Genomic DNA, 72,089 nt, shown 5'->3' with positions numbered 1-72,089 from the left:
CATAGAGATAACCCAGAAAGGGTCATCTTTTTGTGTACTCTTAGCTTGCATGGGAATAGAGATAGAAAAAGTGCTTACTTCATGATCCACATCAGAGAAGAAACTGTTCTTCTGATAGAACCTATTCACATGTATCTTGACTTTCTGCTTGGCATCTTGGAGCAATAGGAAAGTGTATGTTTCTATTGCTGGAAAGCCCTCTCGATCTCACAATCACCAGGTGCATTCAGGCCTAAGCCCCCTTTGGGGTGTGTAGGTAATCTGTATTTCCATGCCAGCACTGGCCTAGTTACAGTACTAGGAGTTTGTTGTGAACAACTGCGACATTTCTGACTTCCACCTCCTTCTAGACTCCCAGGGCTGTCAACAAGTCATATCTTTCATCCTCATCAGCTCCTTTTACATTCCCACAGCAAGAAAGGAAAAGCAGCCAATGATGTATTTTGTTAACAAGCCACTGGGGACACCCTGGAGCCAGTATAAAAAAAAAGCATGCCTGGCTGGGCACGGTGGCTCACGCCTGTAATCCCAGCAGTTTGGGAGGCCAAGGCGGGCAGATCACTTGAGGTCAGGAGTTCGAGACCAGCCTGGCCAACATGGTGAGACCTCCCCCGTCCCTATTAAAACTACAAAAATTAGCCGGACATGGTGGCACGTGCCTGTAATCCCAGCTACTCAGGAGGCTGAGGCAGGAAAATCGCTTGAACTCGGGAGGCGGAGTTTGCAGTAAGCTGAGATCACATCAGTGCACTCTGGCCTGGGTGACAGAGAGAGACTCCATCTCAATAAATAAATAAAAGCAAGCCTCAAACTTACTCCAGCCAAAGGCCAAAGAAGCTGCAGAATTTAAGCACAGTAAGAGTCCAAAGGAGAAAAACTATGCAATAATTGGAACAAAGTTTAAAATACATCATTATTAACTAAAATGGGATATTGGAGCAGTGAGGGGTTGACTAGTAAAAAGCAAAGAGAACTCTAAAGAATATAGAAATAGCCGACCTATGGAGCAGCCACTGCCTGCAAGGCTGAGCTGGAGTATCCAAGGGAGACCCTCTACCCACAGGGTGAGGTCAGGTCCTAGTTGGACAGGTCACGGCTGTGACTTACTGAAGGGCAAATAAGTTGCTGTAGTGCTGCCTTTGTAGAACTTTCTGGAAATCTGCCCTCTAAACCTTACCAGAAATCCATCTTCTAAGGTGTTGGGGAACGTTGTTCATGGAGCGGTATCTCTCTAGAGTCACTGCTACAAAACTACAGAAGGTGGTGTCTTGGGACGCTGCTGGCTGCCGTCACAGTCACTGCTACAAAACTACCGAAGGTGGTGTCTTGGGACGCTGCTGGCTGCCATGCACTGCATGAGCCTACGCTGGAGAAGTCGTCCACCTGCAGGAACCTACCTAGCCGGAACACCAGAACCAAAGCGGAAACGTCTCCCCAGCACCCTCTACTGAGCAAAGCTTAACATCGCATCAGCTGGCAAAGGAAAGAAACTGTTTCAAAGCCCTGATCCATTTTCACAAAGCAGGTGGTAAAGGTGAATTTGGAGCTGAGAGGCAATACATTGTTAACTGGCATATACACCCAATCCTATCGGTCAATAGATGAAGACTGTTCTGAGGCTTAGGGAGGCAGAAATTATTTCTGCAACACTTCCAGCCCACCACACATATAGGCCAGGCATGCTTCAGCATCCAGGGAAAAATGTAATGCAAAGGAATTTATGTCCTGACAGATGGAAGCTGGCCTGGTGTGCACTGAGGTATAAGAGAAGTGAGTATGGGTAGACACTGACCCTATCTGCTAGAACCAGTATTCCATTTTCCACCTGCAATAAGATCATGATTGTGTTCATGCACAAGCAGGCCAAACCCATCCAGAATCCCATAGGAGGATGTGTTTCCTGGCTCTTCTCCCGGTTGTAAGATTGTCAGTCAGGGTCTAATCAGATACAAAGAAAGAATTTATTTACAGCAGAGGGAATATAATTGCAGGTGTGATGGTTAATTTTTTTTTTTTTTTTGAGATGGAGTCTCACTCTGTCGCCCAGGCTGGAGTGCAGTGGCCGGATCTCAGCTCACTGCAAGCTCCGCCTCCCGGGTTTACGCCATTCTCCCGCCTCAGCCTCCCGAGTAGCTGGGACTACAGGCGCCCGACACCTCGCCCGGCTAGTTTTTTGTATCTTTTTTTTTCAGTAGAGACGGGGTTTCACCGTGTTAGCCAGGATGGTCTCGATCTCCTGACCTCGTGATCCGCCCTTCTCAGCCTCCCAAAGTGCTGGGATTACAGGCTTGAGCCACTGCGCCCGGACTTGATGGTTAATTTTAATATGTCACCTTGACTGGGATAGGAGATAGCCAGAGAGATAGAAAAATATTACTTCCGGTTGTGTCTGTGAGGCTGTTTCTGGAAGAGAGGAGCATTTGAATCAGTCCACTAAGGGAAGAAGACTCGCCCACACCAGTGTTGGGGAGCATCATTTTATCTATTGAGGGCCCATCTGAATAAGACAAAAAGGCAGAAGAAAGGTAAACTGACTGTCTTTTTGAGCTGGGACATCCATCGTTTCTTGCCCTCAGACATCAGAGCTCCTGATTCTCAGGCCTTCAGACTCCAGGGACTTAAGCCAGTGCCTCAGTCTCAGAGTGGGAGTTATACCACTGGCTCCTCTCTTTCTCAGTTCTTCCAACTTGGACTGAATTATATTCCAACTTTCCCGGTTCTCCAGCTTGCAGATGGTATATTGTGGGACCTCTCGGCCACCATAGTCACATGAGCCAATTCCCATAATAATTCTCCAAGATGTGTGTTTGTGTATGTGTGTGTGTATGTGTGTGTATGTGTGTATCTTTTTGGTTCTTTTCCTCTGGAGAACCTGGACTAATACAGCAAGGAATTGCAGGTGCTGGGAGGACCTGAGAACCAAACATAGGACTAGCAGTTAAAAACAGATTATCACTGGGAGGCCAAGGTGGGCAGATCACTTGAGGTCAGGAGTTTGAGACCAGCCTGGAGAACACGGTGAAACCCTGTCTCTACTAAAAAAGAAAATGCAAAAATTAGCTGGGCATGGTGGCAGGCATCTGTAATCCCAGCTCCTTGGGAGGCTGAGTCAGGAGAATCACTTGAACCTCGGAGGCAGAGATGCAGTGAGCCAAGATCATGCCACTGCAATCTAGCCTGAGCGACTGCGAGACTCCATCTCAAAAAATAAAAATAAAAAAAGAAAGAGAGAGAAATTATCAGGGAGGCAGAATTACCGGTGCCCACGGCCTGGGATCACTCGATGGAGGCTGCAAGCAGAAAAGCAGAATAGATTTGTCTAGGAGGAGGTAGAGTCACTGAGAAAAAACCATCATTATTCTAACGTTGCTTTCTTCTGGATGACCCCACTCAGAACCCAGATGGCTGGAATCTTAGGCAATACAGTTTACAGGGAAAAGGAAAGGAATGTCTGTGAAGGCAAACAATCTCCAAACTGGAAAATTAGGCAAGATTGTTGGCTGAAGACACTGAGTTATGTAGGTTGTTATTCCATAAAAAGGAAGAAAAATGCTGCATGAAAGATTGCATATATTGAAGAAAAAGGCATGGATGGAAAACACCCATAACTTTCACACTATGAAACAGGATAACTGAGGGTGGTATTGCTCTTAATTTCTTTAAAGATGTGAGACTGACTTTATCTTCGGAGGCAGTGAGTTTGATTCAAGTATTAACTTGCATCTGATTGTAATAATAGTGAATTTTTAAATTCAGGGTGTCGCCTCTTTTTTCCCCCTTTTTTTGAAATAAACCTCTGGAATTCTTACTGCTTCCAGAAGCTATTTTAATCTTCAGACTTGGAGGGTATTCATATCTGACCTTATAAGAATAATGTAACACTTGGGGGCAAAGATGCAGCCAAGTAGCTCAGCACTGGAAGCTAAGATGAAGAAGACCTCCATGGCTTCCAGGACCTTCCCCTTGGTGCTATGGGTGACAGGGAGGGAGGTGACCCAGGCACTGCAGAACACCAGCATGCTGAACATCAAGAACTTGGATTTATTGAAGGTGTCAGGCAAACCCATGGCCAGGAAAGCCAAGGTAAAGCTCCCCAGGGTCAAGGAGCCCAGGTATCCTAGGACATGGTAGAAGGCAGTGCTGAAACCCTCACTGCGTGTGAGAACTACAGATCCAAGCTTAGAGAGTGTGTCTGTGTCAATGAAGGGAGCACAGTTTCTCAGCCTGAGTCGACAGATCAGGAGGTATATTCCACCTGGATCAGGGAGAATACAAAAAGGACAAAATTAGGAGATCCTGATACCAATCACCATCTTATTCTCCCTGGCATTCTGGCCTTCAGAGCCAGAACTACAGTGATGGTTTTGGTCAGAATGATAGAAACACAACTCTGAATGTTATCTGTTGGAGTCACCAGGTAACTGTGTGGGGGGGCGGCCAATAAAGAGGGCAGAGCAGAGGAAGAACAGTGTGAGGGAGGTCGGACTTTCAGCAGAATGTATCTGAAAGTCCATGTACTGGCTTTGACTGAGGGGATTTCCTGATGCTTCACAAATACCCCAAGGACCACTGTAGTACGGACAGAGAAGCACAGCTGTGCAGGCCAGAGCCATCCCCAAAGGGTCTTCAAAAGCCAAGAAGTTCACATCCTTTGGAAGACAGTAAATCCTCTGACTATTCTGATATTGAACAGACACATGAAAAAATGCTCATCATCACTGGCCATCAGAGAAATGCAAATCAAAACCACAATGAGATACCATCTCACACCAGTTAGAATGGCAATCATTAAAAAATCAGGAAACAACAGGTGTTGGAGAGGATGTGGAGAAATAGGAACACTTTTACACTGTTGGTGGGATTGTAAACTAGTTCAACCATTATGGAAAACAGTATGGCGATTCCTCAAGGATCTAGAACTAGATGTACCATATGACCCAGCCATCCCACTACTGGGTATATACCCAAAGGATTATAAATTATGCTACTACAAAGACACATGCACACGTATGTTTATTGTGGCACTATTCACAATAGCAAAGACTTGGAATCAACCCAAATGTCCATCAGTGATCATCTGGACACTTCTTATACTGAATAGTATCTGAAAAACAAAGCAATGCTTTTTTGTTTAAGGTTCATAAATTCTTACTGATTCCCAGAAACAAAAAGTCATTTTTGGCATTGTAGGGCACTTTGTCCGATCAGTGCTATACTCTAATATCATGCTAAAAGCATGTTACAGAAGCAATAATTTCAGGCTAACATGCCAATTCTCTCCTTGGTTTTATTTCCCAAAATAACATTTTCTCTCATTGTTCATTTTTCCACATGCCAGTAAGCTATTTTCCATTTTCTTTCATAATGAACACATTATACTCCCTTAAAAATTTAAATATCCATTCTCTAGGCCAAGAGTCCACAAACTATAGCCTACAGGTCAAATCTAGCCACTACTAATTTTATAGGGCTTTTAATCTATGAATGTTTTAATACTTTTAGATGGTTGCATTTTAAATGGTTATACAAGCATTTACATATTTTCAGTTTCACCTCTTGGCTTGCAAAATCTAAAATATTTACTATCTGGCCCTCTAAGAAAAACATTTGCTGAACTCTGCTTTATCCTGGATTATTTACACAAATGGCAATTATTTTCTGAGAATTTACACTGAACCCCATGCCTTATTAAGAATGCGGACCTGTTCAACTTTTAACGGGTATCAAAGAGCCCCTCAGGTTTTAATAGTTAAATATTTCTTAGTGTATCCCTTCCACATTTCGAGGTAGAATTCAATCAGCTTGATGTGGCAGGAAAGGTCTTACTCATCTTGTTTGTACATAGGTTTCTGACCTTATCTTTTGTCATAAACCAAACACTGTATCCAAAGATTCTGATGTAGAAATTTATGTATCATACTCACAGTGCTCGTGCCTTCTCTCTTCACCATGACCTTCTTCTGCAGGGAGTTTCCTTTGCTCTCTTCTTTGCTTGACGAATTCCTACTTGCCTTTAATAATGTAGTCAGCATTACCTGCATTAGGAGGTGCCTGCATGCCTCCCCAGACTCTAGTAAGTACCTGTGTCTTTGAACCCTTTGTCCTGGGTTGCCTTTCTCATTAGGCTATGAATTATCGATGACAGTATAGTTTTATAAAACAAACACTGAAAAATTGGTACCTACATAGACAATCAAGAAACATATGCAGAAAAATATTTATAAAAATACATTTATTGTCTGGGCGTGGTGACTCACGCCTGTAATTCCAGTGCTTTGGGAGTCCAAGGTGGGCAGATCACCTGAGGTCAGAAGTTCGAGACCAGCTTGGCCAAAATGGTGAAAACCCATCTCTACTAAAAACACAAAAAATTAGCTGGGTGAGATGGCAGGTGCCTGTAATTCCAGCTACTGGGGAGGCTGAGGCAGGAGAATCATTTGAACCTGGGAGGCAGAGGTTGCAGTGTGCCGAGATCATGCCACTGCACTCCAACCTAGGCAACAGAGCAAGACTCCGTCTCAAAAAAAAATTATAATAATTTATTGTAGCAATATTATTATCAGGTACAATAGAATTCAAAGAGCTATACAGAGGAGAAAAACACATAAAATAAAAATTACACCAGGCTTGGTGACTCACACCTGTAATCCCAGCACGTTGGGAGGCTGAGGCAGGTGGATCACCTGAGGTTGGGAGTTCGAGACCAGCCTGACCAACATGGAGAAACCCCGTCTCTACTAAAAATACAAAATTAGCTGGGTGTAGTGGCACATGCCTGTAATCCCAGCTACCTGGGAGGCTGAGGCAGGAGAATTGCTTGAACCTGGGAGGCAGAGGTTGCAGTGAACCGAGATTGCACCATTGCACTACAGCCTGGGCAACAAGAGTGAAACTCCGTCTGAAAAAAAATAAAAATTAATTAGATAAAACACCATTTTCTCCTTTAGAAGACTCAATATAATGATATTAATTTCCTGCATGTTAATGTATAAATTTCATTCAATACAAATATCAAATAATGATAATTATAGGGTTTTGTTGTTGTTGTTGTTGTTGTTATTGTTGTTGTTTTCAAAACGGAGTCTCACTCTGTTACCCAGGCTTGAGTGCAATGGCTCCATCTCGGCTCACTGCAACCTCCGTCTCCCAGGTTCAAGTGATTCTCCTGCCTCAGCCTCCCGAGTTGCTGGTACTACAGGCTCATGCCATCACGCCCAGCGATTTTTTTTTTATTTTTAGTAGAGATGGGATTTCACCATGTTAGCCAGGATTTCCTGGCTTAATTTCCTGACCTTGTGATCTGCCTACCTTGGCCTCCCAAAGTGCTGGAATTACAGGCGTGAACCACCCCGCCCAGCTGGGTTTTTTTTTTTTTTTGGAAATAGACAATATGATTCTAGAGTGTGCATAGGAAAGAAACTATCCTGGAAAAATTCTGAAACAGTAGAAAAACATGGAGGAGGTCATACCAAGTGAGTTTCATAACATTCTTTAAGGGTATAATAATAAAAGGTTTGGTATTTGTGTATAAATAGGTAACTAGATAAAGGAACGGAATAAATGGTTCAGAAATTGACCAAAATAGATATGATTATTTGGTATATGGCAAGGATGGCATTGCATTTGGGGGGGATACATGGGCTATTCAGTAAATTCTCTCCAGATTATGTATAGACACAAAATAAATTCCAAATAGTTCAAATATAAATTAAATTGTAAAAGTATTAGGGGCCGGGAGCAGTGGCTCACACCTGTAATCCCAGGACTTTTGGAGGTTGAGGTGGGTGGATCACCTGAGGTCAGGAGTTTCAGACCAGCCTGGCCAACATGGTGAAACCCCGTCTCTATTAAAAATACAAAAATTAGCTGGATGTGATGGTGGGTGCCTATAATCCTAGCCCCTCAGGAGGCTGATGCAGAATTGCTTGAACCTGGGAGGCAGGGGTTGCAGTGAGCCGAGATTGCACCACTGTACTCCAGCCTGAGCAACAGAGCGAGACTCCACCTTACTAAATAAATAAATAAATAAATGTATTAGGAATGGCGACTTAACACACAGTGGGCAGGAGGGTGGGCAAGCGGTCTCCTCAGGGCAGGGTCCTGGCTTGTGCTGTGGGCACCACAAGGGGAAGAACAGCCCTGTGCTGTCCTCTGGGTAGTAGGAGACTGGAATTGGGACATTTGGGGTTGTATGTTTTTTGAAGCTTTGACTGTGATTTTTAAACAATAAAACGTTCTAAAAAAAAAAAAAAGGTAACCACTGAGAAAGATATTCAATCTCATAGTAGAAGAGAAATTTATAGGTAATGGGCATTTCAGATAACGCAGGTTTAATAAGACTTTAGAAATAAGAAGACACATGGAAAGTAAAACAGACTTTCCAAAAATCAGGCACAAAATATAAAGACAATGACTCCAGCAAAGAAGGTTGTTAAATTCCTACTGGCTTTCATAAGATACAGTTGGAAGGAATCTTTATAACTCTTAAATAGGTTTGATCACAGAAGTAAAACATGACTGCACACACTTGGAAGAAATGAAGTAATTTTAGCAGGGTGCAGTGACTCATACCTATAACCTTAGTTTTTTGGGAGGCTGAGACGGGTGGATCATTTGAATTCAGGAGTTTGAGACCAGCCTGGCCAATATGGTGAAATCCTGTCTCTACTGAAACTACAAAAATTAGCCAGGCATGGTGGCGGGCACCTGTAGTCCCAGCTACTTGGGAGACTGAGACAGGAGAATCGCTTGAACCGGGGAGGCAGAGGGTGCAGTGAGCCAAGATCGTGCCACTGCACTCTAGCCTGGGTGATAGAGTGAGAGTTCGTCTCAAACAATAAATAAACAAAAAATAAAAATAAAAAAGAAATCAATTAATTTTAAAGTTAACACCAAGGAAGGACTGCAAGACAAAAAACAAGCACCTAGGCTAATCAAATTGTCTGCATCTAATAATAACTTGATAAGAAAAGGAAGAAGAATGGAACTACTGTAATCTCGGGGTAAATGTTACTCAAGATCCCAATGAGAAAGATGCTGAGGAGGATTACGGTGAGTAATAAGTCACAAAAACAGATTTTGAGTTTTGTAGAAAAATGGAAAAGGAAGTCTATGTACTTGTGAATTTTGTAGATATTGCAAATATGTTAATTCTGCCACTGACCAGTCCCTTAAAACAACTGGTAGATCAGCAAATAGAATATGCATAGACCTCTCACTGCTCTACTCACTGGTTAGCATCACTGCTTAACAAGACCCTGGAATGGAGAAAAGTAAGAGCTCAATATCCAGGTTCCCAGGAAAAGGTGGCCTGTGATTGTATTCAGCTATACTCGATGTTTCAATTGCTGTCTGCAGTCTAAATAGAACATAACATTGAGAGATCTAAAAAGAAATGGTGGATACTTCTGATTCTCTGAAACATAACATGCTACATGTCCTCAAATCCTTATGAACGGCCAGCACGGTGGCTCACGCCTGTAATCCCAGCACTTTGGGAGACCAAGGCGGGTGGATCACTTGAGGTCAGGCATTTGAGACAGCCTGGCCAACATGGTGAAACTCCGTCACTACTAAAATTACAAAAATTAGTCGGGCATAGTGGCACGTGCCTGTAATCCCAGCTACTTGGGAGGCTGAGGCAGGAAAATCGCTTGAACCTGGGAGGCGGAGGTTGCCGTGAGCCGAGGTCATGCCACAGCACTCCAGCCTGGGTGACAGAGCGAGACTCCATCTCAGAAAACAAATAAACAAAATTATTAGCTGGGCGTGGTGATGTGCACCTGTAATCCTAGCGACTCGGGAGGCTGAGGTACGAGAATCACTTGAACCGGGGAGGCGGAGGTTGCAGTGAGCTGAGATAGTGCCACTGCACTCCAGCCTCGGTGATAGAGTGAGACCCTGTTTAAAACAAACAAACAAACAAACAAAAACCTATGAGCAAAGTCAAGAGATCAAGTGGAAAAATGTTTTTCGCTTAAATAGCATGCAAAATACTTGATCTCTTTATATATATATACACACACATAAATATAAAAAATATATATAGTGTGTATACATATCTTCTTTTAAATCAACAAGAAAAAGACAACCCAGTGGAAAAGGTAAATGGAGGTAAACAGATAATTCACAATAGATACGAGAATGGTTCTTAAAAATATGAAAAGATGTTCAATTTTTCTATTACTAGATAATTCAAATTAAGCCAACCAAGTAACTATTTTGCCTATCAAGTTAGCAAAGAGCAGACCAAGCACCCCTGCTGAAGTTTCCACAGCTTTCCTGTGTTCAGAGACCATCTGATAGGAAAAATTTAAAAAAAGGGTAGGGAAACACATTTAGAGAACAAAATATCTCTTATAGGGAAGCTAAATTAAGTTGCATATTTTCCTCAAATGAGTTGCTTTAAACCTGGAAAAACTACTATCTTCAGTTTGCAAGTATTAAATATTTTTCCCCAGTGTTTGCTTCCTTCAGGAGTGGATGCCCATGAGACTAGTTGAGATGTGCTATTTATAACTAAATAGTATTATCATTACTAATTAACTGGTTGAATATAAAGGAGTGAGAAACAGTTGAATGTGATTCTTTGTAATACCTGTCTGATGAGAAGCCTCCCTGTCTGGGCAAAGTTCACATCAAAGCAGAAATGGAGCCTCCCCTTCCAGAGGGGTTTTTCTGAATCCGGGACCACAGCTTGAGCTACACACAGAGCTGGGAGTCTATGGAAATGTATTACTAATAAATATACGCATTAAGAGCAATAGGCGAGGTAGCCAGAGGTCAGAACAAAGGTTGGTTTTGTATTTAGGTGAACAAAGAATATAATTATATGGATAATCTAGGTATGTTTTCCTAATACATATATTTATATTTTTGGCCGGGCATGGTAGCTCACACCCGTAATCCCAGCACTTTGGGAGGCTGAGGTCAGGAGATCGAGACCATCCTGGCTAACATGGTGAAACCCGTCTCTACTAAAAATACAAAAAAAGTAGCCAGGCATGGTGGCGAGCACCTGTAGTCCCAGCTACTCCGGAGGCTGAGGCAGGAGAATGGCGTGAACCTGGGAGGCAGAGCTTGCAGTGAGCTGAGATTGCGCCACTGCACTCCAGCCTGGGTGACTGAGCAAGACTCCATCTCAAAACAAAACAAAACACAAACAAAAAAAACCATATATTTATATTTTTGAGGCAACCAAACTAACCAAAAGTGGGTATGTGAATCAAAGGCAAATGACCTAAAGGATAACACATGCTGTGTCTATAAGGCATGAAAGGTCTGGCAATTGAAATCTGTAATTAAATTAAGTGTGGAATATGGTCAAAATGACAATTTTTCTAACCCCATGAGAAACAGGCATATTCAAAGTTGTCTGACTATTCAACAACTTAGGTTCAATCTATTTAACTAATTGATTAAAAGTTCCGCCCTATAGCGTCATATAAAATATCCCAATATTCAAGTCATCTACTTGATTAAATGATTTTTTCTCCATTAGGCAGTGTTATGGGTTGAATTTTGTCACACACAACCCCCCCACCCCAATTCATCCATTAAAGTCCTAACCCCAAGTACATTCGAATATTATTTTATTTGAAGGTATAGTCTGTGTTAGTCCATTCTCACATTGCTATAAAGAACTACCAGAGACTAGGTAATTTATAAAGAAAAAAGCTTTAACTGGCTCATGGTTCTACAGGTTGTACAGGAAGCATGCCTCGGGAGGCCTCAGGAAACTTAAAATCATGGCAGAAGGCAAAGGGGAAGCAGGCACGTCTTACATGGTGGGAGCAGCAGGAAGAGAGAGTGAGGGGGAGGTCCTACACACTTTTGATCAGCCAGATCTTTTGAGAATTCACTATCATGAGAAAGTAAGGGGGAAGTCCACCCCCAAGATCCAATCACCTCCCACCAGCTCCCTCCTCAAACACCGGGGATTACAATTCGACATGAGCTTTGTTGGGGGACATAAGGCCAAACCATATCATGGTCTTTACAGAGATAATAAAATTAAAATGAGGTCAATCCGGTGGGCCATGATTCAATATTAGTGTCCTTATTAAAAGGGGATATTTGGATACAAAGACAGACATGTACATAGGGAGAACAACATGTGAAAATTAAGGCATAGAGTGAATAATGCAGCTACAAGCCAAACACTGCCAGCAAACCACCAGAAGCTAGGAGATAGGCATGAAACAGATCCTCCCTCACAGTCCTTGGAAGAACCAGCCCTGAGGACACCCTGATCTTGGACTTCCTGCATCTAGAACTGCTACTCAGTCTATGGCCCTTTATTACAGCAGACCTAGCAAACTGAAACAGGAAATGAGTACAAATAATTGCATCAGAAATAATATTTTAATCATTTTTAAAAATATTAAAAGATTAAATATTTTAATATTTAAAACACTATAAAATATAAAATAAATTATAAAATAATATTATAAAAGTAGTCTCAAGTGAAAAGAAGGGGAGCACAGTTACTTTTGTGTGAGAGCACAGTTACTTTTGTGTAGATTCACAAACTGAATCTAGACATTGATTCAACCATGGCTAAGATAGCTCGGTAAGAAGAAATCTATTAATCAAATTTACCATATACATATTTCAAAATAGAAAAATCACCTCAACACATGTTCAAAAGTATTTTGTAAAATTTAACATTCATTCTTAATTTTTAAAATCTCAATGAAATTCAGTTTGATGGGTATAATCTCTTCATAAACAAAATACACACACATTCAAAAGACAATATGCATTTCCTTTAAAATCAGAAGAAACATGGATTTTTAAAATCAACACCATTATTTAACATTGTTTTATGGGTGGTAATACAGTGTGAGACCAGAAGGAAGGAAATATAAGAATTGGAACAAAAATATTATTGTTTTATAATTAAAATCCTCCCTACTCACCAAGGATCACAAAAAGTTCTATGGCCCCATAAATCTTCCCAGAAAATATGACTAATACTGCTCTTTCTCTTTTCTTATTAGTCCATGTTTAATACATCTGGGCACCTTATAGAATCCTACACAATAGAAGCTGGAAGGGCTAGGCAGGTGAGCTACAAGACAAAAGGGCAGAGTGAGGATGGATTATGGGGATCTAAGTGTGCATGCCCCTCTCCAAAGGCATCATTTAAATTTTTTTAAAAGTGTTTTAAAAAGCCACTATAGCCAGGCGCATTGGCTCATGCCTGTAATCCCAGCACTTTGGGTGGCCAAGGCGGGCTGATTCCTTGAGCTCAGTTCAAGACCAGCCTAAGCAACATAGCAAAACCGCCTCTTTACTAAAAATACAAAAAATTAGTCGGGCGTGGTGGCACATACCTGTAGTCCCAGCTACTTGGGAGGCTAAGGCAGGCGAATCGGTTGAACCCGGGAGGGGGAGATGGCGGTGAGCCATCAGACCACTGCACTCCAGCCTGTGTGACAGAGTTGTGGTGCATCAGACCACTGCACTCCAGCCTGTGTGACAGAGTGAGACCCTGTCTCAAAATAAAGAAATAAATAATAAAATAAAATTAAATTAAAATTGAAGGCCACTATGACCAAGAATGAAAGCATTTAGTGCTTTTTTTTTTTTCCTTCCTAGAACAGTAGTTTATGAACACTAACAAAAAACTTTCGCCTCTTTCTACAAGGAGGAAAAAGAAGCCCAGGAAGATGAAGTGATTTACCCACAGATGTAAAGGCAAACACGAGTTAGAAATAAGATGGCCAGGCGTGGTGGCTCATGCCTGTAATCCCAGCACTTTGGGAGGCCGAGATGGGAGGATCACCTGAGGTCGGAGTTCAAGACCAGCCTGCCTGACCAACATAGAGAAACCTCGTCTCTACTAAAAATACAAAATTAGCCGGGCGTGGTGGCGCATGCCTGTAATCCCAATTACTCAGGAGGCTGAGGCAGGAGAATCACTTGAATCAGGGAGGTAGAGGCTGCGGTGAGCCGAGATCACGTTATTGCATTCTAGCCTGGGCAACAAGAGCAAAACTCCATCTCAAAATAATAATAATAATAATAATAATAATAATAATAATAATAATAGGCTTGCTTGAGGTGATGGATATTTCATTTACCCCTTTTGTGATTATTACACATTATATGCCTCTATCAAAATATATCATGTACCCCATAAATATATATACTTACAAGGTACCCATAAAAATTTAAAATTTAAAAAAAGAGAAAAATAAGAGGCTTCATTCTCCCTGTTGAATATAAGGGAAGATACTCCTACCCTACCCCTTCCCAGTTTTCCCCAACCCTTTCCCCTTTGCCTTTTCTGAGAGCATCTACTTAAAAAACCTTGTTATTTCTCTTTGAAATGCATATAAATCTTTTTAAAAAGCTAATAAACCTCCTACTACCTTTATGACCTATGATTGTCTTTCTAAAGGACCTGAGAACCATCTCTTTGAAATTTAATCAAGGAAGATAGCGTCCCTGTCTCATGGTTTCTGTGAGAGAGTAAGGGTCCAGCTTCAGCATGCAGGTGCCTTGCTCCAGAACTGCGTCCCGTCACTGAATTTTCCTTTGGATAAAGCCAATTAACTAACACAGAGAGTAACCCCAATTTAGGATGAACTATGAGTGACAAATTGTGCTATTAAGTCTTTATTTGAGAACTAGTTATTGTTCATCACTGAATGAGTTGTACCTGGCTATATTAAAGGGTGGGATTTATTTCTCGGCCTTTGCAATCTCTTTTGTGATTGCCTGTGACATCACCTTCTGGGTTAATGCTTATTCAGTAATGAAACTGTCTTCTTTCTCTTCTACTTTTTATGGAGTTTTCTGGGTTGGCAGATTTTTTTTTAGTTATATGTCCCCAATAAGGTCACACAGTGAACCAGAGCTGAGTCACAAAAGGAACTGTATGACTCCTGGCGTGGTCTTCTTTCCATTGGCTCACTACCTCTCAGGAGCACACCATTTTAGGTCTGCAATTGTTTACTGTGTACCGCTTTTCTCCCTCCAGTGAGTCCTTAAGCTCCTTGAAGACAGAACCTATGACTGACACATTTTCTGCTTTCTCAGTAGCTAACAAAGTGCCAGGGATATGGCAGATATTCAATAAATGCCAATTCTTCCACTGAACTTGGAAGAATTAAGTCAAGTCAATTGTGATCTTAACTCTCTGACAAAAATGAACCAAAAAATTTTTTAAAAACATTAAAAAAAAAAAAAAAAAGAACTTGGATGAAATGGAAAAGAGCACAGTGTGGTGTGGTATGGAGAAGAGGATTCTTCTCCATTCCGAATGCGGGGTAAGAAGATCTGGCCTTGAATTCTAGTTCTTCCCTGGTTTCAGTGAAGTCACCATCAGTTTCCTTAACTGTAAAGTAACAAAAAATATATAATCTTTATTATGTAAGATTCCTAGGATCACGACCAAATGAGGATGTGAAAATTCTTTGTAATAATGACAGCTACCACCAACGCAGTATTTATGATGTATCAGGTATGGTTTTAAGCACTTTCCCTATATTATCTATTTATTTAACCCTCACAATAACTTTCTACTTTACAGATAAGGAAACTAGCCATACAGAATTTAAGTAACTTCAGCCGGGCGCAGTGTTTCACACCTGTAATCCCAGCACTTTGGGAGGCCAAGGCGGGTGGATCACTTGAGGTCAGGAGTTTGAGACCAGCCTGGCTAACATGGTGAAACCCCGTCACTACTAAAAATACAAAAATTAGCAGGGCGTGGCGGTGGGCGCCTGTAATCCCAGCAACTCGGGAGACTGAGGCAGGAGTATCACTTGAACTCGGGAGGCAGAGGTTGCAGGGAGCGGTAATCTCGCCATTGCACTCCAGCCTGGGCGACAAGAATAAAACACCATCTCAAAAAAAAAAGGGGCGGGGGAGGAATTTAAGTAACTTAACTGTGTAACCTGAAGTTACAGAGCTAGTATGCAGCAGAACTGGGATTCTTACAAAGACAGTCTGACCCTGGGTTCTGTACTGCTAACTAGTGTGCTCTATTAGGCAGTGATATTATTATCCTCTGGGAGATTCCACTGCAGTCACTTTAGCCACTGTCTCTTCCATGCCTTTGTCTAGCTTGCTACTCAGGCTGTGCTATGTTTGCCTCTCCTCGGGCCCCTCCTCTGACTCCTCTCCTGTTTTTCAGTGGGTTTCTTTCTGGCTTACTTTTTTCAAGAACATCCTGGCCGGGTGCGGTGACTCACGCCTGTAATCCCAGCACTTTGGAAGGCCGAGGCGGGGGCATCAGGCGGGGGGATCACAAGGTCAGGAGATCAAGACCATCCTGGCTAACACGGTAAAACCCCGTCTCTACTAAAAAAAAAAAAAAATTAGCCGGGCGTGGTGGCGGGCGCCTGTAGTCCCAGCTACTCGGGAAGCTGAGGCAGAAGAATGGCGTAAACCCGGGAGGTGGAGCTTGCAGTGAACCGAGATCGCGCCACTGCACTTCAGCCTGGGCGACAGAGAAAGACTCCGTCTCAAAAAAAAAAAAACGAATGTCCTTCAGCCTTTTGACAACACTGAGCTCCCCCTGGCTCATTCACATTTGAACCTGAACTACAAGCTAAGAAGCTTGAGAATTATGGGATGAATGCAAGCCCTGTGGAGAGAGGACGTGCCTCGCTGTTACAGGAAGTGAGTGAAAACATCCCAAGCAGCTGTCAATTATTTCAATGAAAGGAGAAGTAGCCCTGCCAGGAAGTTCAGTTGAGTCGGGAGAACACAGGTCAAATCAAAAGCCAGAGTCTTGCTCTGTCGCCCAGGCTGGAGCGCAGTGGCTCCACCTTGGCTCACTGCAACCTCCACCTTCCGGGTTCAAGCAATTCTCTGCCACAGCCTCCTGAGTAGCTGGGATTCCAGACACCCGCCACCACCAAACCAAGGGGTTTCACCATCTTGGCCAGGCTAGTCTTGAACTCCTGACCTCGTGATCCACCTGCCTCAGCCTCCCAAAGTGCTGGGATTACAGGCCTGAGCCACCGCCCCCAGCTGGTCATTGAGTTTTAGAGACATTAAGCAATTTGCCTGAAGTCATCCAGCCCGTGAACAGGAAACCAGGACTCGAATCCTGGGTGCCCAGTGGTAAGTCGGCAGAATATCCAGGCTGACCCCATTTGTGTGACACAGAGAGGATGATGAAGAGGATACTGAGGTTCCTTAGAGATTCCTGGAGACTGGCCTTAGCAAGCAGGTGGGGTCAGTGGGGCGGGGGATCACAACCTGGGCCTGGAGTCAGTTGTGCCCAGATGCGAGTGGTGACTCGGGGACTAAAGCTCCCTGGGCCTCATCTGTGGACTTGGGATAATAATGGCAACAACTGCAATACCCAACGTTTATTGAGGGTTTACTGTACAGATTCACTATCTCAATTTTCCTCATCACTAAATTGGGAATAACAAGAATAGTAGTGAGAAAAATTAATGATAGATACCATTTATTGAGCATTTACTGTATAAAAATCTCTGTTCTGAGACATACACACCTTGGTGTTCCTCATCTGTAGCCTGAGAATAATAATAATAAATCATATGAACTGCTTACTGATCACTTAATGGACAGAAGCCCTGATTTAAGTGAGTCACACGTCTCAGTTCCCATTCTCTAGGGACTGGGAATAATGAATCATCACAACAGCATGTGACAGTTGACATTCACTGAATACTGTGTACCAGGTCCTCTTCTACACACATTAGATAATGCCCAACTTGACTGGTCCCTGGCAACTCTCCAGTGTCGTCTCCCACCCCACTATACCTCATTCCACTCCACCATGCAGGCCTCCTCCAGATGGCTCCTCAAACACAGCGAAGTGCAGCCTCACCTCCAGGCCTTGGCATGAGGTATGTCTTCTGCCAGGCGCACCTTTCCCCAAACACCCACAGGGCTCACTCCCTCCTTCGCTACCTCACTTCTCCGCTCAGATACCACTTTCTAGGTGAGGCCTTCGCTAACCGCGCTGTTTAAAATCCAGGGCTTACAACAGTGCCTGGTACCCAGCAGGCAATCGGCAAATGCCTGCTTAGTCACTACATGCTCAGTCAATGGCAGCAGCCTGGTGCCGGGTGCCTTTGGAGTTGGGTCCCCAAGGCTGGCCTCCGGAGTGGCGGACAAATTTAACAGATCTGAGGTGGCCTAGGGGATGTGACCCCAGACGAGGGCCAGTAGGGCAAAGGCCCGGAAGGGACACGTGTTTGGAGTGTTTGAGAAGGGTGGAGAGGCAGCCTTGGCTAGAACCAAATGTGTGAGAGGAGCTCAGATGGGCAGACACGTCCCAGAGCTAGCGCGAGTCTGCGGGTCTTGCAGAGACTTTCGGTTTCCTGAGACCACCGGAGACACACAGACCCCGAGGACCGGAATGGGTTAACACGTGCCCTCTAGCCCCTGTTGACAACATAGATTTGGGAACTCGAGATGAGGCCGTGGGGCGGGGGGTCCTGACACCCACTTTACCCTCTCTGAGCTCAGGAGCATTGACCGAGCCTCTGGCGCCTGGGGCTTGACTGGAGGGCGGGGTCCGGCAGAGGCCCCGCCTCGAGACCCCAGGACGCCCCTCCCCTCCCCACAGTGAAGCACAGACTCCGGGGAGAACGCAGGCATGGTCGGAAATTATCGCCTTTATTTCTTGGCCGGTCGCGAGGGACGGTCGGGACCGGGCGGGTCCTGCTGGCCTAGGGGGCGTCAGGGGCAGCCACTGGCGGCTCCGGATCCGCCTCGTCGCGGGCGCGGGGGAGCTCAGGTCCGGCCTGCCGGGGGCGGGGTGAGGCTGCAGACCAGGTTCCCGCGCTCCTCGCGTCCGCCCGCGTCTGCCCTAGGCCTCCACCGAGGCTTCCTCTACTTCCGGGGCCGCCCTGCTCCCCACAGACCCCACTCTCAGGGGCCACTCCCAGGACCCCTGCCCGCCCCGCCTCCCTACCTCTCCCTCGCCGGCCCCGACCCCGGGGGCGCTCTGGACCTGCTCACCGAATATCTCCAGCTCCGCCTTCAGCCTGCGGAAAAGGGGCCGAGGAGAGAGGAGGAAGAGAGGGAGAGTCTAGGGAACAAGGAAGAAGCCACGGAGACGCGGAGACCCGACGACGCCGAGGGAGGCACAGGCGGGGGAAGGGACAGTGGGGGGCGGAGCGGGGGACCTGGACCGGTTCCCCTCCGCCCTGTCCCTGCCCTCCTCGCCCACACCTCCCTTCCCCTCTCACCCGTCATTCACCGCCCTGGCGCCCTCGACCTCAGGCAGCGAGCGCAGCCGCCGCCCCACGTCCCGCAGCTTGGCGCGCACCAGCCTCCCTGCGGGTGGGCGGGCGTTAGGGGCAGGGCCGAGGCCCAACCACATGCCCCTCCCCCGGCCCACCTGGCGCGGGAGGCTCACTCTCCGAGAGCAGCTGCTCCTTGCTCCTCTCCAGGGCACGGATCTCCCGGGCCAGTCGCTGCTCCAGCATCTGCGAGGACAAAGAGGAGGCCTGCCCGTCTGCATGTCCTCTTGGCTACACGGCCCGCCCCTCCCCTTTTGTGCTTCTCGGGAAGTCTAAGTCTTCACGTACATTAGGTCATTCATTCATTCAACTATTTATTAACTCAATGTGCAGTTTCTGCTGTGGCTGGAGACCCACCCACCTCCCCCCCAAACGCTCTGCATGTCTCCAGCCACCTCTCAAACTTGAACTCTTCCCACTCTCCTCATCCTCCACTCCCCAGTCTGCAGCTCCTCAAAGGCTTCAGGCACCGTCCAGTCCCAGGGCCTTCCTTCTGTACCCAGATACCTGCACCGCTTCTTCCCTCACTTCCTTCACCTCTGCGTTGAGATGTCACTTGCTTAGAGGCCTTCCCACTGACGTTCCACGATCTAGTCACTAACTTTCTTGGTGCCTCCACTGTCCCCAACCAGCTTGAGACAGCCACTTTGATCTGCTAAAGACGTGGCCTCTTTGATCTGCTACCCTCTCTCACTGCCTCAAATGCAGCCCGGTGCAGCCACTGACATTAGCTGAATGAAGGAATGACCTGACCATAGCTTTCTCTGGGCTGCCATTTGCCACTGCAAGATGAACATACTCTGGGTGAGCAGGGGGAAAGCGGATCACAATGGTAGGCACCCCTCTGGGAAGGTGATGCTGGGTGTGGCAGTAAGGCATGGTGAGACTTAAGTTGATTTTAGATAAAAGCTGAGGGACTGAATAGGTGGACAAGGGGAAGCAAGGAATCAAGGACTATCCCGCAGCATTGGGCCTGGGCAGGGGTGGACTCTGGGCCAGTCAGTGGGACACTAAAGCCAGGGGAGGAGTGGCTTTGGTTGCAGGCAATGATAATGGCTCACGTGGAATTCCCAGAGGTCCTTGTGCTGGCCCGTCAGATCCTCCAGCTGTCCTTTGACATCCAACCTGGAGGCCGACACCCAGGAATGAGAGAACACATGCTAGGCCTGACCCCTGATGGGGGCTCCTCATGTGCGGGCCTTCAGATCCTGCCCATGCTTCCTCTGCTGGGAGCCGCTTCATGGGTTTTATCCTCTAAGCTTTGGTTCCTGCATCATCTCTTCCAATAAACTCTCCCTGATGCAAGCCCTGCTCCCACTTTCTATACTGTGGTCTGCCAAGCCCCAGGCTTGGGAGTTACCCCAGATTCCTCTGTTTGGGACTCTGAAACCTGAGAGTTATAGACAAAAATTTGTTCCATGTAGTGTTGCAACATGTGCTTCCTGGGAAGGGAAAGACAATCCTGAGTGGTATTCTCTGAATGACCCACCATTCACTCCAGCAGGAGTGGGAGTTGGGATGTCTGTTCACCGCATTCACCTTTCTCATTTCCCCTGTTGAACGAGAACCTTCATGGGCCTCTGTTGAGAACATCACCCTGTCCATCCTGTCCCCCATGGAATGAACTCTGCCTTCCCAAGAAAGCTTTGTGAGGCGTGTGGTAATCTGACACCACAGATTCTGTAACATCCTGGCTTGAAGCCTGACCTGTTACTTCACTGTGACCCTGGGCAAGTTACTTAACCTCTCTGGGTCTCAGTTTCCTCATATGTAAAATGGTGGTGTGGAGGGTGACATTAGCCTTTAACTCTTATAATTGTCATTATGAGGATTAGGTACATAAATGAGCATAAATGCTCATCAGACAGTGTGAGTAGTGTGGTTAAGTATACACACATTAGCTAACATCAGGTTTCCCCATGCAATTAAAGTCATGGTGCACCAGGCTGTGAGACCTCTGGTAACAGGAATGTGCTAAGTAAAGGTTCACAGGATGCTGGGCGTGGTAGCTGACGCCTGAAATTCTAGCACTTTGGGAGGCTGAGGCAGGCAGGATCACCTGAGGTCAAGAGTTCAAGACCAGCCTGACCAACGTGGAGAAACCCCATCTCTACTAAAAATACAAAATTAGCCAGACGTGGTAGCACATGCCTATAATTCCAGCTACTTGGGAGGATGAAGATATGGATGGATACACGGTTGGAGAGACAGTTGATTGGATGTGTGAGTTGCTGGCTGGAGAAACGATAGCTGATTAGAGAAATGATGAGTAGAAGAATAGTGGCTGGATAGAGAAAGAAAGGATTGCTAGAAGAAAGGATAGATGTCTGGATGGATGGTTGGCTAAGTGAATATATGACGGGAAGGATAGAGAGAGGATGAATGCATGATTGGATGGATGGAAGATTGTTAGGTGGAAGGTTGGAGATAAAATAGCCATCTGGCTGGATGACATGGTTGGATAGTTGGGTAGATGGATGAATGGATGAATAAGTAAGTAGGTGAATGGCTAGATAGGTAAGTAGATGAATGGGTGGGCAAATGGATGACTGGGGCTTAAAATAAGCAGACAAATAAGCAAGTGAATGGATATCAAAGGACCTGGATAGCCGACAGCAAAAGACTGAGGCTAACACCAATGGATGGAATATATTTGATAAAGAAATTAGTAACGAATAATTAAATGAGTAAATTAATCTTAACACGACCATTTAATATCAGAGATAACCAAGGAAGTCTTTTGTCTGACTGCTCTATTTATAGAAAGGTAAAATGAGGCTTCCATGTCCAAGATTGATTTCCATAGCTCTTGCTCCCTCCTTTTTCACCTGGGGAATGAGGTGGGGAAGAGCTGAGGCAGGGCCACTTACCTCCGAGCCTCACTTTCCTTCTCTTGGCAGTGCATCTGGAGGATCCTGAGTGCCTCTGTGGGGAAGGAACCAAGGGAACCCTTTGGGAGCTCTTGGGGAGTCAGGGTTGGCCAGAGGTAATGGGCCCCACATCATGTCAGGTGTTGGAGGGCACTGTGAGGACTTGGGTGTTTACTCCAAGTAAGGCAGCGATCCAGGGAGAGATCTGTGCAGAGAGGGAAGCACCCTGACTTAGGTTTCAGTGGGATTCCTCTGGCTGCTCTGAGGAGTATGGACTTTTGTGGGATGGAAGAGTAGAATAAGGAAGACACAGTAACTGGTAAATACCTTGCTTTTTGCTCAAGACCTCCTCTAGGTGCACTTTCTCTCCATTCACTGGAAAACACAACGACACTTTCAGCCTCCAGGCACCCCATCGCCATCCCCATTGCAACTTCATATAAGGGGAAAGCCACATAGAAGGTGTAGTACAGCCCTAGGAGAGCTGACGTATCTTCTTGCCACCCTTGCAACCATCTCCCACAAGGACCATCCTGATCCAGCTTCTCCCCCTCTATGCCCATATTCCTTGTAAATGTTGAAGGACTGAAGACCCTGAAGAATGTACAAGGTTTACACTGAGGAGAGAGATGGCGATAAAGAAATACACACACAATGTCAGGTGGACATAAAGGCTCCTAAGAAACAAATCAGCCAGGGGCGTGAGAATGACCAAGAAAGGGCGGGATTCTATTCTGAGATGAGACCATCAAGATAGGCCTGTCAGGGTGAAATCTGAGCTGAGAGCTGAAAGATGACATGAGACAGTGAGAGGCAATATAGATTATGTGAGCTAAGAGCATGTAGGCCGGGGAACAGCCTGTGCAAAGGCCCTGAGGTATGCACAGAAGCATCCGCAGTGTTGATGGGTCCCTCTTTTGGCCCCACTTACAGGAGTCTAATTCCCTACGCAGGGTCTCCCAGAGAGTGTGGGTCTCTCTCAGTTCCTCACTGGATTTCTTCTTTGCTGGGCCAAGAAGGGAAGAAGACACTGTGTGAGTCCTTCTAGCCTTGCTGTTCTCTCGCAAATATGACACTGCATATTCATCTTCAAACAACCCTACAGGGGCCTAGATTTTATAGATGAGGAGGTGGATTCATTGTAAATCCAGGCTCTTCCTGCTGGCCCCAGCTGGCCAGGCTAGGTCCCCAAGTTTACCTTGCTGAAGCTCATTAATCCGGTTAATCAGGTCCTCTATCTGTGGCTCCAGACTTCCCTCTGAAGAAAGAAAGGAAGAAAGACTGAGCCAGAGAAGACTGGTGTCTGGCTGTCCAAGGCAGACGGAGAAGCACTGTGTCTGCTGCTATCAATTAATAGGCATATATTGAGCACCTGCTGTGTGCTGACTCTGCCAGAGCCCCTTGAAGGGCTTGTATTCTGGGCTGGGGAGATGGACATTGAGCAAAGGTAAACAAATCAATTCAGGTGGCAGTAGCTGCTGTGAAGAGAAATAAAGTGAGGCAAAGCGTTGAAGAGCAAAAGGATAAAAGGCATGTCTGGAGATAAGGAAAGGGCCCAGATGAGGAGAGGGAAGCCGGTCCCGCAGTTCTGTCAGGGTAGAGCGTGGAGGCGGGACCCATTCCAGGCAGAGTGCAACAAGGCAGAAAGGAACAAGTGCAAATTCCCCATAGTGTGGCAGGAGTGGGTGAGGCACGTGTCGAAAGTAACAGTGAGGGGCTGCTGTGGCTCAGGTCTAGTGAGCAAGTGGAGAGTAGCAGAAGGTGACGTGGGGGAAGTGGGAAGTGATATCACTCAGGGCCTCTTGGGCCATCGTGGAAGCCTTTAGATGTAACTCTGAGTGTGGTGTGAGCCAATGGAGACGTCCCATCTGCCCCGCCCTATCAAAAGCCAGACAGGAAGGGTTGTCAGTCTGGACTCTGGTACTGGCCTCATCTAAGAAATGGGGAAACCCTGCTTTTACACTGCTGGTGGCAAGTTTCCCAGTGATAGGGTGATCACTGTCCCTTTAGAGAGTCACCTCTAACTTCTCATAGTCCCTGTTTCAGTGCTCTATATGCAGGAGACTTCCTTCTCATGCCTCTTTGGCTTCAAGGTTGGCAACACAGAACGGGGGCAAAAAGCTGCCCAACCCTTGCCAGGTCTCACTGCCGACCCCTCAGACACTCTGGGGTTAATAAATTCAGACCCTGGATTTTCCAAGGTCAGCCACTCCAGCTTCTGTGACTTCCAGGTGAGTGGGTGCTCTCCACGGTGCTGATTATGACTGACAGAAATCTCTGGGGGTCTTTGTTTCACTGGAAATGATCAGTTTGGGTCACTGCATTTCTGGCCCTGCAATTTCTCTCCCTAATTTTACCTAGGCAGCAGTCCCAGTGCACTTCTTCTGCAGGCAGCCACAGAGTGGGAGAAGGGAAGACTACTGCTTTTGTTTGGAATAGACTGACATGATAGTATTTTAAGATGAGAATGGACTGGGGGTCTAACCTCTGGCCAGCACTGCCTCGGCTCTGATGTAGATACTGGGTGCACACTGGCTCCCAGATCTCCTGCAACCAACTGCATTGCTATTTGTATGTAAAAAGGGAGGACAAAAAAAAAATACATCCATCAATGCATTTTTTAAAAACCTCTGGAAAGATACTTAAAAATTGAAAAACAATAGCTGCTTGCCCTTGAGTCAGGGAAATGTATGACTGGTGTGTGGCGGGAGGGAGTAGGGATGGCAGGGGAACTGGTTTTTCCTTTCCTTTAAACTTCTTGAATTTTGAACTGTGAGGCTGTATTCTTGGTTCAAAGAATTAAATTGTATAAGAGGGAGAAAGTGCAATGGGATAATTTCCTGAGGTTGTGAGTTGAGGTGGCTGAATTTGAACCATGTCTTTCTGACTTGAAACCCCAGGCTGAGCCTCAGAAACAAAGAGACACATGACCTTTCTGCAGCTTTATCACCATTGCCAGCAAGTCTTCAGTCTTCAAAGACTTGGCTTGCCCTGTAGAAATGAAAATCAAAATTACAGGACATAGCGAGAGTGAGAGGGGAGAGAGAAGGGAAGTAGGAAGTCCCAGCGGGGTCTGCAGACACCCCTGGGCTGGGGCTAAGGATGGGATGAGAGACAGATTTCCATCCGAAGCAGGGCCCCCGTCTCTTGCCCTTGAGGTTTATGGTGTGTGCTAGATAAATCAGGACCCCTAAGGGTCAGCTTCTCCCTGAGGGGTTAAAAGACACCACTACAAACATCCCCTTAATGAAACTCAGGGGTGAAAGAAGGGAATGCATGTTTGCTGATGCTGCTGTTCAAGATCATTATGAAGTTCTAACCAGAGCAATAGGGCAGGAAGATTTCATATGAATTTCTTTGAAATAATTATAGCTCATAATTTATACATTCTTAATGAACTTATAGATCTAGGTAATAGTTACTAATGGCTACTAACATCAAAAAAAGACAACTGGATATTGTGAGCCTCTCTCTTTTTCTTTCTTTACCCTGCAGCTCCAGTTCAATGGATTTTTATTTTTATTTTTAATATAGAGAGTTTATTTCAGCTAAGTTGAGGACTGCAGCTCAGAGTGCACTTACAAGCTGCCTTGGGGAGTGCTCCCTATGAGGCTCTAGATGGAAGAAGACAACATGGCTGATGAAGGATTTTTGCCCCAAAAACCCCCACCAAAATCAAAAAAGCCTGATGGAATCCCATCAGGTTTCCACATCTAAATATGAATTCAGAGGAAGTACAAAGGGCAGGAAAACACATTATGACACCACTGGGGATGTGCTCAATATCATGTGGACTGTGGGAAACTCCACAGGAAAACCTGTTTCTTCAACAAATAAGTTGCAAAGAAGAAAATGAGGGAGAGGGGAAATCCTACAGATTAAAAAAGACTTGAGGCATGTATCAATCAATTAAATGAACAGACCTTATTTGAACCCTGATTCACCACACTTTTCACCATATATACTTCTATGTATATTTTAACATGAGCCTGTGTTACTTCTAAAATTCCAACAAGAAAAACCACAGGAAAATATTAACGTTAAAAAAAAAATCCTTAAGTCTTGAAATCAATGGTAAAGGTCAAATCTCAGTGACCTACGCCTCTCTAAGGAAAATTGAACAGAGAAGATGAAAGGCAGCTCGCAAACATGATAGCCAAAAAGTTAATGAAGAAACGCTTACCCACAATAGTATACAGTGAAAATTCCCTCTCCCTCAGACTTTAAGTTCTCCAATTCTCCTCAGAGGCCACTAGCATTACAAGCTATGTGTAGGTACTTGGAGATAATTCAATGCATATACAAACATACCTCCCACATTTTCATTTTGTTTTTCATTTTGTTGTTGTTGTTTTTGAGATGGAGTCTGGCTCTGTTGCCCAGGCTGGAGTGCAGTGGCACGATCTCAGCTCACTGCAACCTCTACCTCCCAGGTTCAAGCGATTCTCCTGCCTCAGCCTCCTGAGTAGCTGGGACTAAAGGCGCATGCCACCACGCCTGGCTAATTTTTTGTATTTTAGTAGAGACGGGGTTTTACTGTGTTGCCCAGGCCAGTCTCAAACTCCTGAGCTCAGGCAACCCACCCACCTCGGCCTCCCAAAGTGCCAGGATTACAGGCGTGAGCCACCACGGCCAGCTACATCCCACATTTTCTTTTTTTGTTTGTTTGTTTGTTTTTTGAGACACAGTCTTGCTCTGTCGCCCAGTCTGGAGTGCAGTGGGCTGATCCCAGCTTACTGCAAGCTCTGCCTTCCGGGTTCACACCATTCTCTGCCTCAGCCTCCAGAGTAGCTGGGACTACAGGTGCCTGCCACCACATCAGGCTAATTTTTCTTTTTTTTTGGTATTTTTAGTAGAGACGGGGTTTCACCATGTTAGCCAGGATGGTCTTGATCTCCTGACCTCGTGATCCGCACAACTCAGCCTCCCAAAGTGCTGGGATTACAGACGGTTACAGATGTGAGCCACTGCACCCAGCCCACATCCCACATTTTCTACGTAAGTGGTAGCATGTTGTACATGATGCACCCCATCTTGTAGTTTTCATTTGACAATGTACACCAGTGATCTTTTTATTCTTTTTAGTGGCTGCATGGCATTCCACTGTGTGGATATACCATAATTTCAGAGCAATATCCTATTGATGGATATTTAAGCTGTTTACCTTATTTTGCTGTTACAAAGAATGCCACAATGATCATCTGCATTTGTGTTGTCAAGCTGCCATAACAAAGTACCACAAACTGGGTCTTCCCTCTGTGTCTGTGTCTTCACCTGACACTCTCATATCTTTATGTGTCTATATTTTCCTCTACTTATAAGGACACCAGCCGTTGAGTATGGCCCTCCCTAATCCAGTGTGACCTCCTCTTCACTAACTATATCTGCAAAGACCCTACTTCCAAATAAGTCACATTTCTGAATTTCTGGTGGATATGAATTTTGAAGGGACACAATTTAACCTAGTACACCATCCTTGTACATTATTCTTTGTGCTTGCATTAGAGTGTATCTACTGGGTACACATAGAATACTACTTAGATGCTACTTGGTGGATCAAAGGCATGTATATCATGGAATTTGGCTGATAGGAAATTGCCTTTCACCTGTCTCAGGCTCAAAAATCATACTCTTACCAGGCAAGTATGCTTTTAATCTTCTTCATTTTTTTTTTTTTTTTTGTTTTGTTTTTTTGCCAACCGGCAAAAACTGTTTCATTTCAAACTTTCTGATAAATAAATGCCAAAACCTTATTCATTTCCTCTTGATCAGAAATTCCACTCCTCGGAATGCCTCTTAAGGACATAATTAAGGATTGTGGGCGAGATGTTGTTTCACTGTTTATACTTTTAAACTCAGAAGTAACGGCTGGGCGCAGTGGCTCACGCCTATAATCCCAGCACTTTGGGAGACCAAGGCGGGTGGATCACCTGAGGTCAGGAGTTTGAGACCAGCCTGGCCAATGTGGCAAAACCTCAACTCTACTAAAAATACAAAAATTAGCCGGACGTGTTGGTGTTTGCCTATAACCCCAACTACTCAGGAGGCTGAGGCAGGAGAATTGCTCGAACCCAGAGGACAGAGGCTGCAGTGAGCCGAGATGGCACCATTGCACTTCAGCCTGGGCAACAAGAACAAAACTCTGTCTCAAAAAAAAAAAAAAAAAAGGGAAACAACTTGAAGATACCTTAGGGGATTAATTACAGCATGTTTGTAGGATGAAATTCTTTGCAGCGATTAAAATCCACGTTGTGAATCAGGGTTTTTTACCTGAGCTTATTAGATATTTTTTGAAATATTTGGTGGTATGTTCACCTTCTTTATGTCTTTTTGTTTGGCCTGAAATCCTTTATAAGTTAGTATGTATTATTTTAATTTGCATTTTAACATTTAAATTACACAATAAACACATGTAGAATAACTTACATGATAAACAAATGTGGAAGAACAAAATTTAAAGGAAAAGTCTCCCCCTCACCAGCAGCCCCTTCTCCAAGTCACTCCCTTTCCCAGAAGTAACCACTGCCAGCAGTTTGGTGACAACATTTGGTCTTTTAGTAAAATACATTTCATGTATTGCTCTAAATTTTACTTTCTTACTCAAGTAATATTCTAAGAAAATTCAAACAAAGAAATATGTGACATCAAAAATGAAATTTCCTCTTTTCTCCTTAATCCTAAATCTCACTGCTTCCCCTGATACGATCACTTGGAACAAGTTGGCATGTCCCCTCCTGAGATTTTTTTAATTTCAAAAATATTCTTAATATTTTGGAAATAAGACAAAGTAAAGCTACTTTAATACCAAGGGGAGGTGTCTGTGATTGTTTTATTTTTAGTACCTTATTATGAGAACTTTCAAATGCACATGAGAGTAGAGAAGATATTATGATTAACTCTCATATGCTCATTGTCCAGATCTGACAGTCATTAATATTCACCCTATTTGTTTCAGCTACGTTTCTCCTGTGTGGAATTATTTTTAAGCAATGCCCAGGCTGCTTGACATTTTATTCTCAGATACTTCATCAGGAGTCTCAGCTACTTAAGGACATTTTCTTAGATGACCCCAATCCTATAATCACAACTGACAAGATTAATACTCATCAGGTAACATCTCCCAATGCCCAGGCTATGCATTAATTTCCTGATTGTCTCCACATCTTTTTTATGTCTGGCATTTGCAACCATTTCTGCAAAAGCTCCATCTGTGTTTTTCCTCTCTCTGCTTTCTAGTGCTAGTCAAGAAATAAGGCCAAGAGTGGGTAATAAGTAAATCTTTTAAATAATCCAACTAATGCTTTGACACAGACACACAAAGTCCATTACAAAAGAAAGTGGCCAGCACAGTAAGAGCACCCTTTTAAACATTTTATTTTGAAATAATTTCAGATGTACACAAAAGTTGTAAAAATAGGCCACAGTGCTCCCATTTTGCCCTTTATCAGATTCCCCATTTGTAAGCGATACAGAATAATAAGTTGCAGACAACTTGACTCATTACTCCTTACTATTCCAGTGTTTATTTCCTATATACAAAGGGAATCTACCAGGTAACCACAGTACAACAATCAAAACCTGGATGTTAATACTGATCCAATATGAATATAGGATCCTTGGTTGCCATTCAAAATGTTCCCTCTTCTCCCTTATATTTTAAAATTATATATGACTACTTACATTTTTCTAAAAGAAAAATAGAACAACAAATCACAAAAATGCCTCTACCTCTGCACTACTCCCAAAATCCAAATCCCTCGTCCAGAGTTATCACTCAGGCTTTAACCATTCAGACACTTTTTCTGTGCAACATACACAGGGCTATAACCTCCTCCATTTTTGTTTCAATCCCAACTGGCTTGTCTCTAATAAAAATATGGTCTATTTTGGAGCTCCTTGTGTGTCAAGAATAATCCTATCAACTTAAAATTTAATTTTAGTACATTTAAATTACAATTTATCTTTTTCTGCCTCTTAAAAAAAAAAATCCACCACAGAGACATTCCACAGCATGCACACATAAACCTAGACTTAGCCATTTAAGTGACTGTGTTGTGCCTACATCAACACTCCAATGACCATTCCTGGTCCATACACTTACATATTCTCCTATGATTACATAGCATGGCGACTGCAGAAGTGGAAGAGCATTTTAGATGCTAAAAATACTCTGCCAAACTGCCTCTAGCAAAGCCTTTACTTTGAGTCAGCTCTCTTCTCTGAGGCAGGAAAAGGCCTGCTTCTCTACAAGGTCATCAATACCAGATACTATTCTTCCCTTTATAAAGCCAATTTGATGGGCTAGAAATGGCAACTTGATACATCTTTCAGTTTTTCCTTTGCTAGTGAAGTCAGTCATAACTTTAATTTTGAGGAATTTGAAAGGTTGATACTAAAACAGTTTTTTTAAATTGTAGTGGCAGCTAAGTATTATATAGTTAATACATGAGATCTATTTGCATCTGTCTTATTTCCGTCTGCCTTTCGTTGAATGCTGGCACTTAGTATGTGGCTCTAATCTAAAACAGCTCTCTGTGTGGAAGTTATTAGTCACACATTAAAAAATTACTGAAACCTACTTTACACCAAGCAGGCATTGTTTTAGGTGCAGGGGAGTGAGAGGTAAACAGTCTCTGTTCTCATGGAGCTCGCATCCTAGGTCAGGTAATAAACAATAATCATTACTTTGACGTCTGTATGGGTAGGTCTGGCAGGATGCAGTCTAGTGTGTTTATTAATACAGTGGTTTAAAGAGTGTGCAGAAAGGGGTGTTAGAGATAGATAAAAGTGGGGCAGAAAGGTGACAACAGTTGAAGCATAGTGATGGGTACATGGGCTTTGTTTATGCTATTTTCTCTACGTTGGTACACTTTGAATACTTCTGTAACAACACAAAAAATACTAGTGGCATACAAATGCATTACTGCCTTGGGAATTTTTTTTTCTTTTTTTTTTTTCTCTCTCTGTTGTCTGTGCTGGAGTACGGTGGCACAATGTCAGCTCACTGTAACCTCCGCCTCCTGGGTTCAAGCAATTCTCCTGCCTCAGCCTCCCAAGTAGCTAGGACTACAGGCACCCGCCAACCACACCTGGCCAATTTTTGTTTTTAGTAGAGACGAGGTTTCACCATGTTGGCCAGGCTGGTCTCGAACTCCTGAGCTCAGGTGACCCACTCACCTCGGCCTTCCCAAGTGCTGGGATTACAGGAGTGAGCCACCAAGCCGGGCCAAGGAAGATTTTTTCCTTCCTTTTTTTTGAGACTGAGTCTCGCTCTGTCACACAGGCTGCAGTGCAGTGAGGCGATCTCAGCTCACTGCAACCTCCGCCTCCCAGGTTCAAGAGATTCTCCTGCCTCAGCTTCCTGAGTAGCTGCGATTACAGGTCCACGCCACCACGTTTGGCTAATTTACATACACACACACACACACACACACACACACACACACACACACACACATATATAGTTTTTAGTAGAGACAGGGTTTCACCATGTTGTTCAGGCTGATCTCTAACTCCTGACCTCGTCATCTGCCTGCCTCGGCCTCCCAAAGTGCTGGGATTACAGGTGTGAGCCTCCGTGCCTGGTCTGAGATTTTTTTTTCTTTTGGATGGAATACAATTTCCAATAGTGTCTAGGACTACACCCCTCCACCCTCCTTTGCCTGTCGTTCAAGTCGATACCCTGGAGAAAAGAGGCTGTGGGGGAGGCCATGTTCGATTAAGAGGTTTAAGAGTCCATCAAAGTGTGATAGGTGTTAGGTGTGAAATGGCAACATTGGGAATTACTGTTAATAAGGGGTGGCTGCAGCAAGGTGATTTTTATGAGAACATCCCCACCGCCCCACTTTTGTTTGAAGACTTGCGTACTGAACTATGTGTTGTTTACTTTCAACAACGTATTCACTAGAGTTGACAGAAGTTAATCTCGATGGTAGTAATATGCCTGTTAATTTATCTCCGCTCTGCTGAACGGTTAAAATATTGTTTTTCTTCAATAACAAAAGTCTTAACATTTTATTTAAAAAATATTGGAATATCATTATTTCATTATTGTAATGGGATGAATCCTCCCCCCTTTCTGCCCTGGTTAGAGAGAAAGGAGTGCAGCCCACTTGCCCTCACTACCTTCAGCCTCCTCAGCGGCTTCTGGCGCCTCCACATTCAGAGGTTTCAGCTTCCCCGCCATTTTCCAACGCGGGGCCTGCGCGTGAGCCTTGCTTGATGACTGGTTGAAAAAGAAACCACGTGAGGGCGAAAGGCTTTTCAGCACGCATGCGTGCAGTCCGCGGTTATGCCACCGGTCGACTCAGGAGTCGGCTCTGGGCAAGCGCGGAACACACTGCGCCCCGATTGCATGCTACAACCTTGATGCTGTAACTCCACAAACAAGGGCAGAGCTAGGGTAATGGCCAGTTGGGGAGTGAGGGTAGTGTGCACACATACAAAACCCTAGGAAGGTCTCTCCTGCTTTAGGCTGCTTGTCTTGTGCAGGTTGTCAAAGTCTGGGACAGAGGTGCATGTGCTATGTGGTGGTACACAATAGTTCGAGTCTGTTTTCGTTCACAAATCTTCATCAAAGTTTACGAGAGAGGGTTACTTATCTCTGTTTCACAGATGAGTAAAATGAGGCTTAGAAGCTAAGTGCATCTCCTACGTAAAAATGCTGGATTTCAGCCACTGTGTGCAGTCAGGTGCTTTGTGTCCTGGGTTCCACAGGTGGACACTAGAGGCCACCTTCTCATTAATGTTAGCAGCAGCCGGCATTGAGGGAGGTCATTTCTGGCAGGGTAAAGATGAAGAAAACTACAAGAAGGGCAAAGGAATATCCTTGTGGGTCTTACTTTTAGGACTTTTATGTAGTTTTTTTCTTTAATACCCTCAGGCCAGTTCCAAGCATAGCCTGGCCCTGAAGTGTCAATTCCAGCACCCCTGTGGGCCACCCTAGAGACCTTGGCCAGATCTGGACACTCACGGCTGAGATTCAACTAAGGAGGCAGACCCCTGAAGCAAGTTTGGAGGGGATAGTCCCTGACAGAGGCTAGAGCATCATTCAAGTGGAGGAGATGAGACAGAGGGCAGGGAGAGGGAGGCCTAAGGATTTCCCCAGATGGGGAGGTGCATGACCGGGTGAGGAAAGCAGCCTGCTTGCCTGGCTGCTGCCACCATCTCTTTCATAGACGGGCCTTCAGATCTTGCCCCATTGCCTAGGGAGACAATGACTAGCCACGGACACACCCCCACCCACATTTCCAGGGTGGACAGAAGGTAAAAAACAAAGGTGGTTGCTCCCAGCACTGCCTGGTCTGGGAGCTCCATCTATCAGAGCCCAGTGAACAAGCCATTGTGGGCAGCTTGGTCCGTAGAGGGGGCTGGTGGTGTGGAGTACTTGGGTGGGTAGCGAATGAAGAGCCGGTCCTCCTCTTTCTTCACCCAGCGCAGGAGTTTGGTCACTACCAAGATTGCACCTGCCTTGGTCACCAGAGGGCTGAGGCAGGTATAGAGCTCGAATTTGGAGGTCACCTGGGGGTTTGGGAGGAGACACAGTCAGATGGGCCAGAGCTGGCTATGGACAACCCTGTCTACCCCAATGCAGCTGCATGTCTGCCTCCTGCAACCTGGAACCTGTACCTGGCAGCACCTCCTACCGGGTGCTGCCTAGATACTGGGCTAAAGTAGGTAAGCTGATATTGTGCAACTAATGAGCCAAGGGTCAGCGGGACCTAGTGGCTTCAACTGGGTGATGCTGGTTGTGTTTGTGGGTACTCTCTAGACCTGTCTGCTCATCTGGGGACTGGGGAACACAGTAACAATGTTTAATATTCTGTCAATAACCTATTGTGTACAAGGTCCTGTTCTAAGCTCATACAACTATGTTTTCCTCATCAACAGCCAGGGAATAATATAAAGAGGAACTCTAGTTATGCCTCATACTAAATGGAGAGGCCTGATCCCACAAGATCACTAGTGCCTTTCCTGTGCCACCTCCAAGAGCTCTCCCCTTCACTCCCCCTGCTCCGGCCATTCTGTACTTTCCTTGCTATTCCTCAAACATAGCCAGGCTCAGTCCCACCTCACCACATATCAGTCCTTTCCCTCTGCCAGGTGTACTCTTCCTCCTAATATCCATGTAGCTCCATACTTCCCTACTGCACTCAGATGCCATCTGCTCAGGGAGCCACTCTGATCACGTGGTTTAAAATTCTGGTCCTAACATATCTTGTTTTTTTTTTTTTTTTTAATTTTTTTGACACAGAGTCTCGCTATTGCCCAGGCTGGAGTGCAGTGGCATGGTCTCAGCTCACTGCAACCTCCGCCTGCCACGTTCAAGCGATTCTCCTGCCTCAGCCTCCCGAGTAGCTGGGATTACAAGCGCATGCCACCAAGCTCGGCTAATTTTTTGTATTTTTAGTAGAGATGGGGTTTCACCATGTTAGCCAGGCTGGTCTCAAACTCCTGACCTTGTGACCCACAGCCCCCTCTCCACCCCCACTTGGCCTCCCAAAGTGCTGGGATTATAGGCGTGAGCCACTGCACCCGGCCCATATCTTGGGTTTTAAATTCCAGTCTCTACTAAAAGGTACAAAGGCTCCATGGAGAAATGGCTGAGTTGAGGGATGGAATAAAGAAAGTCAAGTAAGATGTGCTCACGTAGTGAAGGGGACGTGTCAGAAACACAGGGATCAGCCTGGCTGAATCAGGGTACCCACTGGCTAAATCAGAGGCAATTTGAACACCAAAATAAATGCTAGAGAAGGATTTTAACTCACTGAATTAAAGAAAAATCCATGAGATAATACTGATAGAAAATTAAAAATTCAATAAATAGGAGAAGAAAAAGTTATTCCTTTTTTTTTTTCTTTTGAAGTGCAGTGGCGCGATGTCGGCTCACTGCAACCTCCGCCTCCCGGGTTCAAGTGATTCTCCTGCCTCAGCCTCATGAATAGCTGAGATTACAGGCACACACCACCACACCCAGCTAATTTTTGTATTTTTAGTAGAAACGGGGTTTCACTGTGTTGGCCAGGCTGGTCTCGAACTCCTGACCTCAAGTGATCTGCCCGCCTCAGCCTCCCAAAGTGCTGGGATTACAGGCATGAGCCATCACATCCAGCCCCATGTTGTTATTTATAGTAAAATCCCAACCAATAAATGTAGAAAGAATGATGGAGTTAGGAAAACCACTGTCTGGCCAGGTGTGGTTTTCACCACACCCTTTCTAACTCTTTTTGAATATAAATATAAAAACTCTTTACATTGTTTTTGCAACTTCTTTCTAAATCTAAAGGTATTTGAAAATGAAAGTTAAAAAAATTTAAAAACAAAATCCTTAGCCTAGGACAATGCCTGATCCACAGCAGTCATGCAATAAATTAATAATTATGCATTACATGGCAGGGCCTGAGGGAAGGTGCCATTTCTGATAAGGTCCCCTTCTCTGGCCTCCCTCAGTAGCTGACCTTTAGCAAACCCCTAGGAAGTGAGGGCTGGAGCCCAGAGGAGACCCAAGGGAAGGATACCCCGGGTGGAGGGCACAGCAACGGACCAAGCCTGTAGTGTCTGAGGAGTGCTGGGGACTCATGGAGTCATAATGAGCTGGTGATGAATGGAGTACCTCCAGACACATGGACTGGGCTACTAGGGAATTGGCAGGCACAGCAATGGTGGTTAACAGAGCCTCTGGAAAGTCAAAGACACTGTCCTGGTTGCTAATCGGGGAAAAGTACACAGGAGGGTGAGGTTAATGTCGGATTAGAGTCACGGTCATTAGTTGTCAGGGGCTTCAAAGATGTGTGTGTAAAGGCAGGGACAGTGTCGCAGGCAAGGCACAGCCCAGCCAGAGGCCTGCTGTGTTTGGTGGAGGCACTATGGCTGGAGGGGATACAATATAGGGAAAGGAGGCTGGAAGTGGGGAATTAATTCACTCAGAGCCCTGCCCAACTTACCCAGGCCAGCAGTGTCTCCTTCTCAGCCACGTGGTAAATGAGGCGCAGGGGTCGGGAGGTGTTGTGGAGACGAGCATGCAGGCGGTGGTACAGGTCAGACAGCCGCTGCCGCTCCTCCTCTCTGCTGTAGGGGGCCTCTAGCTCAGGGCTGCCATGATGGAGGGAGGTGGAGGGCAAGGTTAGTCCATGGCCTTCTTGGGTGGCCCATTTCCTCCCTCAGTCTAGAGATTTCAATTAAGTTAGGGAGCTAAGCCTCTCCCATGAGACTTGAAGATTCTCAGGGGTTGGAGGCTGACCTTCCCTCATCAAACTAGGGGATTCCCTGAGTACTAGGACCCTGCTCTCCACCAGAAGAGGGGGATTCCTTTAAGTCCTTGACTGATGCTCCATCATCAGAGACCTGTTCTGTTCCCTCTTTCTTAAGCATGGCCAGTTATCTCTCCTGAGTCACATCCGGAGATGCTGAACTTCCTGGTTTGACAGGCCTTCCCACCCAGCCAGTTGCCTTAGGGTCAGGGCCTACCTGGTAAACTGGGGCAGTTGGCGGTGGTGGTCAGGGATGTCCAGCGGCTTATACAGGAAGTGCCGGAGGCCGGGCGCCCCCACAGCCTGCACGCTGTAGGCAGGAGCACTGGCTGATGAGGCGTTAGAGAAGCTGGCAGCCTCCCCAAGAACACGCATGGCACCAAGGGCATGCATCCCGTCTTCAACCAGGCGCCGGCAGGCGGCCATGGCATGGAAGGCTTCACGTTGGGTGCCAAGCAGCAGCAGGCAAACAGGCATAGCATCCAGGCGGGCCACGTAGGCGTAGAAAAAACCATCAGGGTTGAAGCGGGGCAGGCACACTGGTGCCCAAGCCTCACCCGCCGCAAAGGCTGGTGCACCCACCCAGTCGAGCAGCAACTGCAGGTCAGCTGGGTCCAGCCGGCACTCGGCCAGCACATTCCGCTCCTGGGCTGCTGTTATCAGTCGACCGCCTACTGCCAGCACTGACAGCGCCAGGCCAGGCGCTGTGCAACGTCGGAGGAGCGCACCCAGTGCGTCTCGCAGCGGGCGGGCAAGGGGCACACAGCGCACGGCACCCAGGAGCAGGGCTCCTGGGTCCTGCTCCACACTGTCCAGAAGTCGGTCCAGTGTGCGCTCTGAGCCAGCCAGCAGGCGGCGGAGGTCATAGTTCTGCTTGTGTGCGAATATGCGGGCGACACTGGCACGTGTCAGCGTGCTCACGATCTGTGCGTGCACAGCTAGCAGCTCCCCCCGCAGTTGGGCTGCTGACTGAGAAGTCCGTGACATGGCCACGAGCAACAGTGGGCCCTGTTGTAGGAACACCAGCTTGTGGTCCTCTGAGGAAGGGAGGGATAAGAAGAGGGGGTAGAGCTGGATCAGGAATGACCAGAGGGAGACAGTGGGGCTCTTCCACTCTCTCCTACCATACACACACTGGGCCCGAGTCCACACCATCACTCTGTGGGCACCCGGACTGGGGTAAGGACAAGCTGGAGGCATCTGGACATTTGCAGAGACATGATGGGATGGCCAAAGGAACAGGTAGGTTAGATACACAGCATGGAGCAGGGGCAGGTGGGAAGAGATGGTACAAGGGCTGACACAGAGCCAGAAAGACACAGTTCAGCCACACAGGCCCTACAGTCATGTTCTCAGGCAACACAGAAGTATCCAGCTAGTCATTCAGATCCCAGCAAGTCAATCATTCAGAAACCAGCAGGCCAGACAGAGATGAACCCCCCACCTCCCGCCACTGACAGTTAGAGCCCTGGCTGACCATCCACACACATGGACCCAACCCTGGCTGGCTGGATAGTGCCTGAGGCAGGCAGGCAGACCTACCCATGCCAGCCATATTCCCGGTCACTGTCCCCCATTCTGCCTCCCACCTGTTTGCTCACCAGCGTAGATGGCGCGGATGGTATCTCCTGCACTCTGCACAAAGGACACCAGGGCGGTCATTACACCCATGGTAGCCGACAGTGCCTCCACACTACCGTACCGTGAGTAGATGGGCTTGCCAGCTTCACTCAGCACAAACACATGCTTCCGCTGCCTGCGCCACTCCTCATCACTGGGGTCCCCGCCCTGGCCTCCAGAGCTACTCTCAGGGCTGTGCGTGGGACTATTCTCAGGGGCTGCAGGACTCCAGAGCCGAGAGGTACTTGACGGGGCCTCTGACTGGGGCGGTGGTGATGGGCTGGGTGGCTGGTCCTTGTCCTTGGATCCTGAAAGGGAGCCCCTGGTGGGTCATCTGCATGTGAACCCCTAACCCCATATCCCCAAGGACCCACCAAATATCTACTAGCCCCTCCAGGACCCCTGCATGCTGACACAGACCTCCAAGTGTCTCCTATGCCCCTCAATGACAAATGACTGCCCTAGGACCCCGCAATGATCTCCCTAAAACCCTAATAAACCAACACATTCTCATTGTCATTCCACTGGACCTGCTATGTTCCTACAGACCAATTACTTCCCTTTCAATAACTGTCATTCCCAAGTCTTCAAAGCACCCCATTGACTATGGATGATGATTATTCATCTCCAATGATCCCCCATTAACTCCTCTGACCCCTATTTTTTCACCTGATTTCTCCTCACCCAATGGCCACCATTAACATATATTAATATCTTAAGTGTCTGAATGCCCCTTCCCCCGCCACTACCCTATCAGTGATGCCCACTGATAGATGATGACCCCTACTAACTCTCCTGGTTGCCCATTTATATTCTTGGTAATGTCCACTATTTCTCCCAGTGACTGTCATTAATATCCACTAACACCTAGCTCTTTAAGACTCTCCTAATCCACTATTCACTCCCACTGTGGTTCACAAACACCCCAATGACCCTACTTTAACAATCATTAACACCAGGTTTTTCAGTGATCCGCCATGACTGCCCTGATCCACAATTTATTCTACTCCATGTCCACTCACCCCACCCCCAACAATGATCATCATTAACTTCCACTAACACCCAGCACTTCAGAGACCTTCACTCACTCCCCTGACCACCTTCAATCTCATTGATATCCACTCCCCTCCCTACAGTAACCATTATAACATCCACTAACACACAAGACTTTAATGACTTTCACTGCCCTTCCCCATGACCATCATTAACATTCACGAAAACCCACAACTTCAATGGCCCCTACTGACACATCCATTTATTCCCATTCGTCCCCCAATGACAGCCATTATTATCCATGTGCAGCTATGTCTCAATAATTTTCCCATGAAATCCCAATAATTGCATATTCTTTTATTGACATTCCCATGACTGACACTCCCATGTCCCCAAATATCGTTATTCCCTCCTAATAATTGATCTTACCTGCTATTAATTCCCAAGTCCTCAACCTCCCCACCCACATTTATTCTCACATCACTGATCCTTCCCAGTGATTCCATTTACATCCACTAATTCCAAAGTGATCAATGGTACAGACTTCTCACTGACTTCCATTAAATTCCAAATGAACAACTTTACACATCCACTAACATTTGGTTCCTTAAAGACTTCTCAACAGCCTACCAGTGACTTCAATGATGTAAATACTCTGAGTGCCCATGGAACTTCACTGATTCCCCTTCCCACTTCTATTATTTAATAAATAACACCCTACTCCTCAAAAACACTAACTTCTAAACAGTACTCCTTGGAATCTATTGACTTTCTTCAGCGCATTCTTTGACCCAAACACTCTAAATCCTCAGTGACCCTCTTTGGTTCTAACACCTCCCTTTTTGATTCCTCAATGACCTAAACTCACACCAAACCCCCAGGGAACATCCGTTGACATCCAATGACTTCCTCAGTGAAGTAAACTACACCATGTGTCCACAATGACCTCCTCCTGACCCGGCTATGGTTTGAGCCACTTCTCTTGAGTCCCAAAAGACTCCCTACTCATCACCCACTGACCCTCCCCCGTCCAACAATGCCAACCCGTAGGGATCCATTTTAAGACCCCACTAAGTGGAGTCATACCTGTTTCCTCCAGGCCCTCGCCTTCGGGATCCAGTGGGACTGCGTGAACCCCTCCACCTTCTCTAGTTTCCTCACAGGGAAACTGTGTGTCCTCCAAGTCCTCCGCGCCCCCGGGGGCCGGGGCAGCAGTGTCTCCTCCGGCCTCCATCTGCACATCCCTGAAGGGGAGGGGAATCGAGGGTGACGGGCGGTGAAAGAAACTTCTGAAAAGCCTTTATAGAGTCAGGCCCCTTTGGACACACTCCTACTGCTCGTTTCCCCACGGATTTCAATAGGACGAGACATTCAAAAACATGCCCAAATACGTGCCCCCTCCAACACTTTCCGAAAAGAGGAGACTCTAATGGGCCTCAGGATATAGAGATATACAAACACCTGTTTTAACCCCGAATCTCAACCGGCCGGATACCATTACTTCCCCGTAGCGGCGGTGGCATCACACTTCCGGGTGCGGCCAGGGAGGTGCCACACTTCCGGGTGCGACGCCTCCAGAAGACGCTTCCGGTTGCGGAGCTTTATTGGCTCCCCGCGGCGTCCCTCTCTCGTCACCTACAGGTGTCCCCCCATAATTGAGATGGTGCGGGCTACTTCCGGATCTACGTCAGGTCTGTTCGGGAGCTGAATGAGACCTCTCTGCACTCCTTTCAACGTATCTGGCTACGGCTGCTAACCCGGGATAGCCAGGCCCACTTCGCTTACCGGTGGTTGTTGGCGGGAGGGGGGCGCGGCTCGCTCTAGCCAATCCCGGAGTACACAGGGCGAGACCGCCTTCTTTCTGGGCCAATCGAGATAAGCCGCCTCATTTCCCCGCTGTCTACTCCTCCCGCCAAACCCTAACCAATACTGTACGTTGTTTTGCGTTTTCACCCGCCCATCCATTGATTGACGTCTCCCTCGACCCAATCGAAGGCTCGAGCCTATTCCTCGTTTCACAAGAGGACTTTTGCAGCTTAAGTCCGCATGGATACCTGTGCCGGACCCACAGACGGGCTCTCCCAGAACTGAGGGAACATCACTTTCTCTTATCCCTTAACCCTGCCAAGAAAGTCAAGGGAGGGGACAGACGCGAATGCTTGACGGGCTGTCGCCGCTTCCAATCAGCGTGCCGCGCCAAGTCTGCCAAGTCTATAGGACTCGGATTCTAAAGAGGCAGGTCTCGCAGAAGGAGGAAGTATTCGTTGGTCACTCCGTGTTCACGCAAAGGGCTCGGCGGCCTTTGGAAAAAAGGAAGCGCGAGCCACGTACATCCTCGTGGCGCCTGGCTAGGGGGTTGCGACGGCAAAGCTCAGGCTGATTTGGATTTGTCCAGACGCGCAAAAAGCACCGCTTACCTCACTTGCGTGGGCAGCGTCAGCGGGCAGGAATGTGCAAAGGAAAGCCCAGGCCCACTGGGGGTGCGCGTGTGGGCGCGGCCAAGAGGCCGCTGAGTCCTGATTGGCCGAAGGCGAGGCCGCGTCGATCTCCGCAGGCCACCCTTGGCTAGCGCTATGGCCCTTGCATCGGGGCCGGTCCCCTGTAAAGTCTACACTTCCCTGGAAAGTAGAGCGTAGCGGCTGGATAGGATCTTACTCGGGTGTTGCCAGCAGCCGCAGCCTGCAAGCTGCGAGGGGTTTGGGCGGCCAGGGGAAGGAAGGTGGTCCTAGCTGACAATTTTAGCCTGAGGGCGAACGCGGGTGTAGACGCGCCTGGTCTAGACTGCCCATCTCCTTTGCTCTAGGGGTCTCTGACTGTTTCTTCCTGCTACTCGCCGAGCCTGTCTCGGGGTGTCTGCCTGCGCCCCTGTCTCTTCCTGTATTTGTGTCTCTGAATGTGTAAATGAACACCTTTACACATCCAACTGCGCTCTCCTTCCCCATCTCTCTACCTCCGCCTCTTTCTCTGGGTCTCAGTCTCTCCGTAGTTCTTTAGCTTTCTGACGGCGTTTCACTTCCCACCCTCTCTCCCAGGGCGGAACAGGGGCGCCCCAGGGGTCCTCTAGGCCCTATCGGATCCCGCAGCTCCGTCCCCTGCGGGTTCCCACGTCTACCAGCAGCTGGGGGAAGAACTCCGCCAGCTCAGGGCAGGGGCGGGCACTAACTTGGACCAGGACCTGCCCGAGGCCCCTGGTCCGCCGGGCGAACGGGTCGTCACTTCCTGTGATCAGTTTGGGAAAAGGCCCTGGGGGCCCTGCCACGGGCGAGTGTGGGAACCCAGGGTTCGAATTCCCGCCCCGACACTGCTTCCGGACCGAAAGCCCCCTGAACGCCTTACCCCAAGTGCCCTGGGCCTCGGTTTCTCCACCTGTGAAACAATGATGGGAATCGTTTGACGTGAAGTGAGTGGAGGTGCTGGCACACTTCGAGTGATTGCTAAGTGGAAGCCTTTGGTACTAGATAGGATAATTATTTTAATTACAGTATAGTTAGGGTAATGAATTCCAAATACCAGTGTAGCATCATGTGCTTTATATACAATAGATAATCGATAAGTAATGAAATATTAAATTTATATAAAACAATAAATTTATGTGCATAAAAATATATTTACCTAATACATTTAGAAGTACGTAATTTATAATAAACATGTAAAAAAGCACAATAAAATAGCATCTCATAAGCAAACTTATTTATTTATTAATCTTGCTATGTTACCCAGCCTAGAGTGCAGTGGCCAGATGTTGACTCATTGCAGCCTCCGCCTCCCGGGTTCAAGCAATTCTCCTGCCTCAGCCTCCGGAGTAGCTGGGATTACAGGTGCCCGCTACCATGTCCGGCCAATTTTTGTATTTTTAGTAGAGAGGGCGTTTCGCCATGTTGGCCAGGCTGGTCTTGAACTCCCGACCTCAGGTGATCCACCCACCTCAGCTTCCCAAAGTGCTGGGATTACAGGCGTGAGCCACCATGCCAAGCCTAGTGCTACACACTTTAAACAACCAGATCTCGCAATAACTTCCTCACTCACTATCACCAAGAGGATGGTGCTAAACCATTCATGAAGGATTCACCCCCAAGATCCGATCACCTCCCACCAGACCCCACCTTCAGTATTGGGGATTACCATTCGACATGAGATTTGAGTGGGAACATAGATCCAAACCTTATCAGGGGAGTAGAGGAATCGTCACGCCTTCATCTAGCTTTGTGAATCTGCATTTTTACCTCAGAGGAAGCAATCAGATATGCCTTTGTTTCAGGTGAGCAGAGGGATGACTTGGAGTTCTGTCCTGTGTCTCGCACCTGTAAAGATAAACTATCAATTTACATTGTCAGGGTAAAATTCAACAGAACCGTTTTAGGGTAAAGATCTTGGGGGCCACAAGGAATCCCTAGAGGGCAAATTATGAGGGAAGTATATAGCTTTCTTATCTTTGTAGTTATCTTATTTAGGGATAAAATGGGAAGCAGGTTTGCCTGATGCAGTTCCCAGCTTGACTTTTCCCTTTGGCTTAGTAATTTTGGGGTCCTGAGATTTATTTTCCTTTTACACCTGCCTTGTATTTCAACAAAACCATATCACAATTAGGCTCCTTTTAAAAATTCTCGCTGATGTGCTCTGTGAACTTTAATGATTGTTTTCCAGGGAAAATGGCAGAACTAAGAACAACTGTCACACAGTCTCTTATCTGAAACCCTTAGTGCCAGATGTGTTTTAAATTCACACTTTTTCCTGATTTTAGAAATGAAATTAGGTGCATGTGCCATAATAGACCCCAGCAAGGGACTGGGAAACGCCTGATAACTAAACTCATTTTTTCTGAGTGAAACTTTTTATCACTCCCACTAAGAGAAACACGAAGCCGTCTTATGTTACTTTAGTTCAGGTTTTACCTCCAAATGAGTTTTTAAAAATTATTTTTCTGGAGCTTTTTGGATTTCAAAACTGCAGATGTAAGATTATGGAGCTTTATTAGCATTCAATATTTGATGATTTGCCACTCAAAATAATTTCTACAATCAAAGATGAGAGATGGGAACACGTGAAGGAACATAGAGCCATCTCTGGTGTGTCTGCCTTTTTTTTTTTTTTTTTTTTTTTTTTAATCAGAAAAGCAAAAACCAAAAAAATCTCAACAAACCTCTCCAGCAGATTTTAAGTTCTGGCTCATGGCTGGAACTGCAGAGTGTTTACAAGTTGTAGACACATACACAGACACAGAGGTTTTTTTGTTTTTTTTAACAGATCAAAGATGTCTTTGTGACATTATATATGTTTATACTTCCTGACTTTATGGACACTGTGTAAGTCCCAGATAATCCCAAGCTACAGGTGAGTCTAAGCAGGGGATAGAATTGCCTGATCATCTTGGACATATAGTCCATCACCTAGGGCTATTGACTTGGCCAATGTCTTTTCTCCATACCAGTCTACAAAAATCACAAAAAGCAGTTTTCTTTTATCTTGCAGGGCCAGGACTATACATTCACAGTATTTCCTGAGGCCTATAGTTCACCTGCTATCTGCCATAATGTAGTCCTCAAAGATATTGGTCATTTTTTAAAAAATTTTGAATATTTATTATCTTTGTAGTTTTAATCTTTATTTATTTATTTATTTTTTTTTTTGAGACGGAGTCTCACTCTGTCACCCAGACTAGAGTGCAGTGGCATGATCTTGGTTCACTACAACCTCCGCCTCCCAGGTTCAAGCAATTCTCCTGCCTCAGCCTCCCGAGTAGCTGGGATTACAAGCATGTGCTGCCACGCCTGGCTAATTTTTGTAGTTTTAGTAGAGACAGGGTTTCACCACGTTGGCCAGGCTGGTTTCAAACTCATGACCTTGTGATTCGCCCTCCTCGGCCTCCCAAAGTGCTGGGATTACAGGCATGAGCCACCGTGCCCAGCCCTAATCTTTTATTATTCACAATTTCAAATACATAAAAGTAGAAGGAATAGTATTATAAACCCCTATTACTCATTACCCAGGTTCTACAATTATCAATATATTGCCAATATTGTTGATATTATCTTGACATTCTACAAAACATCACAGTGATCTACTACATTGATATTATGTTGAAAGGATCCAGTGAGCTTGTACATGAGATGTCTTAGAAAACCATATGCAAATGAGAGGGTAGGAAACAAATGGCGTGTCCCCTCAGTGAAGTTTCTGGGAGTTCAGTGACCTTGGCAATGTCAAGTTATTCCTCCAAGAAGAAAGACAAATTACACCTCTCACTACCACACAAAAAAAGATGCACAAAGCTTGTGTCTTAGTCATCTTGGGCTGCTATGAACATAGACGAGGTGCTTAAACAACAACAACAAAATTATTTCTCACAGTCTGGAGGCTGGGAAATCCAAGATCAAGATGCCGGCAAGATCGGTTTCATTCTGAGGCCTCTTCTTGACTTGGAGTCAACTGCCATTTCCCTATTTCCCTGTGTGTTCACATGACTGTTTTTTTTTTTTTTTTTTGAGACGGAGTCTGGTACTGTAGTCCTGGCTGGAGTGCAGTAGCGAGATCTCTGCTCACTGCAACCTCCACCTCCCAGGTTCAAGCAATTCTCCTGCCTCAGCCTCCCGAGTAGCTGGGATTACAGGCGCCCGCCACCAAGCCCAGCTAATTTTTTGTATTTTTAGTAGAGACAGGGTTTCACCACGTTGGCCAGGCTGATCTCGAACTCCTGACCTTGTGATCTGCCTGCCTCGGTCTCCCAAAGTGCTGAGATTACAAGCATGAGCCACTGCACTCGGCCTGACATTGGGCACTTTGTTATCAAACAGAAATGGTATGTAAAAGATCAAGCTCAGGCTCAGCTTGAGGGTCTGCATTCCTGTCCTCAAGTCCTAGGCACTATTCTGTGTTTCCCTTTATGTCCCTTGCTGTCTCATTTTGTCCTTTCTCCATATCACTGTTTCCTGCTCCCTTTCTGGTATCTCTCTCTCTGCCATCAAGGCTCCTTCTTCTTTTGTTTTCTTAAGATGGGCTAGAATTCTGGTGAAATTCCAGTAAGTGATGCTCCGTAATTCCACATATAGGTGCATCTTTGCCTCCTTTGATGAACTAAGTAGATTGACTTCCAATGTGCAGACTTTTAGAGAAACCAAACAGTGAAATAACCAGTACATGATAACAGATGATTTTTTCGTGAACTCCCATGACTCTCTTTGGTGTCTGATCCTTGCAAATGGACCTACTTAAATTCCAGTCTTCCTTGTCTTTATCATCCTTCCACTCACCCACAGCCTGCTGAGTAAGCCTTTCCTCAAGCTCAGCAGCTGCTCAAGGTCACCAGCTACATCCTTCCCAGTTTCCTCCATGCCATCAAATTCTGATTATGAATGCTTGTAATAGTCTGTTTCTTGATCTGTGTGTTGATATATAAAATAAAATAATACAGCATCTTCTCAGCTTAATTTTTATAAATTAATGGGCATAAGAAAACCAGGAAAATGAAGTATTTTGTCAAGAAAAAGTAAAATCAACCTACAGCAACCACAAGATGAACCAGATGTTAAAAATACCAGTCAAGAATTGTAAAATAATAATTATAATAATTCTTAGTGAAGCAAGGCAATATGCTTAGCATAAAAATGAAAATTCTAAAAACAAATATACTGAAAACTCTGGAATTGAAAACTATACTATATGAAATTTAAATATTTACTGGATGGTGGCCAGGCAAGGTGGCTTATGTCTATGATCCCAGCACTTTGGGAGGCCAAAGCAGGCAGATCACCTGAGGTCAGGAGTTTGAGACCAGCCTGGTCAACATGGCTAAACCCCATCTCTACTAAAAATACAAAAAGTAACCAGACAGGGTGGGGCCTGTAGTCCCAGCACTTTGTGAGGCCGAGGTCGGGGGATCACCTGAGGTCAGGAGTTCGAGATTATGCCACTGCACTCCAGCCTGGGCGACAGAGTGAGCCTCTGTCAAAAATACATACATACATACATACATACATACATAAAATAAAAATACATACATACATACATAAAAATAAAATTTACTGGACGGACTAACTAGTGAAATCAGATGATGAAAAAGTTAAAAACCTATTCTCCAAAAAAATGGTAAATCAAGTTTCTTTTGTTATGGGGAAATTGCCTCAGAAACTTAGATCTTCAGAAAACTAAAAGCATCGGGAATACTTGGGGAAGCACTGAAAATGCTAGATATCTTGGTAAATGCAAGAGATACTTTCATTTTTTAAATTCTTTTTTCTCTTAATTTCTACACAAACCATGTAAGTGTTTAAATAAAAATAACAATATTGTGCTGTGATGTTTATAATGTATGAATATATACTACATATAACATCTATTAAATAAAAGTTTCCAATTTTAACTGTAATATAAAATTTCAAAAGGTTAAAAGTTGTGAAACAACTCTAAGAAGAGGGAGCTCTGCAGAAAAAGGGATTATATCTGCAGAGTGGTCTCCTTGAATATTTGCTAGATATAAAGCTGAATGAGCATATGGGATCAACCATTAGCTGGGCAAAGAACAACTAGGGAACTGTAAGATGAACATCTCACACAGTTAATGTGCTCATGCATTTGGTTGAACAGTCAGAATGGAATGTCCTTGTTAATTACCTAGCGCATTGGTGTGAGACTGCAGAACTGTCATGCCATAATATAAGTGCTACACTATCCCAAAGTCATAAGAGATTAAGCTCATCTCAAAGTTAGACTGGTTTGCCTGACAACACAAAGCCTAATACTCTTAAAATAAGAAAACAAATTGGAGAAGTATACAACATATTTTTGATGTCAAACATCCAATTAAAATTATTAGTCATGGAAGCATGAAAGTGTGACCAAAACCAGAAAAAAAAATTAGTCTTTAGAAATGAATACAATTAGCAATTATAAATATGGCCAATATACCCAAGGATATTCATGAAAACATGAATAAAAATAGAGAAATGGAAGATATTAAATCACCAAATGGAACAGGCTATAAATGGAAAATGCAATATTTAAAAGAAAAGTTCAATGGAGAGGATTAACAGCATATTAGACACTGAAAAAGAAAGGACTAGTGATTAATAATACAGAGAAAAAAACTAAAAGGAAAGATAAGTTGTGCCTCAGTGCATTTTTTGACAATACCAAGTGGCAAATATATATGCAATTGAAGTCCCAGGGTAGATGAATTACAGGGTACAGAAAAAAAATGTGTTTTAAAATAGCAGATAACATTTTCCAATTTGATAAAAATTAATTCACATATTCAAGCAGCTTAACAAAATTCATACAGACAAAGAATCTCACCAGGGCATATTCTCAACAAATTGCTGAAAAACAGTGAAAAGCAGAATATTTTAAGTAGTCAGAAAACCTAAGACACATTACAACCAGAAGAACAAAGATAAGAATTAAAGCAGACTTCTTATGAAAAACTATTCAAGAAGAAAAAATGGGTACATTATTTTAAGTGCTGTAAAAAAAAAAAAAAATTGAATCTGTTAACCTGCATTTTATAGATATGATAAAAATTTGAAAGTTTTCAAAGGATATGTGAAAGTATTCTTAATGAATTTTCTGTTAAAGTTCTTCATCTATTTTTCTATGAACAGGTTAGTGTTATTCTTACTGGTTTGTTTGAGCTTCAGGTAGTAGGAATTTTAAGGATTTCTTTTTATACCCCATAATATTTGCTTTCAAAATGAAGGTAAAATAAACACTTCCAAACAAAAACTGTGAGAATTTTTCACAAGCAGATCTACACAATAAGAAAATAAAAATTTTTGAAAATAAAAGTTAAATAATGGTTGGAAAACTGATGTATGTAAATGAATGAAATATACCAGAAGTTGTTAATATGGGGATAAATAGTAAAGTATATTTTCTCATTTAAGAATATAATTGACTATCTAAATGCAAAACCAATGTATTATGGGATTTATAATATTTATAGAAATAAAATGTGTGGCAGCAATAACACAAACGATTGATGTTAAAAATGATAGCACATTATTGTAAGGCTCTCACATTTTACATGAAGACTTATTATTTGAAGATATATTGTGAGGAATTAAAGAGGCATTTTCTTAACGTGGGGGGAAAAAAACATACAGAAATGCCAAAGAAATTTAACTAATAGGCCAAGAGTTGAGATAAAGTGGAATACTAAGTGTATGCCATCCAAAACAAAGATGAAAAAGAGGAACGAAAGAACAAAGAACAGATGGGATAAATTGAGAACAAATGGCAAGATGCAAGACGCTAATACAATTATGTTAAAAATTGCATTAAATACAATAAATAGTTTAATTAAAACAGGGATTGTCCAACTGTAGATAACATAGGGGCCTAACTATAGGCTCACTACAAGATCTCAACATAATTATGTGGTCTATAAAAATATAAATGGGCTGGGCGCGGTGGCTCATGCCTGTAATCCCAGCACTTTGGGAGGCTGAGGCGGGCAGATCACCTGAGGTCAGGAGTTCAAGACCAGCCTGGCCAACATGGTGAAACCCTGTCTCCACTAAAAATATAAAATTAGCTAGGCGTGATGGCATGCACCTGCAATCCCAGCTACCTGGGAGTCTGAGGCAGAAGAATCAGCTGAACCTGGCAGGTGGAGGATATATACGAAGGCCAAACTTCAAAATATACAAATGTCAAATTGACAGAACTGAAAGGAAAAATAGACAAACCCCTAATTATAGCTGGAGATTTCAGCACTCCATGCTCAGTAATTGACAGAATACTAAGGTAGAAAACAAGTAAGGGTATAGCTAATGTGAACAACCATCAGCCAAATCGACTTAATTCACATTTGTAAAAATACTCCTCCCAATTATAGTAGAGTATACATCCTTTTAAAGTGTACATGGGACACTCACAAGGTAGGGCATATGCTGGAAGATAAAACAAGCTTTAATACATTTTTAAGAAGTAAAATTGTAAAGAAGGTGTTCTTCCATTACAATAGAATTAAAATATAAATTATTAACAAAAATATCTGTGAAATCTCTAAATATTGCAAATTAAAACAACACACTTCATATTGACACATGGATCGAATAATAAATCTTATGGAATATTGGGAAATACTTTGAACTGAATGAAAATAAAGACACAACAAATAATTTGGAAGATACAAAGCAGTGCTTATAAGAACATGTATAACTACATGCTTACATACATAGGGAGAAATGCCTATCATCAATGGTCTACATGTGAACCTTAAGAAGCTGGAAAATAAGGAGGAAATTAAACCCAAAGTAACTAAGAAGTAAGGGAATAATAAAGATAAGAGTGAAATTTGGTGAGACAGATAACATACAACCAAAAGAGAAAATCAATGCACCAATATATATATTTTTTGAAAAGGTCCATAAAATTACTGAAACTTTTGCTTAAATGATAAAAGAGGAGACAAATTACCAATAGCAGGGTTGAAAGAAGGTAACATGATTAGAGATCCCGTAGACATACATGGGTAGTAAGAAACTACTATGAGCACTTTAATGGCAAAAACTTTGAGGATATAGAGGAAAATATTCAAATATTTATTCACAAGGAACTAAAAAAACCTGAGGGCTCAATATCATTAAATAAATTAGATTTATAATTAAAAGTTTTCCCGTACAAATTCCAGGCCTAGATGACATCAATGGTGGATTCAAATGTTTAAGCTGTAAGTATTACAAATATTATATAATTTTGTTCAGAAAAGCAAAAAAAGGGAAAAACTTTTCAGCTTTATAATTTGATAATTACCCTAATAATAAAACTATAACAAACATTATAAAAATGAAAAAGCCAACCAAATTTCTTCAAGAATATGGATTCAAAAATCTGCAGACTGTTGAATTCAATATATTGACATATCAAAAGTGATAATTTGATTACTGTTCCTTAAAGACATTCTTATCAACTAGGAATAAAATAAAATGTACTTAAGATGATGAGAATATGGAAGACAAACCTGCAGTTAACTTTATCCTTAATGGGAAAAGACTGACTACTTTCTCCCTAAGATTAGGGGAAAGTCAAGAATATCTGTTCTTGTCACTTTCGCTCAAGATTACATTGTATATTTCAATCTAGTGTTAATAGAAAAAAAAGAAATAAATAAAAACCCCTAAATATTAGTAATGAAAATATCTTTTTTTTCTGAAACAATATGGCATTGTATATAGATTTTAAGTTATATACATGTGACTGTAACAAGGTTAAAGCATACAAAAATCAATTACATATGGAAATACACATAGCCATAATACAGATAGATACACACACACACACATACACAGAAAATTAATGAAAGAATGGAATGCGGAATCTTAAAAGATAAATACCATATGCAATAGCATAAAAACTTGAAATACTTATGAATAATTATAATGATATATAATTATTATGCTTCCATAATTATTACGCTTAATGATATATACGCATATATATTTATAATAATACATATGCTTTAATTATCCACTGCAAAATCAATTGTTTTTTTCTGGAGGAACTTAGAAGATTTAGTAAATTGAGATATTCACTATGTCCATCAGTTGGAAACATCTCATTATCAAAACACAAATTCCCCCTAAAATTATCTACTGAATTTTACATAATCCTAATATAAAACCTAGAATGGTATGTAAAGAAAAATTACAAAATTATTTTGATATGAAAATGCCAGTATTTTAGAATAGCCAAGATGTTTCTGAAGAACAAAGACAGATAGACTTAAACTACATTATTTTAATACTTACTGTAAAGCTAAAATAACAAAGATCACGTATTGATGTAAATATAAACATATAGATCAATGTATCAAATTACACAGTCCTGATTTCTCCACACCTATATGATTCAACAAAGACAGCAATCTAATTAATTGAAGAGATGCTAATCTTCCCAAAAAATAGAATTGGAACAGTAGACATTCACATGGAGAAAATGAACATCAATCCTTCTATAACACCATACAAAAATTTAATTTACAGTATATTACACAGCTTAACAGAAAAGCTAAAACGGTATTTCTTGTGGAAAACATAGAAGATAAATTCTACACTCTTGTGGTATATATAATGATTTATTAGTTTTGTCACAAAAGCATGAATCATCAACCAAAACAAGGAGAAACTGAACTTGAAAAACATTCAAATCTGCTCAAGACAGTGTTAGCAAATGAAAATGCAAGCAATAGACTGAAAAAACACCTGCGGGCATCAAATAACTTGCACCCATAATACAAAAATTTTAAAAGGACACATTAAACTCAGTAATATGAAAGCAAACAACCCAATAAAAACAATTTAAACCAACACTTGATCAAATAAGACACAAATGGCCAATAAGTACACGAAAAAATGCTTCCCATCATAATTAGTCCTAAAAAGGCACATTGTATCTAGAGTGAGAAATGACTACATGCCAGCTAGAATTTCTAATATTTAAGAAAAACTTACAATACAAATTGCTCGGGGAAATTTGCAGAAACAAAATCTTCCCCATTGCTGGTAGGAATGCAAGATGGTGCAACTTTGAAAAATGCTTTGGTAGATTCTTATGAGGTATAAATACACACTCTTATGGCATGACCCACCCGTTTTATTCTCACGTGTTTACCATGAAAACATATGTCCACAAAATTATTTCTGCATACATGCTAACAGCAACTTTCTTTATAGTAAATAAAAACTGGAGAAAACCTCCAAATATCCAACAAGAAGATAATGGACAATGAATTGTGGCATATTCATACTACTCAGCAATAAAAACAAATGAACTATTGATACGTATAACAAGAGCATGAATCTCTAAAGTATTTTGCTGAGCAAAACAGCCAGATACAAAAAAAGTACACACTTTATGATTCCGTTTGTAAGAAATGCTAGAAAAAAAATCAAATCTATTTTGATAGAAAGCAGACCAGTGTTTGTCTAGCGCAGGGGCTAGGGAGGACTTCAGCAAGGAGTGACCAGGGAGTTTTTCTATTTTTAATTTTTTTTCTCAGACGGAGTCTGGCTCTTTCGCCAGATTGGAGTGCAGTGGCGCAATCTTGGCTCACTGCAACCTCTGACTCCCTGGTTCAAGTGATTCTCCTGCTGCAGCCTCCCGAGTAGCTGGGATTACAGGCGCGTGCCACCATGCCCAGCTAAGTTTTGTATTTTTAGTAGAGACGGGGTTTCATGATGTCGGGCAGGATGGCCTCTATCTCTTGACCTCTTCATCTGCCTGCCTCGGCCTCCCAAAGTGCTGGGATTACAGGCGTGAGCCACCGCATCGGCTGGGGAAAACTTTTGATAACTGGAAGTGTCTATCTTGGTTTTGGGAGTAGTTACAGTTGTGAACTCATTTGTCAGAACCACCATCCATGCTTTTCAATGGGGGCATTTTATAGTATGTAAGTTACATTTCAACAGAATTCATTACAATGAATAGGCTTGCCTTTCATCCTTGCAGGTCCCAGGTTCCCCATGGACATTACCCATAACCTCAGCAGCAGGTTAACAAATGGAATAAGATTCTTGGGAAAAGTCCTCAGCCTCACATATTTCTATAAGTTACACAGTGACATGCCTTTTATGTCACTGTGTGACAATTACCCCATGTGGACGCACTCCATTTGCGTAATCATGATCACAGGTACATTCAACGTCCTACAGCTTTTTATCTCCTTGGGACTGCATCACACTGACCAGTTGACAGAGTGAGTCAAAGGGAAGTTTTCAGTTTAGAATTACCTAATGAATATGCAAGTCCTCTTGGTGTCATCACAGTTATCAGGGTCAAATACATTCCCCTTTATTTTCAGTCCCCATGGGCAATTCTCCCACATCTCCATTTGCACTGGGGAATCTTAGGAAAAATAAACTCTGGGCTGGGCACAGTGGCTTACACTTGTAATCCCAGCACTCTGGGAGGCCGAGGCGGGCGGATAACTTGAGGTCAGGAGTTTGAGACCAGCCTGGGCAACATGGTGAAACTCCATCTCCACCAAAAAAAAAAAATACAAAAATTAGCCAGGCTTGGTGGTGCATGCCTTTAGTCTCCAACTACTCGGGAGGCTGAGGCAGGAGAATCACTTGAACCTGGGAGGCGGAGGTTGCAGTGAGCCGAGATGGTGCCATTGCACTCCAGCCTGGGTGACGGAACGAGACCCCGTCTTCCAAAAATAGGAAAGGAAAAATAGACTGAATGAACACTCTTCTGGACACTGAGGGGTAAAGCCTTCCATTTCTTCACAACAAGGGGTTCTCTGAATTGTGATACTTTCCCCCTCAGCATTCTGTGCTAAATTCCATGGTCGTCATCATGTCAACAAGAATATGCTTTTTCATGAGATCAGCATCACCAGATAAACAAACCAACCCTTCCAGCATCCTCAATCTCACCAAAATACAGGGCATTAAAAACCAACTCTGACCAAAGACGGGCATGAGTTTCCAGAGCCCAGTGAATCCTGGTGAATGACTAGGTTGGTGCAAAAGTAATTGCCATTTTTGCCATTAAAGCATTGCAAAACCACAATTACTTTTGCACCAACCTAATACTAAGGCTATGGGATCACAAAAGCGTTCCTCATTCCTCATTTCAGATGATTATGGCAACCTAAGGGTATTTGAGTTCATTTATATGGCTTTTAAGAAAAGTAATTGTGCTAACATCAAAAAGTGAGCAACCCCAGTAAGAAAATTACTCATCTGGATGAGTTGCCAAGTCTCTATATCTTTTGACCTTTCAGGCTCTGCATGGACGCTTTCATCCTGGGCCCCATTCACAAGCCCAGGAAACAGTCCCTTTCCATGCACATTTTCCTGCATGAGGTCCACAGTTCTCTACACACTAAGACCTGGCCAACCATGTCTAGTTCTGTACTTGCCTCAGAGTGTCTTGAGCCTCTGTAACTGACCATTCATAAGTCACAATGGGAATTTCTCTGTGCCCATCTGGATACATTTTGATGACCCTCAGGCATGGGTTCTTCTCCTTTTAGACTCCACGAATGCTGGGAAATTGAACTTGAATACATACAGCAGGAATTGGAAACTTGAATACATATAACAGCATGGGAAGAGGAACTCAGCTGTAAGCAGAAAGCAGGTAACTTGTAGTGTCGTTGTGCAGTTGTGACTGGCTCCCTCAGATGTACCTGCAGTCCAAGAACATTTGCTGTGTTTCCTTCCCCATTACCTGCCCCTTCTTCCTGTTCCTTGCTGCTTCTCTCTTTTCTTTGTCTCCTCACCTTGTTCTGTGCTATGTTCTTTGATGTGTCATTGCTCTCTGCTCCTGCTTCTTTTTTTTTTTTTTTTTTTTTTTTTTGAGACAGGGTCTCACCCTGTTGCCCATGCTGGAGTGCAGTGGCATGGTCTCAGCTCACTGCAACCTCTGCCTTCCGGGCTCAAGCAATTCTCCTGCCTCAACCTCCTGAGTAGCTGGGATTACAGGCACCTGCCGCCACACCTGGCTAATTTTTATAATTTTTTTGTAGAGACGAGGTTTCACCATGTTGGTCAGGCTGGTCTCGAACTCCTGATCCCAAGTGATCCACACACCTCGGCCTCCCAAAGTTCTAGGATTACAGGCATGAATCATCACATCCTGCCTCTGCTCCTACTTCTGTTCCCTTGCCCATCATGCTGTTCTCTCTTCTGTCTCCTTGGTCTGTGCTACTTCATACTGTTCTTTGCTTCTTCTGTCTCTACCTTACCATGTTTCTTGTCTTTGATTCTCTGCTTTTAGTATATTTTTCAAATTGGGCTAAAAACAGAAAATGACAGAAGAGGAATGATGACCTTGGCTGCATATATTGCACTCTTCAAATAGGCTTCACAGTGAAAGGGTTGGATCCTTTCCTAGATACATAGTTTTGAATGGGGCATACCTTGACTTGAATTCAAGTGCAAAAACTGGACAAAATTAGCATCTGCCTCCATGTAAGACTAATCAATAACAACAGAAGTACAAATAAATAGCCTTCCGTATTTCACTCTAATTTTACTCCACAGGGAACTGGCTCCATTCCTAAGCCTGCCACCCCCATAAGCCAATCAACTTCTCTAAATTTTAAAAATCCTCAGGTCTGCTGGTGGATACTGGGTTTCTTTTTGGGGAGATGAAGTTATTAAATTAGACAGGCATGGTAGTTACACATTTTGTGAATCTACTAAGCACCATTTAATTTTATACTTTACAAGCATACATCTTATCCTTATAAGTATCCTTATAAGTATCCTTATCCTTATTTATATCCTTATAAAATATAACTCATAAAATATGAGTTATATTTTAATTTTAAATAGCATTTGTAAGAGCTTGAGCCAGTGCTGTGATAAAGAACAATTCAGGTTGAAATAAATATCAACAATTGAATAAGTTACATTGTATTATTGGTGTGATTAAAGCCTTTCTAGCATACATTAAGGACTATTGAAGTATCAGAAGAAGCAGCTTGTTCACTGCTCTTTGCATTGTATCTGTGGACTTTAGAGTAAGTGAATTAATGATTCAGACAATCTTTGCAAGGCAATTAAAAAGGAAGAGCGTCCCCAAGAGAAAGATGATGCCAGAAACATTATATTCAACTACTTTATCGCTCAGTTGTCCTAGAAAATAGTAAATTAGTTAATTGTTTAAATATTATAAATTGTCCTCGAATTTTTGTTATTTAGCTTCTATTTCATAATCATAAACTTCACTCTGCAATCCAGCCAGGCATGGAAGGGAACAAGAAAAACATGGAACCCAAAGTGAACTACAACGAGAGCACAAAGATGACAGGATATGGGGAGCAAATGGGGTGGAGGGTGCTCTACTGAGCTACAGAAGGAATGGTCTGGTGGTTAAGATAAAACACAAGTCAAACTTATTAGACTTGTTCACAGTCAGCAATGGTGACCTTCTTGCTGGACTTGCCATTCCTGGACCCAAAGCACTCCATGGTCTCCACAATCTTCATGCCTTCTTTCACCTTGCCAAAGACAACATGCTTGTGTCCAACCACTCAGTCTTGGCAGTGCACATGAAAAACTGGAAACCGTTTGTGTTGGGTCCAGCATTTGCTATGGATAAGATGCCAGGGCCTTTATGCTTCAGGATGAAGTTCTCATCATCAAATTTCTCCCTGTAGATGGACTTGCCAACAGTGCCATTATGGTATGTGAAGTTACCACTCTGATATATAAACCCTGGAATAATTCCGTGAAAGCAGGAACCCTTACAACCAAATTCTTTCTCTCTAGTGCTCAGAGCATGAAAGTTTTCTGCTGTCTTTGGAAACTTGTCTGCAAACAGCTCAAAGGAGTCACAGCCCAGGGACTCACCATTGATGGTAATGTTGAAGAACACAGTGGGTTTGACCATGACTGTTAATACGGGGCTCCTGGTGCTAGTGGCGTCTGCAAAGTGGATTTTTTTTTTTTAAATAAAGTATAGATATGGTTGTTTAACCTGAGGGATTTTAAACCTCAGATTCCTAGAGCTAGAATCAAGCTACCAATGGGATTCATTTTATAGACTGGAAAACAGGTTAGAAGAGAGATGTGACAGACGTGAGGTGACCCAGATAATCAGTTACTAAGCTAATGATCTGCAAGAGCCAGTCCTGGGCTTGTGTCTCCCTGGAGATCCAGGCGTTTCTGTTAGTTTGCTTTTTGAGACGGAGTTTCGCTCTTGTTGCTCAGGCTGGAGTGCAATGGCACGACCTCAGCTCTGCAACCACCACCTCCTGGGTTCAGTTCCCCTGCCTCAGCCTCCCAAGTAGCTGGGATTACAGGCATGCGCCACCACACCTGGCTAATTTTGTACTTTTAGTAGAGACAGGGTTTCACCATGTTGGCCAGGCTGATCTCGAACTCCTGACCTACAGTGATGCACCCATCTTGGCCTCCCAAACTGCTGGGATTACAGGTGTGAGCATCATCCCTGGCCTCAGGCCTTTGTTTTTATTCCCACATCAAAGGAGATTTTAGGGGTACCCTGCAGAAAGTGTAAACTGAAGAAGTCACTTGGGAGCCAGCGATGTCCTTATACAGGGCTCGGGGTGGGACAACACTTTCTTTGCTCATATAAAGATGGTTGTCCTTTTCAAAAATGTCTAGTATTGGCAGAAAAATTTATGTTTTTATTTTATTAGAGACACATCCTTCAAAGATTTAGGAGACCTTAGAATCTAGAGTCTTTCCGAGACCAACCCATCTGCCTGGTGAATACCAAGAATTAGGCATCATGTGACATCAGCAGATTCTCCATCAAGACTTTTTCTTCTCAGCCCACCTCACCTCAATGCCACCCATCCAAATCTGTAACACGCTCAAGAGTCTTGTGGTTTATTTCACTCTTCTCTTCATTAAAACCCATTAGAAGAAAATAAGTTACTTTGAAAACTATTTTATAAAAGGTTTACATGTGATATTTCACGTTTTCTACTAGAATTTTCTGCATTACAATAGAGGTTACTTGACAACCCCAAATCATGAATCTCCATTGGCTCAAGTGGTGTGTTAAATAATTTAGTACAATAGACAGTTATCTGCCTCTGAAATTAAGTCAGTGGAGGCAGTGCTATTCTTTTAGTAGTAGTAATAAGTGATACTGAAGCTGTGTCTCAAAGAGTTAAAAAAAAAAAAAAAAAAAAAAAACCCACTGACTAAATTCTTGGGCTTATAGAATAGCAGATAAGAAAAGGTGAAAAGCTGAAACTGAAACTGTGTCCCAAAAAGTAAGAAACCAGTAAGTAATAGAAATTCTTGTGTTACCAGGATCGCTGACAAGAAAAGAAACAACTTTCTGCAAGACTGAAACTCCCTTCACTTGTGAGATCAAGAAAAAATTGGCTGAAATTGGTTGGAAACAAGTTGACTGACTGGAGTCTGCAGAACGAGCTTGCTGATGTCACAGCCTGAATTTTTCACTGCAGTTTCATACTGACTTCTTCTGAATTTACACATGCAACCGACGAGGTAGTATGAAGAGATAAGTGCGCATGCCTAAGGACTTTGCCGACCTCCTTTTTCTTCCACCGATCGCCTACTAATTTCAGAATCGACCCCTGAACTTTTTCTATTAAAAACACTGCCTTGAAGCTAGCACAGGGAGATAGATTTGATCTTGACTTCTGTATCCTTGTGAGTCAACCTGCGATATTAAGTTTTTCTTTTCTCAAAAACACAGTGTCATAGTATTGGCTTCTAGTACATTGGACAGTGTATTAGTCCATTTTCACCGTCTAATAAGGACATACCCGATACTGGGTAATTTATAAAGAAAAAGAGGATTAATGGACTCACAGTTCCACGTGGCTGGGGAGGCCTCACAATCATGGTGCAAGGAAAGAAGCAGCTCTTCCACAGTAGCAGGCAAGAGAGAAAAATGAGGACTAAGTGAAAGGGGATTCCCCTTATAAAATCATCAGATCTCGTGAGACTTACTCACTACCGCGAGAAAAGAATGGGAGGGACCACCCCCACGATTCCGTGATCGTCCACCGGGTCCCTCCCACAACACATGGGAATTATGGGAGCTACAATTCAAGATGGGATTTGGGCAGGGACACAGCCAAACCGTATCAGGAAGTAGTCCCCTTTTGTCAGTAATGACATTCAGCACGAACAAGGTGTCAGGCATTGTACTAAGCACCTCATATTGGTAAATTTAATTGTCTTAGTCTTTTGTGCTCCTATAACAAAATATCACAGACTGCGTAATTTATAGTGAAGAGAAGTTTCTTTTCTCACAGTTCTGGAGGCTGGGAAGTTCAAGATCAAGGGGCTGGCATCTAGTGAAAGCTGTCTTGCTGGATCATCCCATGGTAGAAGGTGGAAGGGCTAGAGAGAGGGAGAGACAGAGGCTGAACTTTCTCTTTTATAATGAACCCACTCTCTCCATAATGGCATTAATCCATCCATGAGGACAAAGCCTTCATGATGTAACCACTTCCTAAAGGTCCAAATTTTTAATACCATTACAATGGTAATTAAATTTCAACATAAGTTTTGGAGGGACAAACATTCAAACCATCGCATTAGTTTTTACAATAACCATATAAAGTGATACATATTGAACATTTCCTTTTTTTTTTTTTTTTTTGAGACAAAGTCTCGCTCTGTAGCCCAGACTGGAGTGCAATGGCGTGATCTTGGTTCGCCACAACCTCTGCCTCCCGGGTTCAAGCGATTCTCCTGCCTCAGCCTCCAGAGTAGCTGGGATTACAGGTGCATGCCCCTGCACACAGTTAATTCTTTGTATTTTTTTTTTTTTTTTGTAGAGACGGGGTTTCACCACGTTGGCCAGGCTGGTCTTGAACTCCTGACCTTGGGTAATCCGCCCACTTCAGCCTCCCAAAGTGTTAGGATTACAGGCATGAGCCACTATGCCCGACACATATTGAACATTTTCTGCTAAGAAGTACATGAATGCCCAGAGAGTTCAAGTAGCTTTCTCAAGGTCATATAATTAGAAAAATGTGCAGGACTATTTCTGTTTATATATTCATACTACATGGAATTAACAATATGTTGCCTGATGTTAGCAGTGTTGGGGCTTTATGAATTTTGATGAAAAGTAATTGTTTTCTTGACCCTGTGACACATGTGTTAACATCTTCTCATTATTAAACCACTGGAAAGAGTGGATGTGGGAAACAGTTTTAGCTGTGTTATGCTGAGTAAGCGTGACCATAAGTTAATTCTTAAGGTAGTGGTATGTCAATAGCTTAGCTGACGTTAGCAGAATATTTTAAACCAGGACTGTCCTGCTGGCTCCAGGTTACATGACCCTCTGTAGTGCCATGGGGTGGCTAAACATATGTCCCAAGGGCTTCAAGGGATCCAAGGCTATCTTCCATCTGCTCCACAGGCACAACATCCCCCAAATTCTTCCAATCTGATGTCTTTTTCTGCTGGCATAACTTGATGTTCAAGAGCTTCCTGCCGCAGCTCAGCATCCCTGGGAGGAGTGAGCTTTGTCAGTGCTGGGATGTGTGTGTCAGGGTCCTGTGCCCAGAGAATAGCCTCCCCACTTACTGGCCCATTTCCTAAAACCCACTATGGTGGTTAAAATTCTTAGGTGAAAGTCGGAGAGACCAACTCGGGCCGGCTCGTTGAAAAGGTGGCTCTGAAATCAGTTACAGTTACTTCACCGCAGGCAGGATGGAAAGCGACTGCACTCCAGGAGGAACGGAAGCAGAAATTGGAAAGCAAGATCCCAAGAACCCTTTCTCCATCCTCTGCCTATACTTCTCTGTGAACATCTTTGTTATGTATAATCTCTGAATCTTTCTGTGTATCTCTCTCCGTATCTTTGTTACTTGTTTCTCAGCTTCTAGCTTTTCCTGTTTCTATAAAAACATCCTGGCCACACAAAGCTCTCAAATTCTCATGTTTATTGTTCAGCCACACAGAGAAATCTGACCCGTTGGCCCCAATTTCAAGTTCTTCAGTAACTACCTGATGCACTTAGTTCTGGGACTCACCTCCTACCCAGCGTCTGTGAGCAGCAGGGTGGGATCACACCATAGAAACACGGCCCATGGGAACCGGCTCCTCCTGTATGTGGGAGAGCTGCTTTAGGAAAGGGGCACCAAATCGAGGGCCTAGGTGAACAAAGCTACATCAACCAGAGAGAAGTTTCTCTTTCTCGTTTGGCTTGGAGCAGACTTTGCTGAGGACAGTAAGGGGTAGGGGGTGGTGTTTGAGGCTCCATTTGAGTAGCACTGCCAGGCTCCCATAGATGATCTCCATACGATCATTCTCTCTGGGTCGGGGAGCACTACAGCTGGAGGGGTCATGTGAGCTGTGATTTCCTTTCATGTCTTTCTCCTCTTCCTCTTTCAGGAAAGCCTCCTCCCTCACTCACATAGGCCTTTTGGTGAATGAATCTCCTGGACCCACACTTCCCTGGACATGTGCATAGAAGGCCTGAACCCCCAGTGCAATCAAAGTGCCCCAGCTAGACCATAGTGTTTGGTCCAGGAAAGGGCATGTGGCCCAAGGCAGACCAATGAAAATCCTCCTTGGGACTTTTTATACCTGAGCAGCAAAAGGCTACCTCTTTTCAGTGGGGTTGCTGGGCTGTTAGATGCAAGCCTAAGGCTCTAAAAGTCCCATGACCTGCCAAAGAGAGGGAACCTTTTGTAGGAATGATGTCAGAAGAGTCAAGGAGAGCTGTGAGATGGAGACACAGACCAAGAGCCCTAAAGACAGAGTCTTTGCATCAAGCCAGCTCTGAAGCCAGAAGGAGTTCTGTAATTCTCCAATCACAAGAGTTCATAAATCCTTTCTCTTTTGCTTCAGCTACATTGAGCTAGTTTTTTGTCACTTATAACTTAATATGCTGGCACATATGCCTCAACTCACAACAGGCTCTGAGGGTTCCCACAAGCTGCATTTAATCATTTCCTTAATGATGGATTTTTTTTTGTTTTTTTTTTTTTTTTTTTTTTTGGTAAAATCTTCAAAGGAAGACATCTAACTAATCAGCAACAGAGCTCCGGAATATCACAATTCATCACAGCCTTGATAGCTGTTGCTATGATTAGTAACATTTGGTGTTGCATCATGAAATAATTCATAGATTTAGGAATATTATCTTGTTATTATGTTTTCCTTTAGGTGAAAATTTTAGGGAAAGACTATGAAATAATTTTTACAAGGGCAAATTGCCTAACTTAAAAAGAAAGTCCATTAAAATTTTTTCAAGGCTAATATTAGGCATTCCTGCAGAGCTAGATAAAATATATTTAGCTACAATGACTTAATTGCATGGTATATTATACTAGTTTTCAGTCAGTAGTTTGCTCTGTAATTGCACTGTATTCTGTATATATTTAAATTTCCTATTATGTATCTAACATTGGCGCTTGTGTATGAATTTAACTACTAGAGCAGTATCAAAGCAGTTGCTAACTTTGCAATATTATGCAAAGACCTTAATTTTTCATTGTCTCAGGCTTTAGACATTTTTGTTTTGCTTTTCTAGTCAGAACGGGGCAGTTCTTGCTTACGTAGACAAGGCTGCATCACCATTTTTATTATAACCTGTTAATTTCAATGGAATTTATAAGCTGCCTGTAATCCAGAGCCTCAGAATTGAAAAACATCTGTGTCTTTTGAGATAGAAATGTTCTTTTTCCTTTTTTTTCTCTTCTTACTTTTATTTTCCTCCTAAAAACATGGAATGCTATGCTTTCAGGCACCATGTGTGACTTTAACAACACACAGCCTGCTTTAGTTGTGTTTAATGATCACTTTTTCCAGTTGCTCAGCTGTGACATTTTTTTTTTTTTTTTTTTTTTTTTTTTTTAGGGGTGACTGAGAGCCCCTCATAACATGTGCACCTAAATGTCAGACTGAATCATCAGTGCCCTCCTTGGTCCCATGAACTCTGTACTGCAGCGGGCACTAGCACGCTTCATTTCTCTAAGCCCGTGAGCAAGTAAAGCCTCAGGTAACATTTGACAAGTGAACTTTGTGTAAATTTGGACCCCAGCTCCCTGTTATTATTGCCCTTTCTCCCCACATGCCCACCTCAGCATGGTGGGGGCGTGACCTTGCTTGGTTGTCTGGGAATTGATAAATGGAACCCAAAACTGAGGAGAAAGAGGCATCATAGATTAAAAATAAAATAAAAAAAAACTGAAAACCCAAAACTAAAAAACTGAGGTTATATGCCCAGAAAGTCTGCAAATTGTTTCTTCTGCCTCAGTCATCATCCCATTCTCATTCCCTGACAAGCCTATATAAATGGAAGATGAGAAAGAAAACTCAGGGTGCCCTGTGGCTTTTCCCACTGTGATTTCCACCTATGCATTGACAGTTTAGAGAGTCTCCAAGAGTTTTGTAAAGACTGGGAGGCTTGCAGAGGGTAGGATGCTTGCAAAATATAAATAGGAAATCTCATGTGCTAGAAAGACGTGTACTTTTCCAGAGAACTAGCTACAAGAGTAGGAAAGAGGACTTGAGACAGGAAGCGGAAAGGAAGGAAGATGGATTGCAGTGGCACCCCATCATTTTGAGGGTATGCATGAATCAAGAGAAGTTGCTGAAGAGGAGGAGGTCTTAACTCTTCTTTCAGGCTTCATCAAATAATTATCAGTTGTTCTTATAACGCCTCATGAACAACATTAATTCCAGGTAGTTTCTAGGTCTATATATGAAAAATAATACAATAATGATCTGAAAATAATTAAGGAGAATATCTTTATGATACTCTGCTTGATAACTTTTTCAACAGGACACATGCACACACTCACACATGCTTTATATACCAACATTATACAGTGACAGGTGTTTTTACATAATATAACTCTGTTCACCAATTTTGTGTTTAAGAATAACACCCCACTTCTGAATCTTGGAAAATTAAATTTCAACATATCACTGACCACTGACTTTGCAAACCCAATGGGTACAAGACAGAGATGACTTTTTTTTTTTTTCTTAATAGAGTCTTGAGCTGTCACCCAGGCTGGAGTGCAGTGGCGTGATCTTGGCTCACTGCAACCTCCGCCTCCCGGGTTCACACCATTCTCCTGCCTCAGCCTCCCGAGTAGATGGGACTACAGGCACCTGCCACTATGCCTGGCTAATTTTTTTGTATTTTTGATAGAGACGGGGTTTCACCATGTTATCCAGGATGGTCTCGATCTCCTGATCTCGTGATCTGCCCGCCTCGGTTTCCCAAAGTGCTGGGATTACAGGCGTGAGCCACTGCGCCCGGCCTAAAAGATGACTTTTTAAAGGGAAAATAAGAAGCTAATTAGAGCTTTCATGTGGATCAAAGATCAACTCAAGTTGACCTTCAGGTGGGCCACAAGAATATTTATAGTTAAAATCTAGGCTCCTTTTAAAAAGGAGCATTAGATATACTGAAATTAATAAAAAAGCCAACCCTAATATTTTTAAAGTATATACCACAGCAGGAAATGAGTTAGCTGATCTATATGTACTGCTTTTCTTAACCCATACAATAGTCCTACAAGGCAAATATAATTATGCTCATTTTATAGTTGCTGAAGCTGACTGACAGAGGGGTTAAGCAACCTATTTCACATTACACAGCTAGGTCACAGAGGAGACAGGCTTGGGATCTAGATAGTCATCTTCTACTATCCATAAACTTCTATTAAGGGTAGAAGTTACTTAACTTGGACATTTTTCATAGCATTCACTATCTACTACTGGCCTCCACTATAGGAAAATCTTGGTTTTCCTTCCACAGAACCACAGGACTTTTCATGTGCCTTCTCTTTAACATCCCTTCTGTGGTACATTTTTAAATTAAACTGAGAGATATTTAGAATTGGATTCATATGGCTTTTGGCAATATTTTGCTGAATGATTTCCAATAGCATATCTAACTCTGGGACTACAGAGCTTTTCCATGTTTCATGAAAAGGAGTAGGGGCACCTCTTTGTTACTGAAGATTAGAAATGGAAGTCAGAACTCCACTCACAGGATCCATAGCTGTATTAGTCAGGGTTCTCTAGCCAAACAGAACCAGTAGAGAAACAGGACCAACAGAACTAACAGAACCAATATTCTATTCTAACCAAGAGAATAGGGTATATCCTATCATATATATGTATATATATAGATATGTATATAGAGAGATATCATATATAGAGACATTTTATATAGAGAGATATATTTTTACATATACAGATATTTTATATATAGACAGAGAGAGAGAAAGTGGGAAAGAGAGAGAGACAGAGACAGAGACAGAGAGACAGAGAGATTTACTTTAAGCAACTGGCTCACACAATTTTGGGGACTGGCAAGTTGGAATTTGCAGGGCAGCCCTACCTAGGAGAGTTAGTGCTGTAGTCTCCATTCTGAAGGCAGAAGTACTTTTTCCTTGGGGAACCTCAACAGATTAGGTGAGGCCCATTCACCTTCTGAAGGATAATCTGCTTTACTCAGCCTACTGGTTTAAATGTTAATCACATTTAAGAAGTATCTTCACAGCAACATCTGGACTGGTGTTTGATCAAACACTGGGCACCGTAACCTCGCCCAGTTTACACATAAAATTTATCATCACAATGGCCATATGTCCCTCAGAAAGGGAAGGTCGTTTCTTGTCACCTTGTTACTCAAGGTTAAGGATGGAATTCCGACTCTGCCCATAGTCTCAAGGTTACCCACCAGATGGGGAGGCAGGGAAGTGGTGGAGGTCAAAGCTTGCCCACAATCTTAGCAGACATCACTTCAGTGGGAAAGGATGATATGTCCCCTTGTTACTACAAGAGAAATGCAATTTAGGGCTCTGTCCACAGTTCCCATGCTGATCACAACATCTGGAAGGAAAAAAAGGTGGTGTGATTTTATTCATGGTGATAAGCTGAGTAGGGTACTTGTGAAAGTGTTCTCATTGACAACTTGACACTTTCCTGTTCCTTTTGCTAGAGAAAGCAGGCTTTTCCTGGACCTTTTTGTCTATGTGCATTGCCATTTCCTGGTTGTGGGTTTCTCCAATGCCCAGTCCCGGTTACATAGGAGTGGGGTGGTGGGGGAAGAAAATGGAAATAACCTCCATGCTATTTCTTGAGTTCCAAGGTCTGTAGTCACAGCAATTTATTTTTTCTACTTCTCCAAGTGTTTATATTTGTTTTGGTTTTTTTCAAGGGTTTTGGCTGTAATTAGTGGTACAATTACACTGAAATGCATTTACTCCATCTTGTTTGAAAACATAAATTACCACTGGGTGCTTTGCAGATATCTTTTATTAAGTTGAGGAAGTTCCCTTTTGTTATTAGTTTTACGACTTTTTAAAAGAAATCATAAATGGATATCTATCTTCAAATACTATTTTTTATCTTTGCTTATAAATTTGTTCTTATTCTGAATACATCTATACTTCCTAGTGGGTAAGATATAAGCTTCACTCTTGGTTGATAAGAATTATTTTTCTCACGTGAAGCCCCTCCCATAACTCTGATGGGATAAAATTTATACTTCTTTGGTACCTCCCTTTCAGCGATGATTCGCTTGAGTCAATCTCTTTGGCCTTAACAGGACCTGTTTCAGAATCACGAGTGGACCTGTATTGATCCGTAACTTGTGTTCACTTTTTTTAGATAGTAATGGAATGCCCTTCATAGAGCCCTCACACTCCCCATTACTGACCAAATGTCATCTATATTACTGACACAATACAATGCATATCACCATAGACCCCATTGGTAGTATTAGAGAATCCAAATCATGGAATCCATGAAAACCAACATCAATGAGATTACTAATTCCACACCAATAATACTTGAAAATCCATATCACTAAGGCCATAGCTCCTCCACTCCACAATTCATTCCATAAACTCCTTACTGAGACTATAGATGTCATGTTGTTAAAACTTTAGATGCCTTTTAATGGAATCTGTGTCTAAGCACATGGATCCCTTCCTTTTGACTGATACATGCATGCCCTTCTACAGATGTAGCAGACCACCTTCCATAGTGTCACTGTGCCATTCATGTGTTCAACCTCATAGACTCTGGCCTTTACACCTCCATGGGTGTAGGGACATTGTAACCTAAAGCCTAAATTCAGATCTATGTGTGCGATTATATATGGAAACAAGGGATAGTTATTACAAGGCAGAAATATTGTGGTGTCAAATACATGAATTAAGCACACCCAGATCACCTAAAATGGTACACATAGTCTGATTCCTATCATTGGTTTTCCATGTTCACCTTCCTAACAAGGTATAGAAATTAAATGTTGTAGAAACCCCTAAATTCCCTTCTGCCTGCAAAACCGTAAACTGAGCTCAGAGTGTGTGAAAGAGAAGAGTTTGAAACATACTTAGGAGAAAATATGAAAATTGCCAATTACATAATATTTTGACATATATATGCCAAGCATCATGAAGGCCAAGACATCTCTATCTTCTGTCATTAACAATATGAATTGGTATCCCAAAAGGAAATATGTAATATGAGTCACATGTTTAGTAAACACCCTGAAAAACCTAAAGGCAAGTCCCCTAAAGGACACTCTCTTAGTCACATTTTGAGGTGAATTGTTGCACTGAGTTAGTGGTTTCTAAATAAGAAAATCTATCCCAAAATGAAGATAAATATGTAATTGTCATCATTTAAGTTAGTGGTTATAGTCATATAAATGTGTATATTATAACAGGCTTACAAAGGAGTTGCAATTTAAATATAATGCATTATATTACATATTTAAGTAAATTTCACTTTTGAAAGAGAAAAAGTCAGTATATTTCTAAAATATACTTTGTATATTACTGAAAAGAAAAAGAACCAGAGTACTAATCAGTTGAATATTAATAAAGGAAAGAAATGATAATAAATAAATAAATGTGGGAGTGAGACAGGACATCTAGGTTGGCAGTGTGAGGAGGCTGACAAATCATCTTCGCCAAATCCATGATAAAACTGGGCAAAGTTGACAAAAGAAATCACTTAAAGTCTGTGGAAATTGATCAAATGTACACAGCAGAGAAGTACTTATCCAGATAATCTAATGCATCTTCGTTAGAGTAGTGGGTTTTGAGGCATTTTGCTTTTGGCTTGCTCCAATTGTCTCCGAGCTCTGTAGCATAGAATTTCTACCTGAGTGTGCTGGGCAGGCTGCGGACACTATGCTTTGCTGCTCTGCTGGAGAGGCTGATTTCCCACAGAGTGTAGAGAAATCTATGCCAGGGGCAATTTTTTAAAGCCATAGTGATCTCAGTGGGAGGCTAACACTGCAGCTAGCCTGAGGCTGCAATGCTAATTGGATTAATAAACAAAATGACAGAGCAAGCACACACTGCAGAGGAAACAGACTTCACAGAATTCATCCAGAAAAATCACTAAACAAACAAAAAGACAAACCAAACAAACAAAAATAGCAACAAGACCAGATGCAGTGGCTCACACCTATAATCTCAGAACTTTGGGAAACACAAGTGGATCATTTGAGGTCAGGAGTTTGGGACCAGCCTGGCCAACATGGTGAAACCCTGTCTTTACCAAAAATACAATTAGCCGGGCATGGTGGTGGGCGCCTGTAATCCCAGCTACTTGGGAGGCTGAGGCAAGAGAATCACTTAAACCTGGGAGGGTGAGGTTGCAGTGAGCTGAGATTGTTCCATTGAACTCCAGCCTGGCCCAACAAAAGCGAAACTCCATCTCAAGAAAAAAAAAAAAAGAACAAAGAAGGAAAGAAAGAAAGGAAGGAAGGAAAGAGGGAAGGAAGGAAGGAAGGGAGGGAGGGAAGGAAGGAAGGAAGGAAGGAAGGAAGAAAGAAGAAAGAAAGAAAGAGAAAGAAAGAAAGAAAGAAAGAAAGAAAGAAAGAAAGAAAGAAAGAAAGAAAGAAAGAAAGAAAGAAAGAAAGAAAAAGATAAGCAACAAAACCACCTGGGTAGGGGTAACAGGGTCCAAAGTTACTAGAGCATATAATATAAAATACCAAACTTGGCACAATACATATAAAGAAATAGGAAAGTGTGACTCATACAGAAGATAAAAGAATCTATCAATAGAGACTCTTTCAGGACAGGGAGTTAAGGCATTGTACCTAGCAAGAATGGACTTCAAAACAGCTATTATAAATATCTTCGAAGAACTAATAGAAATAATGTTTAAAGAATTGAAGAAAGTACCATGACAATGGCACATAAGGTGGATAATATCAATAAGGAGGTTGAAAGTATAAGCATGAATCAAATGTAAATTCTGCAGATGAAAAATACAATAACTAAAATGATCAGTTTACTAGAGGGACCCGACAGTAGATTTGAGCTAGTGGAAGAAAGAACCAAGAAACCTGAAGACAGATCAATAGAGATGAGCCAATTGGAGAATGGAAAGAAAAAGTAACATAGATAAATAAAGATAACTTCAGAGACCAATTAGAAACCATTAAGCCTATCAACATGAATTTAAGTCTATGCCCAGAAGAGGAGGAGAGAAAAAAAGGAGCAAAGTAATATTAAAGAAATGATGGCTAAAAGTTCATTGAATTTCCAAGAACTTTAACAAATTCAAAGTAGTTACAACAAAGAGATCCACACCTAGACACATTAGGCAGGCTGTTGCAAATCAAATTCAGAAATAAAACCTTAAAAGCAGCAGAAAGGAAAAATGTCTCATCATCTACAAGTAAGCCACAGTCACTTAATTAGCTCACTTATCACTAGAAACAATGGAGGGCAGAAGTCAACATAATGACACATCCAAAATGATGAAAGAAACAAAGCAAAAACCACGCTGTCAGCCAATAATTAGTTTTCTAGAATTGCAAAGGCAATGCTATTGTGGGAGGATAATCTTTTCAACAAATGGAGAAGTGTTACCTGGTTTATGAAAGGATTGGCTTATAAAAAGCAACAAAAGAAAAATAATAAATTGGACTTCATCAGAATTCAAACTTGCACTTCAGTAGACATCATCAAAAAATTAAAAAAAAAACACAATGTGAGAAAATGCTTTAAATCTCATGCCTAACAAAAGATTTCTATAAAAAATATAACAGATGCTTTAAATTCAGTAAAGACAACCAAGTTTAACATGGGCAAAACATTTCAGTAGATATTTCTCCAGAGATAATATACTTATGATCAATAAGCAAATAAAAAGATGTTGAACATCATTTGTCATTAGGGAAATAGAAATTAAATCCATAATAGGATACCACTTTAGACCCACTAGAATGGATATAATAAAAAAAAATTAATGACACGTGGTGGTGAGGAGGTGGTGTACCTAAGAGCTTTATAACTATTGGAGGGAAAGTAAAACAGTATAGCCATCTTGCAATATTAGTTTGGCAGTTTATCCAAAGAGTTAACGTAAATTTGAGCATCTGACCCAGCAATTTCATGTCTAGATATTCACCCAAGATAAGTTACAATAGACATCTATACAAATATTCATATGCCAATGTATATAGCTACATTACTCATAATAGCCAAAACGTATTTATCGACTAATTAATGAATAAGCAAATGTTGTATATTCATGCAGTGGAATGCTATTAGCCAACAAAAAAGGAATTAAGTGCTCAAATACGCTACAACATAGAATAATATGCTCAGAAATAGTGTGCTAAGTGAAAATAGCTAAATACATTATACCACCTACTTTGTGATTCCATTTATATAAAATGTTAGAGGTGGAGTGATGAGGATTTGTGGGGAAATTGCTGGAATATATGGGCTCATTGATGACGGTCTGTGAGTTCAGTGATCAGGGTTCCTAGTGCCAGTGTTATTGAACTGTGGGGCCAATAATATTGTTACATGGGGTTGGTTACACTTCAAAATCAATGATATTGGTAATCAGAATGTGTAAGCTCAAAGATAAGGATCATATTACAAGGGATAGCAGATTACTGGGTCAGTAATAGTCAGGGTATAGATTAAATTGCATTGGTATGCAGGCCAGTGAGGAGGAGACTTTACTGTCAGTGATATGGGTTCTATGTTATGGGAGCCATTGTGTTAAAGATGTAGAGCTTTGGATTCAGGGAGGTGTTAACTATTGGATTAGTGAGGTGGAGACTATAGTTTCAATGATAGGATTCCAGAGATAAGAGGATAGTGTTGCCAAGTGGTATTTTAGGCTGCATGGTATGAAATTTGTGGATAAGTAAAGTGGATGTGAAGTCAAGTTATCAATGATGTGGTATTTATAAATTTAAATATGGGAGGCCAGTGAAGGAGAATACTCTAAATATGGGATCAGTGATGGTTGAACAGTGAACTATGTAGTCATTTATTGCTGCAAAACCAATTACTAGAAACTTAGCAGCTAAAAACAACACTTATTTATTATCTTAGAATTTTTGTGGTTCATAAATCAGAGGTTTGCTTATAGGTCTCTCTACTTACGGTTTCACAGGCTGCTATTAAGGTGTCAGACTGCATTCTCATCTGGAGGCTTGATTAGGAAAGGATCTACTTCTATGTTCACTGAGGATTTTTGTTGCATTGATTTCTTTGCTGCTGTAGGACTGAAGACCCTGGCTTCTTTCTGGCCATCAGTTGGAGGCTCCGTCAGCTGTAAGGTCACAAGGTCGCTGGAATATAGGGCCAGTATGAAGCCACAGGAAACCCATCTGTGCTGATTCACGTTTCCAGGTCTGTGTTCGTTATACCATCTCTCCCAATTGTGTTC

At 43.1% G+C, this 72,089-nt stretch overlaps 2 protein-coding genes across 10 annotated transcripts; both read right to left on the bottom strand.

Moving 5' to 3' along the window:
* Window positions 1-17,412: 17,412 nt before the first annotated feature.
* Window positions 17,413-32,300, bottom strand: SYCE1L (synaptonemal complex central element protein 1 like). 4 transcript variants are annotated; one of them, XM_023226792.2, is made up of 11 exons: window positions 32,240-32,300; window positions 25,046-25,105; window positions 23,313-23,372; window positions 23,046-23,120; window positions 22,442-22,489; window positions 22,115-22,169; window positions 20,306-20,369; window positions 19,361-19,430; window positions 19,191-19,278; window positions 18,914-18,986; window positions 17,413-18,743 (listed from the first exon to the last, which is right to left on the bottom strand). In XM_023226792.2, exons 1-11 carry the CDS (start codon window positions 32,298-32,300, stop codon window positions 18,669-18,671), a joined length of 729 nt encoding a protein of 242 aa, XP_023082560.1. In that variant the 3' UTR covers window positions 17,413-18,668. The 4 variants fall into 4 exon arrangements, with proteins under 4 accessions (XP_023082560.1, XP_023082559.1, XP_023082557.1 ...); XM_023226791.2 differs by lacking the exon at window positions 32,240-32,300 and having other exon boundaries at window positions 18,961-18,986; window positions 24,600-26,187; XM_023226789.2 differs by lacking the exon at window positions 32,240-32,300 and having other exon boundaries at window positions 24,600-26,141.
* Window positions 32,105-41,441, bottom strand: MON1B (MON1 homolog B, secretory trafficking associated). Of its 6 annotated transcripts, none has more exons than XM_023226786.3 (6): window positions 41,394-41,441; window positions 40,063-40,220; window positions 37,953-38,291; window positions 36,581-37,400; window positions 36,058-36,205; window positions 32,105-33,634 (listed from the first exon to the last, which is right to left on the bottom strand). In XM_023226786.3, exons 2-6 carry the CDS (start codon window positions 40,208-40,210, stop codon window positions 33,434-33,436), a joined length of 1,656 nt encoding a protein of 551 aa, XP_023082554.1. In that variant the 5' UTR covers window positions 40,211-40,220; window positions 41,394-41,441; the 3' UTR covers window positions 32,105-33,433. The 6 variants fall into 6 exon arrangements, with proteins under 6 accessions (XP_023082554.1, XP_023082553.1, XP_023082551.1 ...); XM_023226785.3 differs by lacking the exon at window positions 41,394-41,441 and adding an exon at window positions 40,762-40,905; XM_023226783.2 differs by lacking the exon at window positions 41,394-41,441 and adding an exon at window positions 40,438-40,780.
* Window positions 41,442-72,089: the final 30,648 nt, after the last annotated feature.

This window comes from Piliocolobus tephrosceles, chromosome 17, assembly GCF_002776525.5.
Source record: "Piliocolobus tephrosceles isolate RC106 chromosome 17, ASM277652v3, whole genome shotgun sequence".
Classification (NCBI taxonomy): Eukaryota; Metazoa; Chordata; class Mammalia; order Primates; family Cercopithecidae; genus Piliocolobus; species Piliocolobus tephrosceles.
Note: the sequence above shows the minus strand (reverse complement) of the source record. Positions and strands in the feature narration are given on the sequence as shown.

Coding starts and splice junctions, on each gene's coding strand:
- SYCE1L (XM_023226789.2), bottom strand. CDS start 24,723: ATGGATGTATTTTTTTTTTGTCCTCCCTTTTTACATACAAATAGCAAT. Junction 23,373..24,599: donor CGAGGCAGTGCTGGCCAGAG/GTTAGACCCCCA, acceptor TTCTTTCTTCAG/AGGGAAGTCTGGAGCCACAG. Junction 23,121..23,312: donor GATTAATGAGCTTCAGCAAG/GTAAACTTGGGG, acceptor TTCTTGGCCCAG/CAAAGAAGAAATCCAGTGAG.
- MON1B (XM_023226786.3), bottom strand. CDS start 40,210: ATGGAGGCCGGAGGAGACACTGCTGCCCCGGCCCCCGGGGGCGCGGAG. Junction 38,292..40,062: donor CGAGGGCCTGGAGGAAACAG/GTATGACTCCAC, acceptor GCTCCCTTTCAG/GATCCAAGGACAAGGACCAG. Junction 36,206..36,580: donor CAACTGCCCCAGTTTACCAG/GTAGGCCCTGAC, acceptor CCATCATGGCAG/CCCTGAGCTAGAGGCCCCCT.